Source organism: Rhamphochromis longiceps, linkage group LG18 (genome assembly GCF_057381845.1).
Source record: "Rhamphochromis longiceps isolate RC_006_pf linkage group LG18, R_longiceps_female_GT1.1, whole genome shotgun sequence".
NCBI lineage: Eukaryota > Metazoa > Chordata > Actinopteri > Cichliformes > Cichlidae > Rhamphochromis > Rhamphochromis longiceps.
In genome coordinates this window covers 7,440,751-7,512,839 of record NC_140574.1, presented here as the reverse complement: position 1 = coordinate 7,512,839, position 72,089 = coordinate 7,440,751, and positions in this window count along the sequence as shown.

The following is a 72,089-nucleotide window of genomic DNA, read 5'->3' as shown; positions in this document are numbered from 1 at the left end:
CTGACAACCCCTCACCACATTACAAAAAAACCCAAACCCTTCTGTTGGAATCAAGAGCTCCTACTGAAAATGCCTACAAATCAAAATTATCCAAAGATAACCTTTAGGTACCGTAATAAAAGAAAAGAAAATTCCATTCCTAAATTGTTTTCCACAGCCTCCTGTCCCAAAGTGACAATATAAAATCTTTTTCCGTGTATTTAACTTTCACGCTTGCTTTAAATTAATTCATTTCCTAAAATCAGCAAAGTGGCCACAATAAAATAGATCAATAATTCACCATCTCAGAGAGAACATTGATCAACAACACTTTCCTGTAATTGATAGTCCTTCAAAAGATTTAATCAGTTATCAAAAAACGTAGTTATTTAATCTGCCTGATATAATATGGTTGGCAGACTTTCTACTAACTTGAGTTTTCAGAACACATCTGTTTTCAACAAAGCTTTAATAAATTGTACTTTGCAGTCAGCCTGTGCAGCTCATAACAGTGAAGCTATACTATTGGTAGCCTCAGTGCAGTGATAACGGGCTGCAGGTACTTGGCTGAAAAAGCAAAGCTGTAACACTTCACTTCTCCTAAATTGACAGTTGCTTTAAGAAGCAAGACTTCAATTAACATTTTGACCCTGCTGAATTACTTAGAACAGCAGCAGTGTGGTTATCCTGTGTAATATCCCAGGTGTAAGAGCATATATACAAAGGCTAAGAACACACAACTAAACAAACAAATCCAGTCAATGTGAAAACATTTCAAAGAATATACAAGGAAGACAAAAAGGAGTGGCATTTTCTGGTCAACCATGTGTGCAAATCTTTGCTATAATTTAAAATATCTCAATGCTATCCCTTTGAACTTTGAGAAATGGTTTTATAATCCAATAACAAAGAAAAGTTGGACTAAAGGAACTTCTTCTAAAGCATTTGGCACATTAATGTAATTATTAAAATATTGACAATTAGAATAAAAATAATAAATCTGAGAAAAACACGAGAACTGCTTTCTCAAAACGACTAGATCACTGGGGCTAGTGTAAACAAGACTACATATGGTTTGAAAAACTTAACACCACAAAACCTGTCATTTAGCACAATCTGTTGCTGTTTTGTTTGCAGCGTTCCCGCTTCCCTCTGGAGACACTGAATTAGAGAGCTGTTTGCTGCACTGCTCGCTGGGGGAATGCAGCATAATCTCAAAGCTCCCCTGAGTGCTGTGGGAATAATTGTTCAGCCAGATGCTGTAATATCAGTGCTCATCACCACCTCGACAGGAGAGTTGCAGACATAAAATAATCTCGACTGTGAGCTCGCCACGGCTGGCTATCATACTCAAGTTAGCACAGCCAATGAGTTCAAATAAAAGACTGTCACGCCAAAAATAACTTTAGCTCTTTTAACAGCTTACAACATCCCATGTTTACATTCTGCAAAGCAGGAAGTCATGTGGCATTATTGTAATCCAGCAAACAGCTTAGAGGGAGGAAGCTGTGTTGAATAGATGGGCGTGCAAAGTACCTCTTCCTGCAAACAGCTAGCATACTTTAGGTTTCCTCTAACTGTGAGAAATATCGTTTTTACCTAACATAACCTGAATGTATGAGGGTTAGAAGTCTGCACTTAGCAAACGTTAACCACATTGGCAAAAGACCATGAAGGCAGTCATGTTGTACATTATGTACTGTATGGTATACATAGGGCCAGTTAACTAAGATCACTCAGTTATCACAATTACAATGGGGTTCAGGCCAACCCACAGCTATTTGCTGTTTATAACAACAACGTTGAGGCTGAAAACTACATAAAACTTATTGTAAGTATTTTTAAAGCAACACAAAAGGAAAACAAATGTCCTCCATATCTGTGTTGCCCTGCATGACTTCACCAAGAACTACCAAAGACTTGTTTGAGGGGTTAAAACAGCTGCTGTTTGTGGCCAACGCTGGGCGGATGTTTAAAAAAAATGGAGGCTTTCATTTGCAAAGTTTTGTTTTTACCTTCTGGACTGAACAAGCAGGGAGGTATCCAACTAAAAATGCTATGGTAGAAACTGCACAAAAACAAATACTGTTGTAAGACTGTTTAAATGAAATGCACCGCTGGATGTAAACGGTTAAACCAAACTCTTTAGCAGGAACAAATACAGTCAGAAGTGAAAAATGCCAGCGCGAGCGATGGAGGTTTACCACCCTCCACCCGGTTATTGTAATGCCTTAGAAAGCTGTTCATTTCCAAAACCAGAGGCTCGGTAGAAGAGCTTTTTAATAAAAAAAAAAACCTGGGCTAGTGGACATGAAAAGAAAGTGCAATGAAAAGCTTCTCTAGATTAATTGACACTCATGGGTCCATTAAATACTCGCAATAGCCTGGTGTAATTTCTCTCGATCAGAGCACTCAATGCAGTGAGGTTCAAAAGCGATCATGGGAGTTAATTACGTTCAAAAGAGTGCCGCAGTTTCATCACATGAGACTGTGGTGAGGATTAATGGCAGGCGTCACAGAAAAATCCAATAGACGAGTGATTAGCATTCCTTGGAGATACTCGAAGATTCGGTGCATTGCTTGATAATCAGAGCGTATTACTCTGTCTCAACTTGACACACAACATGTAATTTCATCCAAAAGAGAGAGCAGATTCATCTTACAACAAAGAGGTGAACTATTTCTAGAAACATGAAAAGGTCCTGTTGTCCTTGAACCGCACGCGTCTGTACTGTGAAACAAGAGGACACGGATATATATCAGTCACCCAAACTATTCCTTTGAATTTATTGCGCTTATTTAAAGTGACCTTAAACATAGCTATAATATAAAACTGACAGTTATGACCCAGTAGTGATATTAATATCTTGACCCACAATGTGATTGATGTCAGTGACTTTAGAGGCATTCGCACAGCAAAATCTAAGAAATTTCCCCCAGATTTTGGCTTAATTGCATATTTAAAAGAAACTTTACGACATCAAGTCTCCAGATAAATTTACAGCAAAAATATCTGGAGTAAAATTTTCAGTCTCCACCAACTAATTAAGAAAAAATAAGCTGTGAACCAACATCTCATGAAGCATTGCTAAGTTTGAAACCTGCTGCAAGGTTAAAGAACACAAACAGATTGTTTTGTGTAGATCTGCCAATTTGTTGGAGCCCTTAACCTCACAGAACATTAAGAACCGAAAACAGGACACAAGAAAGCATTTACTAACTTCTGATGGTAATTCAGTTCCGTGTATATAAAAAGCCACTTTCCAAGAAATGAACAAAGGTTGCCTGCAGAAAGAAAACCACTGTAACACAGTCTTGAGTTGCTGTTCTTATAAAAAAAATCCTTTTGCTCTGAACTTGAGTCTGCAGGACTTGCTGTCACTTGCCCATTACTATTCTTTGATTGCACCTTTCCCGTGTTTGAGGGCTTACCATTTACACTGCTATAAAAATAGCTTCGTAGTTCACACCCCTAATGTATACAGCTACACCGCTGTGATTACCGAGGGGGGAGAGCTTGGGTTGTTTTTGTAGCTCCTTGCTTCAGAAGCCAACCATTTATTTGCCTTGAGTGCCATTCTTGACTGAGGCAGTTCTCGCATTAGCGCATCTGCATACAAAGTAGAAATTTATCATGTGTTAGCTCCTAATTCCACTTTAATCTCAGATGAGGCAAGAACAACATTTAAAGGGATGTTGCGCTTCATTTCAACAGACCTTTGACTTGGAGCAAAGTCATGACCCCCCCCCCACTCGTCTCCCCCGAGCACCGTCTCGCACAAACATGCATGGCCTTCGCCTAATCTCTACTGCAAATTAAAAGTAGTAAGATACAAATTCTATGTAGTTTAATTTAAGATCTTATCAGTCAAATTATCTGCCGTGCTGCTGGACAATTGTTCCCGAGATGAAACTGAGGGGAGGGATTATGGATCGGCCTCAGTCTGTTTATCAGTTGGATGTTGTTGATTGGATTTTAATGGAAATTTGTGGAATGATGCAGACATTCTCAGCTCGGGCATTTTCTAATTTATGTTAATTGGCCCAAGTGGGCAACAGTTTGTTCAACTCTCTGCGTATCACACATATCTCACATAATACTTCTTGCAAACACTTCTTCCATTATAAGTAATGTAACGATAATGTGTTCCGCAGCTATAAGACTAGAGTTTTTAGATATTTGACCATAAACCTTGCAGACAAATCAATAAAACAGCTTTTATATATTTTTGTGTAAAAGTCACTGTATAAAATTATAAGCAAAGTTTTCAGGCTTACACAGACAACTTTTTAAAATTTGGCTCAGTCATCTCCCGTGTACTTCTCAAGTTCTCTTTCTTGACCGCTACCTGGAAGACCTGTTCTGCCCTGTCTGCAGTGCACACTGGAACTAGCGAGCAGCATGGGTGATGAGCATATCTTGAACTGCGCTGAACTCTGCATTCACACTTTGAGATCTTTATCTTGTACACTGTTGATGCCTCTGCTGAAAACTGGTGTTTGATCTTTGACTAATAACAAGAGGTGAATCTCTATTTGAGCTGGTACCTCTCTGGGGCAGCAGCAGGTAATAAAGTTATCTACCAGAAAGTCAAGCTTTAAAGTTAACTGTTGAAATCTTACCTTGCAAACTTTTTAATACTGTAGGTGGCCTCATCATTTGTACTTCCTAGAACAGCAGCCCTTAACCTTGTTTGCACCACGGACCGGTTTATGACAATATTTTCACGGGGCGGCCTATAAGGTGTTGCAGATAAATACAACAAAATAAAACCAGTACAGGTACCAAAAAACAGAAGATTTATTCATAACACATGGGAAAAGACCCAGGGAAACTGAGTTAACAATAAAAAATAACAATAAAAACCGATAAAAACCCTGAAAACCATACACTTAACACCTCAACTCTCACGGCCCGGTACCAAACGACTCCGGTCCGTGGCCTGGGGTTTGGGGAACGTTGTCTTACAACATGTTGCAATCAAGGGTGTAAAACTGATGCCTTCAAGCAAAAAAAAAAAAAAAAAAGGTAATAGGTAATTTGTGTCATTTTTGTTGACTCGACAACTTTTAAAATTGGGAGAATCAAATGAGAAATATGCCTACTGCATCACAAAAACACCTTCTGGGTTCTCTGCTTAGCAAGTGCAAGAAGGTGCATGGTGCCAGGGTGACATCCACTCTTTAGAAACTCAGCTGTGACTGCAAAAAACGCCCCAGATATGGCCCATGTCTGCAGTCTTGGACACTACAACACACAAACAAGTATCCTCCACCACAGAGACTTTCAGCACCATCCACTAACTATTACAAGTCATCAGAAAGTTGGCGTTATTGGATGCACCAGGCGTCTCTGACGGCACTCGAACATCAAGCCTTCTCCTCCCGTTGGGTGTTGAAGCATTCTATTGCTCCGCCCCATCTTACACTCCAGGCTCATTTTATTTCAATTAATTAGCATAAATGTATGTGTACGAGGCCCCCCTACTCCATCTCTCAGGCACCCTTACAATCTAGTATGCAAATGTTAATTAGAAATTGATGTATTGCAGGAGGGTTTAAAGTAATGACATCCCAGGGGGGGGGGGGGGGGGGGGGGGGGAACTTTTACCATAAAATGCAGTAATCCGCACTGACAGAGAGGCTTCTGTTGCACAATGTGTCTAGAAATGCACCTCCAAGCCAAAATTGCCTGTTACACATAACGCAAAACTGTTGAGATAAACACAGCCAGATATTACATATTCATACTCAAAGTTCATTTGGAGAGGAGCATTTTAGGGATTACTGAGTGTTATTTATCCGATTTTAGACACTTATTTGAAGGAGATGTGAGCTTGAAGACAAATGAATGTTTGGCAGCTTAACCTATAGTAGTTACTCATTCTAGTCCAACATTTCAGTGCAACAGGTTTGTATGACTGATATGACGACTTTATGGTGCAGAGTTTACAAATACACGAGGAAAAGGGAAATAAAATTATTCGCCAACATGTTTATGCTATTAAAGAGAAAGCCTGTGATAGAAAACAATCTGCACAAACAATATAACTTTTTCCATAACGCAGTACATTTTGTGACAGTTATTCCATTATCACTTCACTGGCAAGTGGAGCAAAAATATCATATACAGCATCACAACCCAAAACAAAGTGAGTGCTTTTTTAAATGTTTTACGGATACATTTTAACACCGAGTGCTGCAGTACAGACATAACAAGCCTGGGTAAGTAGGCTAGGGCCTGTTCTTCAGACATTGCTTAAAACACATTAGATCAACTGGATGACCCAGGATCTGCTAATCACAATCACACTAATGCGGTTTGCTCATTTCAAACTTCCAACGAAAATAAAGATGACGCACTATGCTTATTCCAAGCTCAATGCTTTTATTCTTGGTCACTACTTAACTGTTAAATGATTTAAGTGACTTTGAAAGTGGCGTGGCTGTTGTTGTCAGATGGGCTGGTGTGAAGTTTTCAGAAAGTGTTGATCAGCTGGGATTTTCCCACATAACCATTTCAGTGGTTTCAGAAAAAGAAACTATCCAGGGAGCTGCAGTTCTCTGGGTAAAAATGCTTTGGTAATGCATGAGGTCAGTGGAGAATGACCAGACTAGAGTAACTTAAATAACCCCTCATCACAGGTATGAGCTATTCAGGAGATGATCTCTGAATGAATGCAGCAGCAGAAGACCACACCGGGTGCCACTCCTGTCAGCTACAGTAAGAACAGGAAATCGAGCATGAGTCTGTGGTGGTAGGATCACAATATGGTGTACAACACATGAAAGCATGGCTCCTTCCTGCCTTGTATCAACAGTTCAAGGTGGTGGTGATGATGTAATGGTGTGGAGGATTATTTCTTGGCACCATTTAGGCCCCTTAGTGCCAAGTGAGCATTGTTTAAATACCAAAGCCTACTTGAGTATTGTTGTTGCTCACGTCCATCCTTTTATGACCACAGTGTACCCGACCGGGTTCAGCAGTATGTGACAAAGCTCAAATAAACTAAAGTTGGTTTCTTGAACACGAGAGAAGGTTCACTATACTCAAATGGCCTTGACAGTCACCAGAGCTCAATCCAGTCGAGCACCTTTGGGATGTGTTGGAACAGGATGTGTAGCCAATAAATCTGCAGTGACTAGGAGATGCTATCATGTCAATATAGACCAAAATCTCTGAGGAATATTTCCAGAGCCTATCTGAATCTGTGCCATGAAGAATTAATGACGTTTTGAAGCCTTGTGCTACCAAGATGTAAATAACCAGTAAGTCTATATGAATAGTAAAAATAAAAAGGTAGCCTGTAGGCCACCAAATTAATCTCTTGCAGTCCTTCTCCAACCAAAATTCATTTTTAATGTGTTTTTCTACTAAGATATGTTAATCAGTGCTAAAACAAATCCGATATCACTATAAGTCAGTAGCTTAGTGCAGCATAATAATCAGAAAAATCCAAAATGTGAAAGACAGTTAAAAAAAAACGTATGTTTCAGAGTTAAAATAAGAGAAACATACTGTAGTATGAATACTATACCGTAGGAGGAGTGGCACAGGTCAACAGTGTTGAAAATTATGTTATTTTTCACACTTCTCGCTTCATTTATAAGGTTTACTTTATAAACTGGGTCATGTATTTTGGGTAAGAGCAAGTTAAAGGGTACAGGATACTATTATTACTTTAATATGACCCCACATGATATTAGCTGCAACTAAAGGAGCACTCAGTCTCATCAGGAACACCAATGAGACTGAATTAATTATGCACAAAAATGCAGGAAACAGAGCGGTTTATGGGGAAAGATGACTTGAGGGAGTAAAATGGATCATGAGGTACTGAGACGGTATAAAAGACTGAAGGGAGAATGTGGGATCACAGTAAAGCATGAGGAGTTATTTGTTTTCACTTACGGTGTAAAGAAGCCTCCGACTTGGGAAAGACACAAATCTAATTTGAAGTAATTCAATAAAGAACAGGGTCGAAGATACGTCAAAAAACAAATTGAGCCAAATAGGAACTTGTCAGGGGAAAACCCACGAAAGGAACTTACAAAGAATCCTTGTGTGAATATATGACAAAGATAAACATTAAACTTAAAAGAAGAGGATAAACAAATAAATCTGTGACTCCTCTCCTCAGCCTCATGTATAAAGAGTCCATTTTCCCAACGCCCTCCTCCGGTTGAGTCACATTGCTTTAAAATGGAGCACCAACTGTCTCACAGTACATTTCGAGTACAAAAATTCCCCGAATACAAAATGCATATTTCATAGCAGGGAATGCATTATGTGTACAAAATGCACCTTAGGGCACCGAGTATCGCTTTCAGTGCCATGTAATGAATTTCTTCTAAATATATGAAGAAAATGAACTGGTAATAATTATAATATAATTACCATATAATTTCCATATTAATCTGCTGCACTTGAGAGGCAATGCACTTTGATGACACTTAATGGCAATTTTGTAGCACCAAAGATATAACATGCAGCGCTGGGTACCCCATAACCTGATGCCTCACACTGAAGATTGAGTCTGCAGCACTTCTGTGGGTTTGTGTGACACTACAACCTGTTGTTTAATGTATTAGGGACTACATTTCTCTCTTCTTTCTATGCTATTTAAAGCCTCAAAGCTTATTTATTTATTTACTTTGGTTACACACTTATGTTTGACATAGTATTAAACGTGTTTGTGTTGTTGTTAGCAAAGAAAAATTACATTAAAATACATAATTAACAGTGTAAACGGTGCACAACTTCACCTTTAACAAGCTTTCTTCAGACTATTTTGCTAGCTACTACTCCTGCTCCAGAAAAAGTTTGCAGCTTTCAAATGTGTGTACATTGTGCTTCTGATTCTTTGTGTAACATTAAATGAAACTTGTACCACTGTGCCACAGTTAGTCAGTATAAATGCCAGTGTAGATTTAAGATATAAAAATGTCATATCAGCAGCACCACCAACTTCAACTTCAACCTCCAACAACACACAGTGTTTTACAAATTATGCAAGAAAATTATTCCAGATAAACACGGAAACAACAAACTCGTTTCACCACTTGAGATAAAAATACACCACTGAGTACAATCAGGGTACAAAGGCATGCAAGGAGGAGATATTTGCAGCTGGTGATGCACGACTAAAATCTAAACAAATGACTCAACCAAGCATCACTAGCTGCACTTACTCTCTAACTGCATTCCATATGACAGGAAGAGCAAACGGTGGATGGAAATTACTGATGCACTTACATGGAAAAGCTGGTTAAAAATCTTGCCTCAAGTTACATCATGATGGGTCAAGACATCCTGGGTAGAAAATATTTTTCAGTTTTATTATGTGCCAATATTGTGTATCTAGGTATTATTAGTGGGAAGCAGTTATTTTATACTTTTAATAAAAAAAATCCGGGAAACATTTGACTCGTGCTGTGTAATAAGCTATAGTCCTATATTACTACTATTACTATTACTGCTGGCACCTTATTTCTAAAGATTCACTTTTCCAATTAGGAAGTGACAATAACGAATTGGAAATTACCTTCATTTACTTACATTTACAAAAACTGCCTGCAAGCTACAAGCACCAATAAAGCATTTGGTATATTGTTTTCTTATATTGTCAGAAATATCATTAACACATATTTTTTTGATATCATTTTGATATCCTTAACGAATATAGATGAAGCAGATGCCCAAAACTCAAAAGCCCTGGTAAATAAAACTGCATAGTAGATAGTGAAACATAAGAAGAGTGAACAAACTCTATAACAGTGTGGAGACAACAAGCAGTGCTATTGTTGCCTTGCTGCACCTGGGATGTTATTTTATACATTGGGGCAGTTCAGGTCATCTACTAATGGGAAGGTTGGTAGTTTGATCCCTGGTTGCTCCTAGTCTGCTCCCAGTTAGATAGAAAGCACTATTTGGGTGATTGAGGCAAATTGTGCTTTGAATTCTCAAATAGAGCAGAAAAGCACCAATTACACCTCTTTAGAGGTTTTTAAGACTGACATACGGTTTGTTGGCCTGAAAACTACAGTTTGTGTCCCTTTTTCCACTTTTGTCCCATTTCTTTCAAATTCCTTCTCTGATTAAGTTTAAGCACCACAAATGTGATCAAATCAGATTCTTTTGGGTCCTTCTCAAATTGTCATCAACTCCTTATTGCCATAAGCATCAACTCCTGATGCGAGATGGCAGTGTCTTTGACAAATACGTCAATAAAAATGACATATTTCACAAATTGCACAAAAGCTATTAAATAAGTTAAGATTATGTTAGGTGCATTCATGTATTTTGACACAAAATGTCTCTTCCAACATGTTTGTAAGCATAGCCATATATTCCCGCAACAGCCACAAGCTGCAATCACGTAGAGTAGCCATATTTATGTGCATCTTGGCCAAATATGTTGTGCATCTTGACAGTATACATGACAGTATGTCACTGCACGTGCATCTACATGTACCTGCTGTAAACAGGATTTACTCATCTCTGGTTTGGTGCGTTCAGCATAACAGCAAACAGTGCTGTGTGGCTCAGGGATCTAGAAATAGTTTCACTGTCAACAGAGCGTGAGGAAAGAAAGACACTGGGTGAGTGACACTGAAACAAAATGAGTGATACAATGAAGGAAGGAGTAAAAGACAAAGTGTGTGTGTGGGCCGTTCCACAAAAACGGGGGGAAAAAAGACATAATTAAATAGCATAACAAAAAGAGGACCAAACACATAACAGCTTTGTGCACATGTCTGTTTCCATGAAAACAGTTTCCATGTTTGCATATGCATGTGTGTGTGTGGCAGAAAGTGACAGGTAGACAGACAAAACGAGCAACGGAGGAACGACTGATTGAGGACTGAAAGCTTTTTTCTTTTTCTTTTTTTTAATTTCTCATCACTCGATGAAGCAGCTGTTCACCTATCACCCTGTGTCTTTATATAGATTAAACCACAGACATTTAATAATTTAATTAGCCTGTACTTAGCTAAGCCTGCACAAACACAGCAGACTGCAGAGGGGCATGAGAGCAGTGGCAGGAGCCCCTCAAAAGCTCAATGACTTATGAGACAATAAGATGTAGAGATGCTGTGACCGCAGCGCTGCAGACGACAGCATATGTCTCATCCATCAAAATAGTGGGTGTACGGAGAGACATAAACCATTAAGTGTCATCATTCAAAGGGAATGTCATGCTGTCAGATTCTGCAGAAGCAATAACATGAGCTTATTGTCAAGTTATTGATGGGAAGACATGCAACAATGCATTGATTGTACAAGAAAAACCTGAAATGTGGATGGTGTTGAAGGAGTGCTTTTCAGTGATTAGTGGGTCACTCTCCTTAGAGGCTGTTGTGTGGGAAAATGAGTGCATTGGTTTAGCACAGGAATATGCAAAAGCACCTGACTAAAACGTGCATCATGCTTCTGACATAATGACTGAATCAACAAGTAAACATCTGTAGTGGTTATTAGTCTAAGATAGCCTTTACACTTCTCTGCAAATGTCAGCACATTTCAGCCCTCTTTTGTCACCATGCTGTAATTACTGTCAGCAGCTTTCACCATGAGGCTTTAGGGCTTTGTCCAACTCCTTATCTTTTTATGAAGTGCTAAGCCCATGTTAAGATGCAGGTGAATGGCCTTTTTACTCTGCTTCCCACTCTCGGGATAATGGAACTGCAAAATAAAAAAGAAAGAAAAGAAAAAAAAACATTCAAAAATGTAAATTTTAAAATCACTTATACTCCCAGTGACCTCTCAAATCATTAAAGCAACTTAAACAGTGACATATGTCCTGGTAATAATGCAGTTATTGTGTCATGAGTTGCTGCAGCCACTGTAAAAACCACAGAGACCCTGTGAAACCACCAAGTCTGCTAACTTTATCTGCTGGTTATGAGTAAGAGTTCATGCAGAACGCTAATAATAGAACAAAACCGTGAAAACTGTATTTCAGATCTTTAATGTCAGGCTGTTTGAGGTCCCTGCCTATGTTGGGTTTGTTATTTAGTTCCACATCACTGCTGCACCCTTGATTATACACAATACACAAACTGATATCTATAATTAACTGAGTAAGTGGGCATTTTAAGCTAAAAATCCACCTGCTTTCTCTGACTGACTAATAAAATCACATTTGAGAAAATCTGCCACAGAGGAAAACAGCCTTCGGACTCTAATTGAGACCCTGTAGACTCGACTTGTCATCCATATTAAATTCTGGTGTGGAGACTCTGGCATATAAACCCATGCACACACACAAACATAGACACACGTGATAATCAAAAGGTTTGGGGGTTTTTTTTAATCTGCAAGAAACATTTGTTGAATGAACGAATCAGGTTAGGAAACAAAAACATGCTGTATGATACCATTTAGTCTACATTTAGCCTCCTTATGTCACCTGTAGAGGTTGGATATTTACAGGGGATCACATGCATTCTAACCAGATGTTAAAAAGACATTTGCTCAGCTAACTCTACATGTCTTGATCTTGATTTTTGCTCGTCTCAATTGGTTGTATATTGAAGTAGTTTCTAGAAGATGCTCAAAATTGAGGCTAGAAATTAGCTGCTTTCATTATGTATATAAGTCTGTTCCATAATTCTCAGACACATTAATCAATCTGAATTAGATTTACTATATGAGCTGCCTCAGGTACCAGGATTATCAGTTTTGGGGATTATTTTTTATATTGTCAAATCCTTACAAATTATTTAAATTACATGTAGAAACATGCACGTTACATGTACATGTTGCATATGTGTAAGTGCTCATCAGACAGTGACACTACTTCTCCCTGAAATTGCTTTCTTTGTTTTATACAGTCAAGATGTAACTTGCAAGAAGGAAGAAGAACAACAAATATATGTTTGTATTTTTCTATTCTTTTGTTTGGTGTTTCTGAACAGCCATTTTTGCCATTTTATCACATATAGATTTATCACATATATCATATTTATATTGCTTTATGTAAGCTGTACAATCGATCCACAGTTTTAGCTCACTGATGTTATAGGCAGACGTCTTAAAACTGTTTTATTGTAGGTGCATTAGCAGCCAGGCCAATGGTAATGTTCACGTAGACTAGGGAATGCAGTCAAATGTTGAGGGTACACCTATATTATGTTTTCATGTCAATAACAATTACATCTTTGTCTGTGGCAATGTCAAGACTTTGCCTTAAAAACACAATTTAGTAGTATTACTAAACATAATGCACTTAGATGCAAGTGTAAGGATGTGTTTAAATAAGATTTGAACCATATCTCCTATTCATTATCTGTTTATACTGTTTATACTGTACTGCTTTACCAGCTAATGTTCATGTTCTAGCCCGGCATTCAACTTAAGCAAACAGCGAATTAAGAAAACATCTGTTGCATATCCAACCATCAGGCCATTGTCATTACATGCTTATTAGCTCATTGATTGCCAAGGAAAACATGCAGCCATACAACTGGCAGAGACATCAAAGGTTCAAACCCTACGAATCTCCATTCTCAAGAGAAGAATCACAGTCTCAAAAAGCTGTCCTGATTAAGTCCCCCATGTGGCAGGGGAACGTTCTCTTCCTTGATCTGTGTCTCTCAAATGACCCGATCCTCTCTCAGTGGGCATGCCCTCTGTGAGAAAATGGCTCATGTTTCTGTGCAAAGATTTCATGCTGTTTAGTTACATTGGATGATGTGTTTGAACCAGACGGAAAATTGTTAGACTTTTAATGCCATGTGAAGTTTTTACTGTAAGCTGCACTTTTGCTGTGTCCTTAGAAGTCTCTTATGTCTTTAAAAAATTATACCCCTCTGAATATATTTAGTTTTCATATAGAAGAAAAGGCAAACTTTTTACAGTTAAAACTGAACTGGATAACGGTATCAGGACGATGGGACCTCTGTAGAAGACATAGACTGTGCCTTTTTAATATGAGAATGGTATGTCCTTTGCACTTCTACACATAAGAACAAATCTATTACCTAAAAGATAAACAAGCAAGTTGACATTATATGGTAGCCAAAACTCCATATGAGCTTAAATAATGATTACACCACTAAAAAGCACAAATTGCATTGATTTTCAGCCTTTTGTGTAGTTCAGACACAATGGACTATTCTCCCAGTGAATCATCGTTTTAGTACAATCCACAGGTCCGTGCAAGGAAACATCTGGAAACCTTCTGATTGTAACTCTTGCAAAGAAACTTGATGTTAACATTTAACACGTGTTATGAGTTGTGTTTCTAATAAGATGATGTCAGATTTAAGCAAAATTTTGAAAGAAAAATTGTTTTTTTAAACATCTTTAATGGGACGATTGATTACACAATCAAGAACCCATCAGTATTTCTTCCACGCCATCATAGCACAGTAGGTCTAAGTATTTTTGAAAACTGAAGTAATTAGTTCTTTTCGCTGTGTACCAAAACTCAGTCAAATTAGAGTTTCGAAGTGAAGCTCGAGGTTAAATAAAGAAATGCACTGCTTTGCATTTTTTTATAGTTTCCCTAATTTTAGTTTTTTAGTGTACATAAAAATTACACCAGTGTCCAGCTGATCTAAATGTATATGTGACTCAAATGTGTATACACCTTTTTCATTCTTATCCCCATCCCATCTTTTCTACTATTATTAAATATAAAACATTTTTGCTGGCTTTTGTTTTTAAATCTGTGCCTGTTATGTTCAAGTGCAATTTGAAAATTCACATGTGGATACGTATGTTCCTATACGTCGGTTTGCATTAGCAACTTAGTAACAGCTGTGTCACTCATGCTGTGTGTTCATGCTCAACAGTTCGAGACTCATTCAGTTACTTGGCCACTAGCTAATTGGACATACACACTAATATTCAGGAAGTTGTACACAGCTTTCATAACATCAAACTCTTAGATTTTGTCAAGGTGGCAGGTTTTGTATCCTAGCAACCACCACCCCTCCACTCCTCATATATGGACTTTTATGAAATCGCTTGCCATCTGGAAGTGCAGTGACTCCTGCATCAAGGCACTGACACCAAAGGACATCATGCATATGCAGTTTTGGACCGCTTGAGATTACGTGGGATTGTGTGCGGCACGGTTATTTAACACTGACATGCTTACTTAACCTGAAATACTAACGAAGTTAAGATTTCCATTAGCTCAAACACACTTAAAATTACTAAGGCATCAATATTGTTGATGTTTTTTTGTTGAGGGAGGGTTTCTAGCAGGACTGAGGTCTCGCAGCAGAATTGTGGTATTTTTTCTTTCAAGTCCGTCAAAGAGCTCAGGCTGGGTTTTTTTGTTTTGTTTTTTTCAACCAGATTTCACCGTACAGTCATCTTTCTCACAGCCATGACCTAATGTCTCACAAACCTTTCACGTTTCTCCTGCCTTGGCTATCCATCTTGCACCATCTCATTATGAGAAATCCTCCTTTGCACTGCCAGACATTACTGTCAGGCTGTGAAACTTGTCAATTATGTGTTAACACAGCTGTTTTAAAAGGAACCTGCTGGGTTACCTCACCTGGAACAGATGTCTTGGTGATCATTTGTTGCCATTCGATGAATAAGAATCGCAATCATCCAAAAAGATTCATATCTTTAGACGAAATGACCTTTTTTAATCGCTAATGCACTCTGTTAATTTTTAATGTTCTGCAACAACCTGTTAGTTTTTTGTCTCAAATTAATGCTTGACAGTTTGAAAGGGAATTTTTTTTCACACATCTTCCATCTGTGCACCAGTATCCAGCCAAATGATACTACCTGAAGATAAAAACTGACACCAGCACGCATGAGTCATGTGGAAATCAGCTTCACATTTCACGTTCTCCTGTGCTGCTCCCATATAATATACAGGCCCTTTAAAAAAAGACTGTCTTTGGGGCTTCTTCTCTGTAAATGTCATTCTACTTCAGACATCACTCTGAAAATGTCACCCCGCTACCCTTTTCATTAGTTCACCAGCGCTCTTCTCGATTATACACTATTTTCCATTACCATGATCACACACACCCTGGGCGAGGCTCTTTTTCGAGCTGTACGTACTGAAGTGTGATTGCGAGACTGAAAGGATGGCTGTTCTGGATGTTCTGGCACTCTGCTGTTATGGTTTGATGTTGTTTGCTCAGCCGTGATCACCTGTTATTGAAGAGTCACTGCCATTTCCCACACTGCAGTGCTGCAGAGGAGTGCAGGACTGTATAAGCTGTCAATCATATCTGTAGAGCAAAAAAAAAAAAAAAAAAGCTTTAATTTATGTGTTTTGGCTTGTCTGAAATGAAAGTTTTAAGGCTATGGTATGTGGGCACTCGAGTGAACTCTGGACTTTTGAAATTTTCCTGAAAGCAGCAAAGCAGCCAAAAAAAATTTTTTTTTAATTTGAGTCCTACGTGGGGTATGTTCTTGGTCTGCAATCAGTGAAAATTCCTGTTTAAATATATTGCAATCAGCTCATCAACTCAACTTATATTTAAGTAGATATTACACTGACAAAAGAGCAAACTAAAATTCAGTCTGAGTACCTTCTAGTTAATCACACAAGCTCACATTTGGTGCTCAAGATATTTAGTATTTATTTCATCGTGTCCATATTTATTAATCTTCCCAAAGGGTCCAGTAGTCTCTAGTGATGGGTCACACTTAATTAAGTTAATTTATGTGACTGCATTTTGCCTTTTGTTTTATTGTGGTATTTACTCATTGCATTATAATACTTATTTATTTGTAGTTTGCATGTGCTTCCCATGTGTGCATGGGTTCTCTCCATCTCCAAAAACATGCAGTTACTGTGGTTGGGTTAAATGTTGATTCTAAATTGCCTATAGGTGTGAATGTGAGTACGATTGGTTGTCAGTCTCTGTGTTTGCTCTGCGACAGACCCTCCAGGCTGTACCCCACCTCTCCCCCTATGTTAGCTGGGATAGGCTCCATTTCCCCTGCGACCCCGATTAAGAGATGCAGAAGAGGTCTTTAGTGTCTTTCAGTCTGATTTGACTTCCCTTCCATTTTCTTTGTCTTGATTGCACCTGTGTCTTTCCCCCCCCTGCTCTATCCACTTCCCTGACTGCCATTCTGTGTACATGTAGTGTATATATACTATTCCATTCAGTTCTTTGTCTCAGCGTCTGTTGCCATCCTTGCGCACTCTCAGCTGTTCTTGGAATCTTAGAAAACTTTGCAACTTTATACTCTCTGCTACCATCTATAATAAATGGATGTTTTTTTGAATATGTCTGCCAGTCTGAAAGTCTGCATTTAGGTCCCCATTTCACATATTCTGCAATAGCCAGGAACATAAATCCACATCAATTCCCCAAGTGTTAGTGGGACTTTTTAGGGGCTGCCTCCAAATGTATCAGAAGATTTGTGAACCTAAAAAATCCATAGCAATTTAGAGTGCTGTTTACTGAAGAAAATTACACTTCTCATGTAGTACTCTTTTTTAACTTTGTAAAAGTTACAACAACATCCTTGACCATAAATTTCCACATAGCACATAGTAAAGTGTGCTGAGGTCAGAAAATAAAGGGATTTGGAACGCTTCCAAGCATTGGTAACATTGTTACCAAACTACTTCTAGTTAGAAAACAATGTAGGGTCATGTTACAGCATGTTTATTTAGCAGCAGCTATGTACATTTATGTTTTGGAAGATATGCTGTGCAAACTTTGTTCTTCAGTCTTGATATTATTTGCAAATAGTAAGAAGGAGCTTTACCCATTGCATTCAAACTGACTGCAGAAATGAAACACTTTCCCAGCCTGCATGCAACAACCACAGTGATGAATTTGAAGCAGTTTGCTGCCAAAATGAAAATGTGGACATTTAATATATTCCCAAAAGAAGGTCTAGTAGTACAGAGGCTTCATAACTGCGGATGGATTTCAGTAAGAAGAGCATCTCACAAATCCAGTCACTTAATATGCAAATGACCAATGCACTCTCCTCAATCCAGCAGAGTTTATCAGGTTCCTCTCAGTCAGTATTAAACCTATTATTTGATGTCTGCTGTCGGTCAAAGTCAGCACCCGGTTCTCGCTCTCTCTCCGTGGACCAAGGGTAATATTTGCTAATGAGTTGCTTTGCTGCTGCCATGGCAACAGGCCGATCACCACAGAGTGTGAAGCAGGAGTGGCACCCTTGACACCAGCCTATAAAGCAAGCCACCCAGGCTTATGATCCACAATGCATAATGCAGTGCTGTAACCCTCATCCTCCCCTCCTCATCTCACTGTCTTTTGCTCTGCCCCTTCTCCAGTCCCTCACTTTTCCTCACCCCCTCCCCACGTTTTCCTCCAGCCATTCATTCATTCCATCTGGTTTAATCAAATCTACTGGATGGTCCCTCTGCACCAACTGCACCCACCTTATCCCAAATCAGACAAGGAGACTCAATAAAGGGAAGAAGAAAATGAGATAAAGTCTTTCGAGAAACCTTATGCAAGTTCATTTTCGGTCACAGTGTGATTAAAGAAGAACACGCAGACTGTCGTGTCTGAAATTAATATGGATCCAATTCAAAGTTCAAAATTAAAACTGGCCATGCAACACATACCGCTATAATTGGTCCCTGGTGGAAGTAAAGTTTAACATCCAAGAGCCCAAGCTACTGTACACAATCTATAAACAAACCTACCTTCGTCCCTTTTTTAAATAAATGTATCCCAAAGTTTAGAACTCCATTAAAGAAACATCAGCAACAAGCAGCACAGCAAGACTGTTTTCATCTCAACAGCACGCTGCAGCAGGTGCAGACAATTAACCCTTTAAGACCTACCATAGAACCAAGTCCGCCAGAGCTTATATTATATTTTTACATGCTGTGGAGCCATTTTTGGGAGCATTTCAAGTTGCTATACATCAATACAACCATTATAGCCCAAACTTTAATAATATGTCTGCATTAGGTGCATAGTAATTACATAAATTGCAAAAAAGTGCAATAAACTACAAAAAAATTGAAAATCGTTTTTGTTTTTTTAACATATATTTCTAGTTAGAGAAATTTAAGAGGCTCATCCCTCAAAACTGTAAATACAAAAAAGTTGCACAAACTAGTTTCCCACCACAGGAAATTTATTTTGAGTGTCTTCATAGTTTTATTTTTGAAATACACCAATTTTTATACACTGCAGGAAAAACGAAAATAAATATTATAGTGCAAATTTGCAAAATAACAGCATATGCATCAAAATAAACTATTTCCAGCAGTGCAATATGAGTCCTAAGCATCCCAGAAACGACACAGAAAGTCATAAACTCAAACATAACTTTTTAAAACACAAGTATAGGCTCATAAGGCCCCGATCGTAAAAAAACTACATTTCCGCAAAATGACGTCACTTCCGGTTTCGGGCAGGTCATGCGGTCATGTGATAGTTCGCGCTGATGGACGTAGGAAGTGTTACAAACAGCTGATCGGATCGGCGAAGCGTGTTTCTGGAATATCATGTTTTTGTTGCTGCAAGTGATTTTTATGCAGTTTTTGCAAAGCTATATGTGGAAGGAAACTGTGACCTAGGACAAGCTGATGGCATAAGATGTAAGTACAACTCCTCCGGTTTCATATGCAAAAAAAATTATTGCGCTAGCTTACGTGGTTGCAGAGCTACCGGGATTTAAAAATAGTTACGCTCCGATCGGCTGTAAAGGGTTAAAAACAACGATACAATCACAACTACATCCAGCTGCACCTCAGCGCTGTTTTCAGTACTGGGAGGCACACACATAGGTATCATTAACATATTACAGCACACTCAACCATGAAAGTAGCATCACCAAGAGTAAGGCTACGTTCACACTGCAGGTCTTAATGCTCAATTCCGATTTTTTGATCAAATCCGATTTTTTTGTCTCCTCGTTCACACTACAAATAAAATGCGACAGCAAACGCGCTCTAGTGTGAACGCTCAAAGCGGCCCGCATGCGCAAAAGAAGATGTCACACACAACGCGCTCTGTTTAGACCAAGAACAAACAGTATTGTTTGACTGATGGCCGTTAATATAAAGACTTCGGACTTTACGTTTCCCAATTTTTGCTTTAAGTTATTTTGTTATTTACATAATAATGTAAATAACCTAATAATGATCCTTATTGCTGTTTAAGAGAGGAGCAGTGCTTCAAAGGATAGCTGCAGATTTCTGTCAGAATCTGCAGATTATACAGTACAAATAAAATGTTTACGTTGTCTTCCCAACAGTTTCACTGACATCTACACTGGATGGCTAGGAAGCGTTCGCGATGTCTTCTCGGGCGCTGATAATTGGCTTCAGTCTTGTGTCGGTGACGTAAAAGGCGGATTTAATGCGACTTGACCGTTCAAACAGCAGTCGCTTTCTAAAACATCGGATATGTATCGGATTCAGTACCACATACGAAAGTGACCCAGATCGGATTTGAAAATATTGGATTTGCGCCGTTCACACTGTCATAGCATGATCGGATATGGGTCGCATAGGGTCAAAAAAATCGGATTTGATGCGCTTTCGCCTGCAGTGTGAACGTAGCCTAAGAGACTATAGTAAAAAACAAGATGTGCAGCCAATTATAAAGCATACTCAAAACCCGCAAGGTACTCTACAGACGCCCCTTATAGCTATTTTGAGGCCATATTTTAGTCACAATGTGAATTTTTGGCTTTTTCTTCCTTTTAGCACATTTTTGTAAAGAGGAAAGTTCATATTTTGCTCGAGTGCAGGTAAATAAAGAGCAAGCGCTAGCTGCTGGTAAGTTATGGTCTTCAGCTGATGATAGAAGCAACTGCAACTGGTTGTTAAGTCTTTCAGATATTAATGATAATAAAACTTGCATGAATTGTTGGGTGTCGTGTCTCAAATCGCATAGTTCTGTGCTTAAACTTGATATTTTGAGTGCATAAATGAACTCACTGACATGAAGTGTACCAAGTGCACTCGAGTGGTGTACTCATACCAGTCAAAACAGTGAGAATACCACAGATATCGCCATCTTGGGTCCTCCTTCTTACAGCTGCTCCTTTTCAGGTTCCCTGCAGCGAATCATCCAAGGTCTGATCTCCTGATCTGGCATGGAATCATTCATTTAGCAAATATTTTACACCAGATGTCCTTTGTGACATGACCCTCCCCTTTTATCCAACTTTGGGGAAGCGTATACGAGCTTAAAGCCCTGACTGGAGTTTATTGATGGGCCTTCATGTGTTATGGCATTTTGTTGCCATTTATGGATGTTAAATTTATTGTTCAAGAATTTTGTGTTATGTGTGGCCAGAAGCTCATAAAGTTTATATTTGCAGCAGTGTACTACAAGAAAGTATGTACAAGAAGTAAGTACAAGAAGTGTTTTTGTGCATGTGTGCATTAATAAGGTAGATTTTATATATTTTATTCTAAGGCTTTTAATTGTCTCAAGTGTTCATATTTAATACGTGTTCCAGGATTTCCACTCTTGCAGTCTGTACATAGAGTATATTAAAAGCTGAATTGGGTCTCGTAGCCACACAAACTCTCTGCAAGGTGAATGCTTTTGTGGAGCACTTAGGTGAAAGAGTCAGGTGACGGCATTTTATTAAAGCCGAGCTCCCTGTCTAGTGTTTTAATGCAAAGCCCAGCATCACTGGCTCACAGCTACAGGTTTCAGTGTGAGCTCACCAACCAACCCGCAGAAGGCATCTATCTAATTACACAAAGGTCGCCCCGATGCCCTTCTTGCCACGGTGTGACCAGATGACACCGCTCACTCTCCCATCTGTCCTGGCCTACTGACGCCTTGCAAACCAGAAGAAGCACAGATTGTGACTCTTGTGTGACTTCGCAGGCACAGCAGGCCATGATGCTCTCTCAAGCCCCAGCGGTCCTACGTCCCATATGACCCTTTGCGAATGTGAGAATGCAGTGATTGCATGAATGCTCAGTTGGGTATCTCACAATCTGTGATAAATGTCTCACCATTTTACCCACTTTTCAGTCGAGAAATTACTTCACACTTTGATTTGAAATCGTGACATGGCTTGTGCACAACTGTGATCAGTCCGCCATTTTTATGGTCACCATTTTGCATCAGCCTAGGGGACCCCCAGAATATGTAAGACTCCTACTTGTCTCAGTGACTATAATACTATACGTATAATTTAAAAAAAATAATTTTGTGACTCAAATCTTTTCCTTGACATAACTTAGGCTGAGCACTCACTGAATGGTGGAGTTTCTACAATCATTACTTATCGCACACTCTTAGAAAGAACCCAATGTATATTTCCCAAATTATTCTAATGTTATTCCATTAGAAAGAAAGGAAATCAACCACAATTTCAGAAACCACAGACATTTTATAAATGGGCACAGCCTGCTTTGTTTCTAATTGTTAGCACATGACAACTGCATAAAGGACTAATGAGAATACTTTGGCCTGATTTAAAACCTTATTAAACAGGTTCCTAATATCTTTGTGGTCTCAATTATAAGAATTCCTTGTTGAATGTTCATGTTTACTGAAAGATGCAACATGCCACTTAATATCACCGACTACAGGATGCATCCTGCTAACCAAGCTAGCTTTCTAGTAAAAGCATTGCTTGACCAGCTCTACCATATTTACCAAGTAAGGTCAAATCTTGTTTCAAAAAGCCTCGATGTCCACAACCAGTGGGAGACATCGCAGTGGTTACGTCCATGGAGTTCAGTCTATGACTGAAGCATAACCCTGACATATTACTTGTTGTGACAACATAATATTAAACTAAACAATGCCATTTCCAGGCCTCTAAGTACATCTGCAGCAAAACAAAACAGAAAAGTTAAAGTACTGATTTGAGTACGAGCACCTCTTTAACATTTTAGTTACTTGCTGATTAAAAAAAACATATCATTTCATGAATCTACAATTGTATTTTCTACTTCTCCTTAGGTGGCACTTTTTTCTTTTCAAATGCTCATAGTTAGTTATACTAGCTTTGAGCAACAACAAATGTTAAATAATTAATTTCTGGCTATTTTGCAAGTAATTTTATTCACCACAGAGACATTTATATTTATGAACAGATCATGATTATTATTTTAAAGCACCGGGGAAATCATTTAATTACTATAAAATTATTTTGTGCTTTCTGGGGCAAAAAACGTACGCCAGTTCACCATTTTGGTTTCACGAGTGTCATTTTTCATGGTAGCACATTGTAATTACATTTTATGTTGTGCTCCATGGACCCCTTTGCTTTATATTTTGTTCATTAGGAGCCTTTGGTAACATTATAATGTGCAGTCATTATTGCAGGCATCATAAAACACAGGAGGCCAATGAATTAGTGAGTATTTTTCCATTAGCATGGCCTATTGTTTTAGTAATTGAGCTGAAAGACGGGGAAGAGCTCTGGTGCAACCATGAAAATAAGCCACTCTGATCAAGCAACAATTTATACTGAACATTCAGCATCGCACCGATTTCACTGACAACCTTTATTATTTCAGTGTTACCTATAAATGCATTGATACATTCTTCAGGAAATGTATCATGTTGTATTATCAATATTTTTTTCTCTGTATAGTACCTGAACAGATCTTTGATAAACCTCAATAAGTCCTCATGGGCTTGATTTTCTAAAGCCTGAAAACAGAGGCTGGAGGAAGTAAAGGTGTCCGGTTACCTCTCCGTCACATGAATTACAATGTGCTGAAAGGTTATTATTGATTTTATGTCTAATGACACCAAAAACATGTTGTCTACCCTAGTTTAGAGAATATTTTGCCTAAAATACTTGTCTGTTGGACTTTTGCCTGTAGTATTCTTAAGGACCTGAGTACAAAGAGTAACATGTCATGGTTAGATATATTAGTTACATTGCACTTCCTCACATTCAACTTGTAGCTATAATTACCTACATTTCCACTATGAATGGATTTGATGAATCCTGGTGTACGGAGGGTGACTTGTGCTGTGTTATTGCACAACTGTTGGACAATTAACGTGGGGTCTCAGACCTCCATACACTGCCTGTGTCTAATTTTACATAAAATACACTGACCTTTTTTTCACTGGCAAATCCGATGTCCATTACTTATTTCTAGGGCGTACATATTTGCATGGCAACACAACCTGCACGTTAACAACAAATTGCCACCATCCATCACAGCTGTGCAGCTCTCGACTGCAAGACGTTGGCTGCTTCTGCACACTATCCCTCCAGTCTACTATCTCTCAACTTACATAACCTCTGTGGTTCTCAGGAGGCTTCCGAGGCTGGCAGAGATTGTATCATAGCACAGGTCAAGGGAAGGTGATGACTAATTCATGAGGCTGTTTGCAGGGAACCCTCATTGAGAATCATTAGCTGCCTGTCAGCCACTGCGCATGAAGCCAAGGGAGTTGGGCAATGTTGTGTGTCGTGATGGGCTTTAACAAACAAGACCTTCTTTGCTCTTTAGACATAGAAGTCACGAGGAACCAGTGCTGACGCGTGGCTGGTAATGGCTTAGGACTTTTTTGAATGCACACTATTGTTGTAAAGAGCGTTGATCAAATTCCTTGATTTGAAATGGTTTGTATAATAATTAAACTCCTCACATTTTTATGTTATCGTAAGCTGGGAAGCCGCATGAGTCAGTTCACGTACGACCCTGTTAATGAGAGATTTAATCAAACATTTATGGTGGTTCTACTCACGTGTATGTTTTTCCTGAATCCCACAGTTCACTCGCTTTTTGAAAGGAAAGAGTGGGTTAAGGTTTCACTAATTCCTCACATGGTCTATACATTTACATGCACAGTTTGTGTAGAGATTCACTTCATGTACATGAGCCCGATACATGGGGACTTCTGAGATCAGGGGCTTTTTTGCAAGCATTTGACCTCACGTGGCTGCTGACACAAAACAGTCTGGTAAAAATGTAACAGGTTATGTTGATATAGAAGGTCATCGCAATAGGCTTACCTACGTAAATACATGCAATATGACAACCACAATCGGATTTAAAGGTATGACCACCTCTTGGGTCAAACTGTTTAAAAGGAAAAAATATGTAGCTATGTAGAAAAATATGTAGTTATATGTAGAAAGAAAATATGTACTGACTTTGAGTTCTTTGGTTGGATGGGATGAACAAGAATCCAATAGATATGGACTGGTGAGCAAGCACACTCTTTTGTCTGAATATATTAAACTGTTAATAATCAACCTCACAAACCTAGAATTCTGGCCTCCATACGAGTTATGATTTGATAAATGCCTGCAGAAAAAAATGCAAATAAGTGTTCAGTGGTCTGAATATTAAGCTGATTCCTGCAAAACACTAAAATACATTGCAGATTACCATTTCATTGGATTTTATTCCTCCTGATCACAGGTGATAAGCTTTTTATGTGATTTCTCATTTGGAATTTTTCTATATGCTATCACACTAATCTCAGTTTTGTTGTTATATTTTGGTGAGTTTGCATTCAGCATTTCTTTTCTGCAAGTAACTTTCCCACGGACTTCGTAGGAGCTGGTGTCACTGGGCACTGATTTACTCTGCCCTCGTTGTTACCACCTTGTAAAACCCCCAGTTCCAACACTTCCTGTGTTTGCCTTCTTGAGACAGGAAATAGTCTGGAGTCTGAGATCAAAGACCTGCACTCATCCCTTATCAAGGAATGGAGAAACAGGGCTGTTGGATAAAGCAGTCTTGATAATTGTTTAAGAATGCCAGAAAAAAAGGAAGACAAAGGAAGCAGAGAGTTTATGTGTGGATACCACAACCAATTTTAGGCAATTTTGATCCAACTGAGGTGAAATAAGAAACTGTGGGGTTTAGTGGGGCCTCTCTGCAGGGTTTTTTCTTCATGTTCTTGTGATCCAGCTTCCATGCACATGTTCAAGACATGGTTGGTAGGTTAGCTGATAATCTTAAATTGGTCCAAGGTGTGAGGTGCCTTTCTCTTTGTGTTAGCTCTGATTGGACTGACACATGGGCGTGTGCCACTATTTGCCTGATATCAGCTGGGATAAGCTTTACTCCTCTCTCTGCAGGATAAAGCAGGTATATTTAATGGATGGCTGTTGTCTGGGGACCCACATAGAGAAAGGTTTTCCAGATAAAGATTAAATAAAGCTCTGAGACCCCAATTTCCCCACAAGGGCTTTTCATGTGTAGAATTAGAAGGTCTACCTGCTGAAAAGAAGAAAAAAAATCAATATAAAACAACCTCAAATGGGTTAAAACTATTGCTTTAGCTTATAAAAGTCAGCTGTTGTCTCATCGGTCCATAGAATATTTTCCCAAAAATGACCATCCCTGGAAAGCTTCACTACTGTCCCAAGTTCTCCCCCTTTGTGGATAATGACTCTCACCTCTAAAGTCCTAAAGCCTTAAAAATAGTGTCGTAACCATCTTTAGACTGACAGATGTCATTGACTTTGATTCTCATCTGTTCTTGAGTTTCTTTAGATCGTGGCAATGATGTGTTGTTTGTTGAGATCATAAACAGAACCTGTGTGACAAAATTGGCTAGTAAAACTGGACTCCGCTTTGCAAGAAATATGATAAACAGTTAACTTAAGGGAGGTAATTACTTTCTCACATAAGGACAGGTAGGTTTGGATAGCTTGTTGGGTTTTTTAGGTTGTCTTTGTCTCATATTGAAATTTATTTTAATTTAATTTAAAAAATGAAATCATCCATTGTCTCTGTAAAACCCTTTACTGGATGAAAGTTCACAAGCATTACCTTTCTCTACCTGTGTATGTTTTGGACTCATATTTCAACTGTCCAGAACTTTGCACGGGCCAAAATCAGGAACATGTCTTATTTGTGCTCTATTTCAGTTTATTTCCTATTTTTATTTGTGTCACAAAGGGCCTGTTGTGCTACTACAATATCCAAACCATCAATAAGGGATTCCAGTGCTTTATTAATTACCAATATTGGTCACAAATTATAGTCAGCATATACTTTGAAAAAGTTCCCAAGACACCATCAAGATTTTTGTCTGACAGCCCAAAACTCAAAAAGAAACCACAGAATTTTTCTTTTGACCAATTAACATCAATAAGACAGTCCTAATAAAGTGTTACTGAAATTTTTCCACAGACATGATTCACTGTTAGTGAAAATGTTCCTAACTGAACAATAAAACATGCTCTTGTTGACCTGGGCCACCCTGGTACGAAAACCTCTTTCTCTCGCGGCAGTAATTAAAGCTGTCAGTAGGTGTTTGGGCATGACAGAAGGATTAGGATTCATGGTGCTGGATCTCAAACTGAGCTGACAATATGGTCCAACCACAAAGCCAGGGGCTTCTGGGACGTCAGCCAGTGGCTGATAGATCCATCAATATGACGTGTTTAGTCAGCACTGATTGCTCTCCAGAGCAGCTCCTGTTGGTTTGATGGTGCAGTGATGCGTGGAGTTTTCCACATTGTCAAACTATTTAATGCTTTATTTACATGCAGGCCCCTAACAGGTCAATGAGGACCCACCGCAGGCTAAAGGAGGACCTCAATGAGTTTGCTGAAAGTTGAAAAATGAAGCTCAATAAAGGTCCTATGCTTTCTTTACTAGGGGTAATGGGTGTATGTGTGCTTGTATATGTGTTTGCTGTTGTTTTGGTGGCCTTGTCATAATTTTGTGAGAAAGTAGCGCAAATATTTTATTTAAATGATTCTAATAAAGTAAATCATTGCTGATTACTTGTACGTAAACGATAAAATGTTGTTTATTGTCATAACATCTCACTCTTAATACTGCAAAATTGTAATAAATATGTTCTCTCTCACCTCGTGGTTCTAATACTGCATCATATCAGAAACCTCAGTCGCATCAAGTGATTGAAAAATATTTTCTATTTAGCTCAATATCAGGATACATTATCAAAGACACACAAACAATTCATGATCCCAAAATCTGACTGTGCCACTCCTTAAATCTCGAGGCTTATCTCAATCAACTATATGACCCAAGTTTGGTGTATGGGAATAGCGAGATAGAGCAGTCGCAAAGCTGTTTACTGCACCACGAGATAACATTGTCACAGAGGAACATGAAGACTTCCCACTCAAAAGGGTGCCTTGAAAAGCTGCGCTAATTTTAGCAAAAAAAAAAACAAAACATCAAGTGTTGTATGTTGATGAATAGCTTTTCAAGGCTGTGTCAACTACGTCACACACAATAGTCCGTATAAAAATGAAGGTAAAAAGACCAAAACAACCACAAAGTCTCACTGGGACAATCATTCTATGTTTCCTTCCTCAAAGTGCTTTCAAAGAAGCACGTGAATCACAGACAGGAAACAGAGAAACAACTAGAACGCAAACTGGGCTGCAGGTGATAAGACATTTTTCCCCCCACTGTTCATTCACCTAACACCAATTCCTCTATTGGTCAATGAAATGTTTTATGTGTTTTATTCATTTATTTTGCTGTTTTCTGTTATTCTATTGTTTTAACTTATTTTCTGTACAGCACTTTGTTCCTGTGCTGGGTATTTTAAAGTGCTTTATAAATAAGATTGGATTGGATTGGAATGAAACCCAAAGAACTATTTAAATCCCAAATCTACCAACAAAGGAAACTCACACAACACACTTCTCACATGTGAATTAATTCTATAATTAATAATCAATTCCAAATAATTAATTTTATAATTGCTGATGTACAAAAAAGAAAAATTTATTTATAGAGCATTTTTCACATTAAGTTACAAAACGCTGTATAACAAAATAAGTAAAAGCGAGAAATAAAATATAAAAAATGTACAATTAATAGCAATACAAAACTATGTTAATATGATTTTTGTAATTTTCACTGTATCTTTAACACCAGCAGGTACTGTACTGTAGTTTCTTAATAGTCTATCACATCATAAGAGTGGTTGTCTGAGCTGTTTATTTCCTCTCAGCCAGAGGTCTGAATCATCGTCAGTTTTACAGTCTTCTTACTAATGAAGACATTACATACCAAGTCTCACACTAAAGTACGAGCTGTGCTGATGTTTACAACAGTAGTTGTGGTCATTTTTAGGCATGTTGTGGAGATTGTGGATCTCATAGTTTGTGATATTTCTCAACCAGCAGCATCTTTCCCCTCATCAATTGTCCTACTACACACAGGCCGCAGAAAGAAGTGATGAAATGGAGGTGCCAGGAGCAGAGAAAAGGGGAGCAATGGGAGTTGACACGGGAAAAAAGTACATCAGCATTATGCATCATGCCAAGCCGATGCTGGTGTGGAGTTCCACATAATAGGGGCCTCAAGTCTGTGAGAAACTAAATCCTACACAAATGCATTGCTGCACCAACTGTACAGTGCAAGCAAGAGAGTGAAAAAATAAATTCACAGGATTCGCTGCAGAGGTTACATCTTTCAACTGGCTTGGGAACGCTTCAGTGTCCCCGGATGAGCTGGAAGAGGTGGTTTGGCTGAGGGAAGTCTGGGCTTCTCTGCTCGGACGGCTGCCCCCATGATCCGAACCCAGATAAGGAGCAGAAAAAGGATGGATGGATTCTTCGGTGGATCCAAAGCACATCCTTCTTGTTTACTCTAGAAGATGACAACACAAATCAAAAGTCTAAGTTCATACATTTTTCTAAGACCCATGAAGCTGTCACTGTGTGTGTGTGTACATCGATAGAACAAGCTGCAGGCACTTTAAACAAAGGTCCAAGACATCCATTCTTCTGCAAACTATGAACAACATGCAATTTACAAGAATTAAACCAAAGGTACTTCACAAATGAATTTCTGCAGTCCCAAAGAAACTGGATACCTTTTCTAGTCAGCAAATTGTTCTCATGACAAGATAAAGGAACCTGCTAAGTGTTTCCAGGATGAAACGCTGTTTGAATGATAAGCATAAATAAGGCTATACAAAAGTGACCTGTCCAGAAACTATCAAATGACAGCACAAGTTTAGCACCCATACAGTACGTTCCCCTCACTGATTATTTGAATCATAATATTAAGATGCATGGATGCTGTGCTCTTTGCAGTGGGTCAAAATAATGTAAAAATATCCCTAAAAGATGCTTCAGTGTAAAAAGGGCTTTACTCCTGTGTAAGTGCAGGACTTGATTGGTATTATTGATCAGAAATACAGGATCATGAAGAGCCACTCTGAATGTATAAAACCTGTAAACACAAAATAATACATTTTCTGTCCAAGGCCACCAGTTAATTCTACCAGTTATCACAGAATCGCAAACCCACATCAAACACAGACGCCTAACAGACAGTATTGATTAGACAGCCATGAATGCAGAGCCATCTCCCCATGAAATGGGCTATTATTACTGCAGTTTCAGTACAAAACTACCCACAGCCATAAAATCCATGACTATGACCAGATCACTACAGCAAATAGGTGTAAATATATACCACATAGGTATCTTTCTTTGAGTAGTGAACGTTAGGCTAGGTTCAAAAACATTTTTTTTGATCCGTCTTAATTTCCATCATGTATTCTTAATTGTATGTATATTTTTTTCTTTCCCTGGATTCTTTTTCCTATTTTTTATGGCTGGTATCAACTGAAAATATTACTCACCAGTACAGTAACAAGATTTTGCCCTCAATGACTTCTCACATTTAAATAATCTTAATTAAAAATCACAATTTAACAACTCAGTAGCCTGTCAGTGATCATTCAGACTGATAAACCATTGTAACAAATCTAATTTTACAGCTGACTAATATGCAAACCAATAAAAAAAATTATACATGGTTCTGCTCTGTTAGCAAGGCACGAGCGAGTTTACAAAAACAGCCGCAAGGTAAATGTAAAGCAGACAATAAACCCATATCAGATATCACAACTACTGAGAAAAAAAGCTAAAAAACAAAACAAAACATGACAACACAAATGATTTTAGCAGCTTCAAATCAGATTGGATTGGAAGGAAGTCAGTTGTCTGCCTTGCCTGGCAGTAAGCAGCGCCTCTGAGTAGGAGAGCTCAGTCCTTCTTTAGAGAAAGTTTAGGAATATTCATCACTGAGTGATCTTACTGATGACTTTAGTGGGTGTATATGAAACTATCTCAATGTTTCACTAAATTCAGCTGATAGTGTATTATGTGTTTAACTTGATCAATGCCATGTCTTCCTACCTGCACCTCCATTGTTTCATCATTGTTTAGCTATCCGGTCTTTAAGTGATGACATGATGAACCCTGCTTCCGGTCCAAACTACTCTGCATTTATTAAGGCTGTTGTGTTTTTAACATGTTTTAATGCTTTGTATTTTGTTCTATTTAATCTGAACAAGCCCCTAAAAACAGTCAGTGATCACTGTCGGCCTCTCTCGGTTTTCATTACCACTATTCATTTTAAAGTTCAGTTTTTAAAACCTTACGATGTAACTACAACCCAGCCAATGCAGCAATAAATGAATGACTAACGTCTTGTTGTGGATGGATTATCTCAGTTGTTCTCCTGACTGAAGTTTGGTCCGTTTACAGCATCCTGCCATGCGATTATATCTGTCCCTAACCATCGGGAACTCTCACGTTAACTTTTATCGCGTGGAAGTTAGCATTCATGCTACAGCTTCACTGTGCTAATGCGTTTATATTATGCTAACCATAGCTGTGGAGCTAGCCACCACGTAGCACTTCATTATATACCAGCTAGCCCAACTTCAGTAACCCTACAAATGTCATTACTGTTTAGGTTTCTGTCTTCATTTATGTTGGAAGTGATAGCAGAGCTATATGTTTGAATTTTTTCAGAAATCCCTCAGTCAGAATGTAATATATCATCTTTAGATGGAAACTAGCGAGCTCACTTCCTGCTAACTTCCAACTCCCTTAAATTTCATAAATTCTGTTTTCATGGATGCCTGGATGTTAAACGTAATTGCTACACCTGGTAAAGCAGCCACACAGATAATTTTGATAAAGATTTTAGACAGTTTTTAGCTCTCAGTGATGCTGCAGTATTTGTTTGACTTTGGTTACCAGGGTGATGTGCCATTGACATTTCAGCTCTTTCTTGTAATAAGTTTTACGCTCGTAAAAAGTGAAGACTGTGCGTGCGTCACGGATGATCTGATATCGTCGTGTTGGTGTTGTTCCCAGATCATCATGAAAATGTTGTTCCAGGTTCAACATTCCAAGTGACCAATCACATTGTTGTGACATTATTCTTTTGCGCGCCAAGCCATTCGTGCATTTATGAAATTCCAATGTTGCAAGGACAATATCAGTTCTGCTTACCGTTTATTAAAGGTTTAGGGTCAGGGTTAGGGTCCGTTGATCGGCGGACAGAGGCGGTTTCTCGCAGCTTAAGTACAGTTTTTTGTTTTACGGCGGTTTTTCCCGAAGTCACAAAAGTATGACGTCACAACATTCTGATTGGTCACTTGCTATGTTGATCCTGGAACAACATTTACTATGATGATCTGGGAACAACACCAACACGCCGATATCAGATCGTGCATAAGTCTCACAGCAATTATTACTGCAATTAAACTTCCGATTTAACTGTGACCCACAGATCAAATCAGAAATATCCCTTTTTCTATTTTATCTTTCCTATCTCTCTCCAGCACCCTCGCACTAGCAGGATCTCTCACCCCAGAAAAAGCAAGAGGAAAAACGAATACATTTTCACCAGCGAGGTGCTACTCCATCTGCAGAGCCACAGCAGCCTCATTTTCCCGTGTACATCACACAGGCGGCTGATTGTGAAAGATGATGCACTCGCACCTCGCTAACAGGTTCATGAAAGCCCACATGCTTAAGCCACCTTCGGCTAATTCAATTCCACTGCCATTGCAGAGGTAATGGAGTGTGCCTGCACCTCCTTGCAGTTTGTGCATAGAAAAAAGTGGGATGACAGGGTGGAGCGGTTGGTTGTGGTGGTCAGTCTACCGCCCCTGTGGATTAACAAGGTTATCCTGTTGTTGTGTTTAATTTTTCAGCTATCATCTCAAATTTCTTGTCCAGGAACTAAACTAAAAGTGACTGAAAAAAAGAAAATGTCTGGATTAAATTTCCTCCATCCACTTTACCTCACAGAAAAATATTTATCTTTCCTTTAGTAGAATCTAGACATTCAAATTGTTTTGCTGTCTGTGATTTTTGGTTTCCACTCCAATATAATTATCAGCCAGTGAAGTACTTTGTGATGCTCAGTGCACTAAAAAGAAATGAATGTTTTCCATTACTCTGGAAAATGATCAAAACAAGTTTTCAGAACTGCTTTTTATTGATAAAATGGAAACAGGAGCTCCAGCCATTTCTGTTATTTCCCTTTAATTTTCCAAAGATGATTCAAATAGTGTCTTTGTTGTTTGTTTGGTTAGTCGGATGATTGTTCTTTTAATATCTGTAATTGGTCTCATACATACAGTTGTACTAGGATTGACTTTGCGGTTTGTCTTAACACTCATTACCAGACAAACACAGAGTTTGCGTAGTCATAGACAAACACCTCCCACCAAAAAAAAAAAAAAAAAAAAAGGATTGAAAGAAAAACATTTTGGCCTCAGATGAAATTTATTCCCTTACTTTAAAAGTCTACATTAAATATAGTGATTTGACTACTTTATTTCAGGCAAGCCAGCTCATACCCCTCGACACCTCTAGTTGGACACATAGTGTGCACTATTTAACCTGCTGTAGCTTGCTTTGCACAGATCTGCAAGTTACTTTTCAACCTGATCTCCCTTTCCACGTTTGCACATATAAGGCATGTAAGGATGACAGCCATCTGCATGGAAATAACAATCTTCATTTAGCTATAGCAGGCCTGACTGAAAAGCTTCAAAATTATTTAAATACTTTCCATTTGGGCACCAGGGTGATGCACCATTGATATTTCAGCTCTTTCTTGTAATAAGAATCATCTCTGAGTCCCTGAGTCCCCGAGCAAATGTGCTCACTCACTCTGAGTCATGATACAGAGAGAGGCTGAGCAGTCCCTCAAACACACTTTAATTCTGAAATGTGTCATTCCTCCTGAAGCCCTTTGACATTCATGCATATGTAAGAGCCCAATGGAAAGTGTTCTGTGCACTGTGTGGTCATAACGAGCTGCAAACAACTTTTACTTTCCCTTCATATTCTAAACATCCTTTAAAAAGGATGTTTGTATGATGATGTTATCTCCAAAGCCTTGAAGAATTTGTTATTGCATACCTCCTCAGTGGAGAGAAACAAACTGAAATTACAGAAATGCAATCTACTGAGAACGACTGAAATGGCCCATGAGTGGACTTCAAGCCTCCACAGCTACTAATCGCCTCTATTCCTCTGATACACTCAGAATGAGCAACATTGCTACTGAGAGTGTCTGCCTGCTCGCCAAAGCCACATAGAAACACAACATTCATCTTCAGACACAGTGGAGCCTTGCCCACCTGCCATGAAATTGCTTTTCACTATAAAACCAGCAGTAATATTAAAGGAAGAACAAAATCACCTGCAATATCGGAGTGATCTAAAATAGATCAGAAATATACTTTGATGGCATGCAATACATACAGAAGCCACTATTATTGCAATATAACAAAGAACATTTCCCTTTTGGATCGGCATATGCAACACAGGTTTGCATGGTGCATATCTGAAATTTTTGTTCAATAATAGAAAGTTTAGACAGTGGAGTGAAATAAAAATTCCTTCTCCAGTTTTAAATCCCTCCTTATGAAATGCTTCCTTAGCCATTTGATAGGATACAGAGTGCCTGAAAAGCAGCTGTCTCATTTGTCTGGGCTTGACTAAGGACCTGCTAACTTGCTTGAATCCCCCATTAATGAGACCAGACTGAGCTTATGGCATTCAGCATGTCACATAAACCTTCATTAATGTGGAATGATGGCCAGGTTTTTTAATTCCTGGCTCTACAGAATCAGCAGGGGACAAAAATTGCCCCTGAAAGCCTAAAACTGCTCTAACGCACGTTACCCAGCTTCAGAAGAGAATGCCACTATGAGCTTATGTTAAGTGCACAGTTAAGTAATGCAATGCAAAAGAGTGCAATTTATTACCATAGGCTCAACCTCATGTTCATGAGAAAATAGTGGAAATTTACAGGTTCTGGCAAAGAAATAGTCTGACACATACCCCTGTTAATGGACATTTATGTGGAGATTTAAAACAAACTGGAATCATGTTAAAAAACTAACTTTAGAGATCCTGATAAGTGCATTTTTCTAAAGCTTTCGGACAAGCTAACCATTTCCACCTGTAAGCAGTCCTTTCCATGGATTCCCTCACATGACTTTCTATCTCCATGTGTTACTGTCTCTATGTTGGGTTTTTTGCCTTATAGATGAAGGGTTGTTCTCCTGCACATTCAGGTTCGGTCCTGACTATCGCTTGTGCTTACGCACCAAAAGAAAATTCCAGCGTTCTTGGAGGCGCCGAGCGCAATGGCTGCCCTACTGGCAACTCCATTGTCCTGCTTGGAGACTTCAACACTTACATCAGCAACAACAGTTAGATATGAAGGGTGTGATTGAGAAGAACGGCCTGCCTGCTGCTGACTTCAACTGAGGATATGGTCAGGCGGTGGTCGGATGAATATTTTGAGAATCTCCAAACTTCCCCTGACATGCCTTCAATATAGGAAGCAGAGTCAGAGGGACAAGGGAGACAACTGACCCATCACCAGGTGTAAGATCACTGAGGTTCTTAAACAACTCCTTGGTGGTAGGGTCCTTACGATGGATGCAAACTGCTCGAGTTTGTTAAGCATGTTATATGCTGTCTTGGATTACACGTCTCTGTAATGTTGCATGGAGAGACTGGGCATCTGCATTAGAAGAATGAGGTGGTGGTTCAGTCTTCAAGAAGTGAAAAGGGAGGGTGTGCTCCAGATAAGGGGGAATCACACAACTCTCTGGGAAGGTCCGTGCCAGCGTACTGGGGCGGAAAGTCCTTTCCATTTGTTGGATTCAGAAAGAACAATGAATTTTAACCAGTCAACATGTGTTTTGTGGATGTGGAAAAGGCGTTTGACTACATCCCTCAGAGGATCAAGTAGGAGGTGCTTCGAGAGTCATCCATGTGCCTACCAACTTGCAGTGGCTCCTCCACCCCCTTTTTGTGAAACAGTTACAAAATAATTTCACTGTGAATCAGCTTTGGAATATTAGAAATGTTTCTATTGTAAACACTGAAAAAATAAACTCATATATCTCTAAAAAGCAGTCATGTGAATATTATTGTACAGAAATAGGCCGTGTGAGACACACTGTAAAGAAACGAGTGACAGGTCTATCATTTACATCCGGATTAGTCATTAGGATTAGTCACGACGAGGATCCACGCAGCCTGAAGCCATCCATTAACTCCATGTCACCAAGTTTAGTTCATTTCATTGGGTGTATGAAGGGGAAAAGATTTATGTCAAATAGTTCCAGAGAGTTATGTATTGTGTTCAAGAATATTTGTAATAAAGAAACATTTCCTGCTTCAGACTGAATATCAAGTTCATGATTAGCTTTCTGATCATGCCCGATCTTTTATATCATAAGGTGACATTATAATTTTTACAAAGTATTACATCATGTAGAGAAAGGCGGGTGAAGTAGATTTTCCATTGCTGTGTAAATTAAGTCTTGAAACCTTAAAAACAACAGCTGCTCATTTCACTCACAGCTTTTTAAGATATAACGCATGCATGCTGGGCTGTGCCAAGTTGTTGGATACTAAAGCTCCAAGCATGAAGCAGCCCTTTAAAAAAGAATAAGGGCATAGAACTGATTGCAATTGTATTTTCACACACACATTGTCAGAGACATCAAATGTCATGTGTCTGCGGTCCTATTGATTGCCCAGCGGGGCATCATGGGAAAGAACTCTGAAACAACCCGCAGAGGTTAATGTACACGCATTTCAACCTGCTGGATATGAGTCAATACATCCCTATCTATTGACTGCAAACCACTCAACAACATGTGTCAAGTGCAGAACTACGTAGATATAAGAGTGTTTTAACTGACATGGAGTGGCAGCTAGGCGATATTTACCCCATATCCCCATTTTGGAAACACAAGCTACAGGCTCAAAAATATTAAAAGAAATCAGACCAAAATGTTTAAAGGACTCAAATTTTAACCACAACAATCAATTTACCAAATTACATTGAGAAAATAACTCAATGTAAAAGGGTTCAATTGCAATGAACCTACTTGCGCAGAATAATCTTCTGAATCTATGGACTCCCATTCACTTAATGATTTGTTTCAAGTCATTGCTTTGCTTTCTGGCCCACCACTTTGATGTTTTGGTTCACTCTCACTCTTCACTAATTCTCATAGCATTGTTTGCAAACAGAGAAGAGAGCTGGAGGACACATATTGAACTATTTTGCAGCCAAAGAACCAGATGTCTCTTCTTGGACCAGTAAATAAGTAGGTAAAGTTTATTTATGCAGCACTTTTCAAGAACAAGATTCCCAAATGGTAAATGGACTGTTAGTTATATAGTAGTTTCTACTCAATTTGAGCACTCAAAGCACTTTCTTCCTACAAGCCTCATTCACCCATTCCCACAAATGCATTTTTCTAACACTCACACACTGGTGGATCCATTGGGGGCAATTCGGGGTTCAGTATCTTATTCAAGGATACTTTGAAATGCAGGTTGGAGGAGCAAGAGACTGAACCACCGACCTTCCAATTAGTAGATAACCTGCTGTATGTAAGTCACAGCCACGCTACAATATAAAATAAATGGACAAAACACAATAAAAGCAAACCTGCACGAGTAGCTCTTAAGCTTCTTCTTAAAGGTATCATCAGTGTCCACAGATCATAAGTGCACAGTCTGATTTTTATTCTGAACCTGGACTGAGGTACCACAGACATGATCAGTTGACCTCAGAGACATAGCAGTTAACATATTTATATACAGCTTCACAAATACAGGGAAACATCTGACCTTAAAGATCTCTGAAACGAACTTTAAACTGAACACTCAACTTTACAGGAAGCCAGTGGGAAGAATCGGTGTTACATCCAACCTCAGAGTGGACCTGGCAGGAAGCCTCACTGCAGTATGTGGGAACATTAATAAGTGATTTGCTCAGTTTAAGGATTAATGAATTCCAATAATTTAGGTGTGATGAAATAAAAGCATGTTTGAACTTGTATAACATCAGAAATCTTTCTAAGACACACATTCAGAAACATTTTATAGTATTTTAAATTTGAATTAAGGGTCAAACCCTGTGTGGTTACACCACCTTCTTTTAAAGGAAGTCCAAAAACATAAAGAGAAATTAATAAATATTAGAACAAAAGCAAAGCTAAAACATAATAGTGACAGCTGACCTGATAGAGCAAAAATAAAAAAAATACACAAATGATGTTCTTTCACATTCACAACAGTCTGGGTCAGTGATCTGGAACAACGCGGCCTTTGAATGACAGAAAACCTGCTAAGTGGTCTGACTGTCGGATAAACCTGGTGTTTGTGTGATTTTCAAACATTTCCCGTTTATTTCTATATTATATTCTTTAAGCTCTCGGGTGCTCTTTGTGTTTTGCCGTAAAGGTCAGTGGAGCTGCTGCGTGTGGGTTTAGTTTGTAATGGTTACAAGTATTCTTGTTGCTGTCATTTTCTCGAAATATGTAAAGAAAATTGCCTTGAATTAACTGTTAGGACTGATATATCAAATCTATATCAGAGCAGTACATAGAACATGTAGACTCAGCCACCAGTTTATTGAGTGTACCAAACTGCAAATTATTTTAGGCAGAGTGTGACACTGCACTTGCATTCTTCTTGCTTTAAAATCCATGCTTGCAGTCTGGGAACAGGCCTGAAATCATTTGCAGTCAGTTGCAGTCTTCAAAGCAACTTACATGTACATGTTGCTGCCACCCACATCTACTTTAACTACCACTCCAGGAATATAACCAGGGTAAAACTAGTTTGCAACCAGTTAAGTCAAGTCGCCTATACACTAAAGAGGCACGTTGCACACAAGCTGCATGCGACCTATATAATCTCATTGCAAGCAGCGGTCCCCCCATAGGTTGAGAATGCAACACCCACAGCTGGTCACCGTAACTACTTGCATGTGCTCTTGGACCAGCTGAAAAGTACCGCCATGACTAATTGACCAAAAGACACTGGTCACTACTGGTTAACAATCGTCTTGCCTTGCTCGGTGTCTATTTAATGACTGAAATCAGCTCAGGAATCTGAGGCAAAGCTCCACACAGCCAAGTATCATCAAGTCAGTCAGGAGGGAATTGTATTTGTCATGTGGCTAATGTTCTGACCTGCTGTTGTGCCACATGCTGTCCAGTTAGATAAGTCGCCGCCTTTGTGTGAGTTGTTTAAAAAAAAAAAAAAAAAAAAAGCAAACAGCTTTTCTTTCCAATATTACAATTGCTATACAACTTCGAATAGCAGCACCTTTCTCTGCGAACAACAGCAAAGCTTGTTTACAGAAGCAGAGGAGACCTTACTCTGATCCCATGAGTTCCATCAGAGGATCCGGCTGTGCAGCAAAGAAATAAAACATTAAGCAGCTTCAAATGTTTCTGATCAAAAAAAAAAAAAAAAAAAAAAGTCAGGAGCAGAAATCACACAACAGACTGAACTTCACAGGCAGACTGACTAAAATCCCCTGTTGTGCTGCATGGTAAATATCTTCCACTCCTGCACCACTTGTTGCTCAGATGCTTTGATTTGGCACAGCCGTTTCCCTTGCTGAACCATCAAATACCTAATTTAAACACCAGAAAGACTGTGTATCTCTCTGCCTTTTTCCTCATCCCCTGCACTGCTTCCGTCTTATATGCTAATGCGTGAACACACAGCGCTTTAGTTATGAATTTACCTTGGCTCTCTTTGGGAACAAATACCAGGCAGAACAAAGCTGAGCATACTTGTCCTAGATGAGATAGCTTGATGAAATCTCTGCATGTGTGTGTAAATACATGCAAGTATATCTGTGCAGAAACATAAAGAGGATCAAACAAATGTGCATGGGCGCACATGCATGTTTCTTCTGTTCTTTTTAAGAGCCTCTCTTTGTCCCTGGAGACCCTCCACTCTGCAATCTATCATTCGACATGTTCATTAGCGTAAGTGTGTGTTGGTGTGTGTGCTGTATGTGATTCACCAGGCATCGCTCGCCTGGGAATCAGCATTAAGCGGTGCAGCAGCTCGCCATATGCTGAGATCAGGAAGAAGAGCATCAATTAACAGACTTTTGATCCTTTCTAATAAAGCACAAACACATTGTACAACAAAGGCTGATAGCAACAAATCCCACAATGGGATCTAACAATCAATGGAAGCGTGTAGCTCTGACTCAAACCTAAAAATAGAGTGATCTGATAGCTCTGTGGTATTTAAGACTGAAATTTGTTGTTTTCTGTACACAATATTGATAGACAGCCAAAAGCATGTCAAACTTTATTCAGTGACTTTACTGGAAAAAATGACTGGTCGGTGCTGCCCTGTGTGCACAATAAGCAAGGGTTGTGCCTAGTGGCCAATCTTAACCATCTAATCTGACCATCTCAAAAGAGCGGTGTAGTCTGACCCTAATAATACTCCAGAGAGTACAAAAAGTGAACAAAGCTATTTTGACATCACCCATTGTTTTGTGAAGTCCTGTTATGAAGACTTGAACTGAGTGTTTTTTCTCTTTCAAACAAGCAAAAAATGGTGCGACTATGAAACCGCACGCTCATTGGCTAGTGATAAGTCTTTAGCCAATGAGAATACCCAGGATAATCCTCCTTTGTGACTCTTGGATCATAAGTCATAAAATTGACTTAATTTTCTTTTCAGTAAAACCCAAATCTAGGTCATAAAGTCATCAGGAAAGTGTTTAGTGAGGTTGCAGAGCGAAAAAGAAAGCCAGGGCTGTTTTCCCATAGAGAGGTATACAACTGGAAGTCATTCTGCAACCACAAGAGTTACCCCCTGATGGGCATTAAATAGAATGCAGGTTTAAAACACTTACTTTTTTGGCTTCAGTTTTCAGACCTCAAAGTTACATCCATCTGTTTACTCTCGGTGGACGTTACAGAGGTTTACCTGTGGTTGAATAAAATAGTTTAAGAATAGAAGTCACTGTGCATAAAACATTTAGAAAAATCATTTTAAAAGATGAAACAGAACTAAGGATAAACAGGAGAAAAGTCAGTATGGAATAAGGTGGCAGTTGTGAGCCTTTGGCGAAGAATTTGTCAAATTAATGTTGTGGGTGAGAACCGGTCATGCCACGATTTATGCTGCCTGCTGATGGACAATATCTTAATCTTTGAAATATTTGTGTTTTTCCTATCCAAAGAGGTGTGGGGGGAAAAAAAACTTACTTTCACCTACAAGAAATAAAACAGGATGTCTCAGACATAAAAATCTCAAATCACCCCAGAATGTTAGCAATGGAATGCATTCAACATATGGCACCTCTTCTATGTGAATAATAAAGGGATTGAAGTGTGATCAACAGTTGCCAAGGTAACACATGTTTGTTCTCATATGCGATTTGTAACTAAATTTAATAAAAGCGGATGAAATCACAAGGCTGTTTTATTATAGAGCACAGTCTGCTACAGTGGGGACAGAGCCACTTTGAAGTATTTATTATCATTGTTTATTCATCCATCTTTTACAGAGTATGCACACACGCATGTTTGAGATCCAATGTAATTCTTAAACCACCTCAATTTGGCTGAAACATTCCTGGTGCACAAATAATGGTATTTTAGGAGATTCTTTACATAAACTGATTAAATGAGCCTACAATTTTTTACAGACTTAATCATCAGTTATATGAATACTGTGATATATAAAGGATGGTATTAATGTTGCTGTTAATATACAAATCTAATACTTAACCTTAATTCAGTGATGATTAAAACATTTATCATGTGCACATGCCCTAAATCCATATGTTAGTTAAAAAACAAAATCATAATAGGTTAAAAATTAAGGAGTACTTATTACCTTCAAATATCATTAAAATGCTATTCCTGGTACCTAAATTAAATAAATATTAATTACTAGATTATGGGCACTTTAATGGAACATTTAAAGGAAACCTTACAACTTCATATTATTATTGGAGTGTAACAGATTAGCTTTAAATGACTCAGTTTGAAATAAAATCCATATTTATCATGGGCATGAGGTAGGACCATGATAATACACAAGATAATAAAGAAAGAGAAAACAGGAGGTGCAACACATTTAAAAAGGAAAAAAACCAAACAAAAATGGACAAGGGAAATAAACTAAATCCCGTTAAGCACACTAGACAAAGGCTACCAAAGTAAGAGAGGAAATAACCAAACAAGCGGGACCCCACTGATGAAAACTTTACAGAAAGGGCAGAACAACATGGAAGATATGCAAAACCCAAGAAAAAGAACAGAATTAATACACAAAGGGGAAAATAATTTTAAAATTGGACCCAAGTGTGGAAGACAACAGAAGTAGTTTTAACAGTTTTATTTTGGTGGTGACAAACACAGCATAATAACTTGGCATAGAAACGTGGCAACTTAGAATATAAACAGAATACAACTTAGCAGGGTGAGGGGTGAGGGACTAATGAGGTGGACTGAGTCATGGCTGGAAGCGGGTGTGGTAGCAGTTGCAGGTGGAGTTGGAGTAGATTTGATGGGAGAAGGTGTAGCTCCGGGTGAGCTGAGCGGAGTGGAATGGCTGACCTGGGTTCGAGAGATCCACCGAGCAAAAGGTGACAGGAGGGCAGGCAGGTGTAGAGCTGGAAGCTTTCCAAGAGGTGGCGTGTGAAGAGCAGAGAGTATGGCTTGGAGTCTGAGAAATGAGCAAAGCCTGAGGGATGAGCCGTGGCGTGACCAGAAAACTGCAGCACAAGAGAACAAGGTGGACTTGAGACAATAGCATAGAGCATAAGAGCCTGTTACTAACATGGGTTAGTTGACAAACTGGCGGTGACAAGACAACGCAGGTCTTGGCGGACACAGGTGAATCTGGAACCCAGTGGAAATTTCCAGCAGCTCACCTGGACTGTGACAAAGAATCACACATTTACACAAAGAAAACTAGAAAGTCCACAAAAAACTCAAATCACAGGCTAGCATATCCAGGACCATAACAACTTCCTGCAAATCGAAAGCTTCAGTAGAAGGAACATTGGGCTGCTGTACTAGCAGCCAGCCTCAAATGACCATGTTAAGGAAATCCACAGCCACTGGTGTCCAGGAAAACTGTTGGAGACGGCACATTTAATGAAATATGAAGCCTGAGGTTTTGGCCTCATTATCTGAAACTTTGGCCATGTTATAAATACGCATCCAACATCATTTTAATATATGCATGGCAGAAAATAAAGCATGGTATGTTCCCTTTAAAACAAATCTACTTTTAAGAGAGAATAAACCCACACAGAAACATATGTACAGAGCATCAAAGAATCCATCAGACCTCATACTGTTTTGGCTTTAAAGAAGCTCAAATGAAAGTAGCAACATAAAATGATGATCTAATGTCACCGGGCTTCAGCGTCTCATCAAACGGTCACACTCTGAGGCAGAATCTAAATGGCGTTTGGTACTATATAGATATTTTCAACAGTCGACATGGTCTGTGCCGCAGGTGGCAGAATATCCATTCACCTCTCAGGGTGCTTTCTCTGCTCTCATTTCATTTCTCATGGATGAAAGAGAATAAGGGGAAAATGCTACCCACTGGTTCTCACTTTACTCAACAGCACTCTGCACTAGGCTCTGTTTTGTCAAAAGCCAAAATGGCTTCATTGTAATTCAGCAGACATGTTTGAGAAGTAAGGGAGATGACAAGTCTTAAGACACTCAATATTTCTCGCTGCTGTTCATGTGAAGAGTGAAAAGATGAAGATTTTCTGCATAGGTAATAATCGGGAGTTGATGTCTTGGCTCTTCTATGACTTCGAAAATGTGTTTTTGCTGTGCCAGCTGTACATATTTATATATAACTGGTGAAAAAGACATCCACACACATATTATATACAGCTGTGGTCAAAGGTTTCATCACTCGCATGTCATGGTAATCTGGGGCTATTAAAGATTTATTTGACCTCTTCTTTATTCCAGGGTGTTATCATTGTGCAGCATATATTAACTTCTTTAAAAACTGAAATGGGTGCACATGTTTGAATTCCTTTTGGATTTTCCCTAATCTATATAAGGTTAAATGCATTGTTAAAAAAAATTAAAGGAACACTTTCAAAACACATCACATCTCAAAGGGGAAAAAACATGCTGGATATCCATTACTGATATGGACTGGATAACGTGTTGCCATTTTTTGATCAAATTAAAATGTTCAACCTACAGTGGGACAGAATTCAAAGACACCCTGAAAATCAAACTGAAAAAAATGGTTACGGCAACACACTCTAATGAAGGAGAAAACCTTTGGAAAACACAAAGGAAATTATTTGTATTGACTGAATTGGTATGCTTGGTGATAAATGGCCAACAAATGCAACTGATCAGTTTTCTAATCTACGCTCTATTAGCTAAAATTCCAGGAGTGTAACTTAGACATAAAATCGTGTAAACACTTCCAGCATCACCAACTGAATACTAGGGCTGGGCCATATTATACCGTTCACGGTAATACCGGTATAATGTTAGGCAACGATAGGAAAATGAAATATCGCGATAGAATATGAGTAAAACGCGCATGCGCAGTGCCTTTGTTTTCATACGCACATGGCCGATTGTTGAGTGAAACAGATGAACCAGAATTGGTTTGTAAAAATGGTGCAACTTCAGTGATGTGGAACTGGTTTGGTGTTTGTCCGTCAGATACACAACAAAGCACATTTTTTTTGCAGAACATGCAAGCGGCCGTCGTTATTGTTGTATTTGTCGGACTAAGATGCTCTTAAATCTGGGAGTAATCTGGGTCCTAAATTCAGTACACTTCAGGTCAAACAAACACTGCAGCATCACTGAGAGTTAACTGTCTAAATTCTTTCATCTTTAATAAAACGATCAGCATTGCTGCTTTACCAGGTGTAACAATTCAGTTTAACTTCCAGGCATCCATGAAAACAAAATTTATTACATTTAACGGAGTTAGAAGTTAGCAGGAAGCTAGCGGAAGTTAGCTCGCTAGTTTCGCTAGTTACCTAAGCATGATATAGCATGTTCTGACTGAGAGATTTCTGAAAAAATTCAAACGTACAGCTCTGCTATCACTTCCAACATAAATGAAGGCAGGAAACTAAACAGCAGTGACGTTTGTAGGGTTACTGAAGTTGGGCTAGCTGGTATATAATGATGTGCTACGTGATCGCTAGCGACACAGCTATGTTAGCATAACATAAACAGTGAAGCTGGAGGATGAACACTAAGGTTCCTCATGGTTAGAGACAAATGCAATCGCATGGCAGGATGCTGTAAACGGACCAAACGTCAGTCAGGAGAACAACTGAGATAATCCATCCACAATACAAGGCTAGTCATTAATATACTGCAACAACATGGGAATAGAGCAGCTGCCAGAGAATTCAACATCAATGAATCAATGGTACAGAAGTGGAGGAAGCAAGAAGAATGAGTTTAATAAAGTTTGATTTATCTAACTGCTTTGTTTAGCTCAATGTGCCTTATGGTCCAAAAAATAAGTACTGCACACTACAGTTTAATGTTGCAAAGCACCTCTTTTTAACTTCAGTGGATATTATATATGGTTATGCTCAGGATATGTCAGCCCATTTCTACTGGAAATGCCTTTTGGTTAAACTTTCAGCAAGGAATTTGCATTTGCACTGTTACATTTTTATAAAGCTTTAATGTACATAAAAACCAGCTTCTTGTTTAAGTGAAAATTAATGGAAGGTTGTCTTTTTGCGCTAGTAATGTTGTGGAGTATTTTGTCTCGCATCAATTATATCGTCAGTTATATCGTTATCGCAAATTTTCAAATGTATATCGTGATAAATATTTTTGGCCATATCGCCCTGCTCTACTGAATACATGTCAAATCCAATGAGAAGGTGACACACACTTTGTGCCTCGGTAACATTATAGATGGGCTTCATTTTATGGGGTTTTTTAAACTACAACTTAATATGCTGAACTTTAAAAGAAAACACATTCTCCTAGCAGAGGATCTATATCACACTTGTGGGCGCTTCTACCTGATTTTAAACTGAAACTGAACATATGCTGGTCCTGATCAGGGTACGAGTTCAGCATGAGTGGCAACAGTGAGTTAGTCACGCAATAAGAGAGTAAATTCTATGAAAAAAATGGACTTTAAGCCTAAGCTTGGCAGGATATCTGGCACTTTTACCCAGCTGTCCAAGAGGTAAGGAACAAAAAGTACAAACTGTACACACAGGACACAGACAGGGATGGGAAAAAGAAAGAAAAACAAGAGGAAACAACAGAAAAGTAATGATCAGTCTTACTAGAATCCATTTGTGAGTCTGATGTTGTAGGCAATTCTGTTTTTGTCTGTTGGTCATTGTTTACGAACGGCGACTTGGGTCACTTGTACAACAGCTTCTAGTGCAGAACAATAAAGGTGAAAAAGTCAATAATGCTGCAGATACATTTTTAACAACAGAGAGAAATTAACTAAATTATCAGATGATAGCCAGTGGTTTTGGCATTGGTCTTCTGCCACTTCTCTTTTATTCTTTAAGCAAACTGTTTACCTGCATGCAATGATTCCTTGCTCAAAGCTGACTGATCAATAGCACTCAGAGTAAAAGCAACAACAAGAAGAAACCAAAAATCTTTTCATTGCTAGCAGATTACAACAGTAGCAATGATCAAAAATAAGATTTCTAAATAAGGTGTATGTGTAGAATTAAGGGACAGCTAGTTGTCACTACTCTCTGTGGCAACTGTATCTGTATCGTAAACATAGGTAAAAACGAATTGGTCGAAACCCACTTTATAACCACAGCCTGATGGGGGGTTTCTATTGAATAAATAGATAATAATAAATACATAGACATTTTGTCCTGTTATCTTTAGACAGATCCAGGTCAGCCATTTTCCTTTGTTTACACTCCTGCGAAGCTAATCTAACAGGCTGCTATGTGTAAGTGACAGTATGCAAATACGACTGAAAGACATTATTTTTGGCTTATATTTAGAATAACATAAGAAACGCAAACTGTTTACCTTTTCAGTAACTATCAGAAATAACCTTGCAAGTTAAAATTTGAAACAAGGAACTAAAGGAACGCAGAAGAAGAAAATCATGAAGCAGTGCTTGTTCATTTTGCACTCTGGTGAAGCCAGTGTTTTCATGAAATGTTGGCACATTGTTGGGGAGTCCACTCACTCGCTGCTTTTCCCCTCAACTCGGGGACTTGGCTCGATATGAGGAGAGTGTTTTTACATAAAAATCAAGATACCACGATTCTATTAAATTTGAATGAACTTCGGAGAAACCCATGTTGCCTTTAGGAAAAGGAATTCGGTCGAAGTCTTGGAACGAAACAAATGTAAGCCAATCAAATTAAATGTAGATGAAGGAACAAAATAAAACGAGTTTAATGGAAGAGAAAATTAAGTATTTGGCACGACAGAGTTTAAATTATTGAGCTCTCTTTCAGCTCACAACCAGTGGCTTCAGGGTGCTACAGGAAGACCCCAAAAGACACGTCTGGCCTTTCTCTCCAGCATCCTTTTAGTTTTATAGTTCCTAATCTCCTGCAGTGCGTTCCACAGCTTTTACCATTGTGGTTATTTGCTGCATGGAGTGACTCACAAAGTAGTGCCATTAATCATAAAAGTACAGCTCAACCTGACACTCAAGTCTTTTAATTTACTGTTTGGAAGATAAAAGTTTGCAGAAACATTAATATTGTGAAATAAACCCACCGTATAAACAATAGTTTGGTGGTGTATATGAATACAGTTATGTCCATAAATATTTGGACAATGACAAGTTTTTGTAATTATGTTTCTGTATTTCGCCACAGTTTTAATTTAAGAGGGTTAACAAAAGCATTGCACTGACTGTTTAGGACTTTTAAACAGTCCCCCTTTTCAGAGGCTCAAAAATAATTGGACAATTGACTGACAAGCAGTTGCCAAGTGAGGCCTGTTCATTTGTTGTTTTCTAACAAATGAAATCTGGAGTTTAATCCAAGTGTTAAACTTGTATTTGGAAATCTCGACATTGGATCCAAAGAGATGTTGATGCAAGTGAAGGAGGCTATCATTAGGCTGAAAATAAATCCATCAGAGAGACAGCAAAAACATCAGCAGAGGCCAACAACCTTGTGAATTCTTAAAAAGAAAAAATGCACGGGGCACTTTTACAACATCAAAATATCTGGAAGACCACAGCAGGGTTAGTGCACAATGACAGATTTACATGGTTAACAAAAACAATGTGATAACATCTAACCAAGTACAGGATTGCCTTGAGGAGCCAGGTGTATCATCATCAAGGTCTATAACCAAGAGATGGAAATATTGAGGGATAGGAACAGGAAGACCTGGTCAGGCTGCCAGAAAACATCTAAAAGAGTCTGTACAGTTCTCGGAAAAATATTTGGGACAGACAAAGATTAGCAAAGAAAGCTCTCCAGAGAGTGATCCGTACAGCAGAACGCTGCAGCAGGATTGCTCTCCCCCCGCTTCAGGACACCTACACCAGGAGATGCCGGACTAGAACAGCGTAGATACTGAAGGACCCGTCCCATCCTGGCAACAAACTGTTCCAACTTCTGCAATCTGGTAGAAGGTTCCGCAAGGACAGAGAGACTCAAGAGGAGCTTCTATCCCCAAGCCATCCGTGCCCTAAACACACACACCCGCCCTCTCACATCATCCATAATTGACTGAGTCAGGACTCTTCCAGACACTAAACCAAGGCACAATGTACATTTCAATTCCTTTAATTTTAAATATGTTTATATTGTCTATCCTGTAAAATAGTCAGATGTCTATTCATATTAATGTACAGAATTCACCTGCTTGCTGCTACAACTGCACATTCACCCAATGAATATATACATACATATGTGTGATTCTTACTCTGAATCTGAATAAGTACGCGGGACCACTGTGTGCGGTAAGACCATCTCTTTACTTCCTGTATTACCATCTACCGGCATGCATTGCCAGTGCGTAACACGTAATTACACAATCAAACAGTGAACACATACTGCCCATACAACAAATGTACCAGAGACAATTATGAATACACCACACATGTACACACACACACACACACACACACACATACACATATACATACACATATACATACACATATACATATATATACATACACATATACATATATATATATATACATATACATATATATACATATACATATATATATATATATATATATATATATATAAAACACCCAGCACGCCCCTGCGGGCGGTTTATCCTTCAAGCTCGGGTCCTCTACCAGAGGCCTGGGAGCTTGAGGGTCCTGCGCAGTATCTTAGCTGTTCCCAGGACTGCGCTCTTCTGGACAGAGATCTCCGATGTTGTTCCCGGGATCTGCTGGAGCCACTCGCCTATCTTGGGAGTCACCGCACCTAGTGCTCCGATTACCACGGGGACCACCGTTACCTTCACCCTCCACATCCTCTCGAGCTCTTCTCTGAGCCCTTGGTATTTCTCCAGCTTCTCGTGTTCCTTCTTCCTGATATTGCTGTCATTCGGAACCGCTACATCGATCACTACGGCCGTCTTCTTCTGTTTGTCTACCACCACTATGTCCGGTTGGTTAGCCACCACCATTTTGTCCGTCTGTATCTGGAAGTCCCACAGGATCTTAGCTCGGTCATTCTCCACCACCCTTGGGGGCATCTCCCATTTTGACCTCGGGACTTCCAGGTTATACTCCGCACAGATGTTCCTGTACACTATGCCGGCCACTTGGTTATGGCGTTCCATGTATGCCTTGCCTGCTAGCATCTTGCACCCTGCTGTTATGTGCTGGATTGTCTCTGGGGCATCTTTACACAGCCTGCACCTGGGGTCTTGCCTGGTGTGATAGACCCCAGCCTCTATGGATCTTGTGCTCAGAGCTTGTTCTTGTGCTGCCATGATTAGTGCCTCTGTGCTGTCTTTCAGTCCAGCTTTGTCCAGCCACTGGTAGGATTTCTGGATATCAGCCACCTCCTCTATCTGCCGGTGGTACATACCGTGCAGGGGCCTGTCCTTCCATGATGGTTCCTCGTCTCCCTCCTCTTTCTTGGGTTTCTGCTGCCTGAGGTATTCACTGAGCACTCGGTATATATATATATATATATATATATATATATATATATATATATATATATATATATATATATATATAACCACGATTACCGACACTAACAAGCTGATCTACAATACGGCAGAAGTGATCAGTGAGATGCTTGGCTACAAGTTGAACAGCCACAAGGGGCAGTACCCTCCATGGAGAAGGAGGCTAGAGGGCAAGATCAAAGTAGCACGGAGGGAGGTTAGCCAACTAACGGAGTTGCAGAAAGGTGCGACAAATAAGGTGCCTAAGAAATACAGCAAGCTATCCATACCTGAGGCCTTGGAAACTGCCAAGCAAAGACTCACAGCCTTGGCCAGCCGCTTGAGGAGGTACACCAGAGAGATAGAAGGCAGGAGAATAAACCAGCTGTTCTCCACAGAACCAGCAAAGGTGTACTCTCAGTGGCAAGGGAACAATAAGAGAACAGCACCACCAAGGCTGGAGACGGAGCAATACTGGAAGAGCATATGGGAGAAGGATGCAACCCATAACGGCAATGCTCAGTGGCTAGTGGATCTGAGGGCAGACCACAGCGACCTCCCTGAACAGGGTCCAGTAACCATCACAGTGGCAGATATCCAAGAAAGGGTCTCCAGTATGAAGAGTTGGACAGCACCAGGGCCCGACATGGTTCACGCCTACTGGCTGAAGAAGCTGACTGCACTCCACGAGCGTCTGGCAGCACAAATGAACCAGCTGCTAGTTAACGAGAGACACCCGGAATGGCTAACTGAAGGCCGGACGGTCCTGATCCCCAAGGACCCCAAGAAGGGACCGGTCCCCTCCAACTACCGACCAATAACCTGCCTCAGTACTACATGGAAGCTCCTGTCAGGCATCATATCGGCTAAGATGAACAGGCACATGGGTCAATACATGAGCGGGACACAGAAAGGAATTGGCAAGAATACCAGAGGTGCAAAACACCAGCTACTGGTAGACAGAACAATCAGCCGAGACTGCAAGACCAGACTGACCAACCTGTGCACTGCCTGGATTGATTACAAGAAGGCCTATGACTCAATGCCCCACAGCTGGATACTGGAATGCCTAGAATTGTACAAGATCAATGGGACGCTAAGAGCCTTCATCAGGAACTCAATGGGGATGTGGCGTACAACACTAGAGGCCAACTCCAAGCCCATAGCACAAGTCACCATCAAGTGCGGGATCTACCAAGGAGATGCTCTGTCCCCACTGCTGTTCTGCATAGGCCTGAACCCCCTCAGTGAGATCATTAACAAGACTGGCTACGGATACCGACTATGGAACGGAGCAGTTGTCAGCCACCTCCTGTACATGGATGACATCAAGCTGTATGCCAAGAGTGAACGAGACATCGATTCACTGATCCACACTACCAGGCTATACAGCAATGACATTGGAATGTCGTTCGGACTGGAGAAGTGTAGTCGGATGGTAACAAAGAGAGGGAAGGTAGTCAGAACTGAGGGGATTGAACTACCAGAAGGCAACATTGCAGACATAGAGGACAGTTACAAGTACCTGGGGATCCCGCAGGCAAATGGGAACCATGAAGAGGCCGCTAGAAAGGCTGCAACCACCAAGTACCTGCAGAGGGTCAGGCAAGTCCTGAGGAGTCAGCTGAATGGTAAGAACAAGATCCGGGCCATCAACAAATGGTGGTGGCTAACCAACCGGACATAGTGGTGGTAGACAAACAGAAGAAGACGGCCGTAGTGATCGATGTAGCGGTTCCGAATGACAGCAATATCAGGAAGAAGGAACACGAGAAGCTGGAGAAATACCAAGGGCTCAGAGAAGAGCTCGAGAGGATGTGGAGGGTGAAGGTAACGGTGGTCCCCGTGGTAATCGGAGCACTAGGTGCGGTGACTCCCAAGCTAGGCGAGTGGCTCCAGCAGATCCCGGGAACAACATCGGAGATCTCTGTCCAGAAGAGCGCAGTCCTGGGAACAGCTAAGATACTGCGCAGGACCCTCAAGCTCCCAGGCCTCTGGTAGAGGACCCGAGCTTGAAGGATAAACCGCCCGCAGGGGCGTGCTGGGTGTTTTATATATATATATACACATACACACATATACATATATATACACATACACACATATATATACACATACACACATATATATACACATACACACATATACATATACATATATATATATATATACATATATATATATATACACATATATATATATATATATATATATATATATATATATATATATATATATATATATATATATATATACACACATATATATATATATATATATATATATATATATATATATATATATATATATATATATATATATCTCTAGCTAGAGATTGACGAGGTACAACACAAATGCTACGGCAAGGAGGAGTCAGGACGCCAGGTCAGGGGGGAGATATCATCACCCCCACCCGAGATTGGGTACATAGCCCCAAGTGCGATAGGAGAAGGATCGTTGAGTGCGAGAGGAACTGACCTGAAAAATAGGATCATGGCCAAGCTTGAAACCTGGATCCCCCGTAGCCGGTTACCAAGATTACGTGAAGTACCCTCAGAAGGTCTGCTAGATGATGTTAATGCAGCACTACGGGCAATACCTACAACCACGATTACCGACACTAACAAGCTGATCTACAATACGGCAGCAGTGATCAGTGAGATGCTTGGCTACAAGTTGAACAGCCACAAGGGGCAGTACCCTCCATGGAGAAGGAGGCTAGAGGGCAAGATCAAAGTAGCACGGAGGGAGGTTAGCCAACTAACAGAGTTGCAGAAAGGTGCGACAAATAAGGTGCCTAAGAAATACAGCAAGCTGTCCATACCTGAGGCCTTGGAAACTGCCAAGCAAAGACTCACAGCCTTGGCCAGCCGCTTGAGGAGGTACACCAGAGAGATAGAAGGCAGGAGAATAAACCAGCTGTTCTCCACAGAACCAGCAAAGGTGTACTCTCAGTGGCAAGGGAACAATAAGAGAACAGCACCACCAAGGCTGGAGACGGAGCAATACTGGAAGAGCATATGGGAGAAGGATGCAACCCATAACGGCAATGCTCAGTGGCTAGTGGATCTGAGGGCAGACCACAGCGACCTCCCTGAACAGGGTCCAGTAACCATCACAGTGGCAGATATCCAAGAAAGGGTCTCCAGTATGAAGAGTTGGACAGCACCAGGGCCCGACATGGTTCACGCCTACTGGCTGAAGAAGCTGACTGCACTCCACGAGCGTCTGGCAGCACAAATGAACCAGCTGCTAGTTAACGAGAGACACCCGGAATGGCTAACCGAAGGTCGGACGGTCCTGATCCCCAAGGACCCCAAGAAGGGAGCGGTCCCCTCCAACTACCGACCAATAACCTGCCTCAGTACTACATGGAAGCTCCTGTCAGGCATCATATCGGCTAAGATGAACAGGCACATGGGTCAATACATGAGCGGGACACAGAAAGGAATTGGCAAGAATACCAGAGGTGCAAAACACCAGCTACTGGTAGACAGAACAATCAGCCGAGACTGCAAGACCAGACTGACCAACCTGTGCACTGCCTGGATTGATTACAAGAAGGCCTATGACTCAATGCCCCACAGCTGGATACTGGAATGCCTAGAATTGTACAAGATCAATGGGACCCTAAGAGCCTTCATCAGGAACTCAATGGGGATGTGGCGTACAACACTAGAGGCCAACTCCAAGCCCATAGCACAAGTTACCATCAAGTGCGGGATCTACCAAGGAGATGCTCTGTCCCCACTGCTGTTCTGCATAGGCCTGAACCCCCTCAGTGAGATCATTAACAAGACTGGCTACGGATACCGACTACGGAACGGAGCAGTTGTCAGCCACCTCCTGTACATGGATGACATCAAGCTGTATGCCAAGAGTGAACGAGACATCGATTCACTGATCCACACTACCAGGCTATACAGCAATGACATTGGAATGTCGTTCGGACTGGAGAAGTGTAGTCGGATGGTAACAAAGAGAGGGAAGGTAGTCAGAACTGAGGGGATTGAACTACCAGAAGGCAACATTGCAGACATAGAGGACAGTTACAAGTACCTGGGGATCCCGCAGGCAAATGGGAACCATGAAGAGACCGCTAGAAAGGCTGCAACCACCAAGTACCTGCAGAGGGTCAGGCAAGTCCTGAGGAGTCAGCTGAATGGTAAGAACAAGATCCGGGCCATCAACACATACGCCCTGCCCGTGATCAGGTACCCTGCTGGGGTAATAGGCTGGCCAAAGGAGGAGATAGAAGCCACTGACATAAAGACAAGAAAGCTCCTGACCATGCATGGAGGGTTTCACCCCAAGTCCAGCACCCTGAGGCTGTACGCTAAGCGGAAGGAAGGGGGCCGGGGACTGGTGAGTGTCAGCACCACAGTCCAGGATGAGACAAGGAACATCCAAGAATACATTGGGAAGATGGCCCCAACTGACCGAGTGCTCAGTGAATACCTCAGGCAGCAGAAACCCAAGAAAGAGGAGGGAGACGAGGAACCATCATGGAAGGACAGGCCCCTGCACGGTATGTACCACCGGCAGATAGAGGAGGTGGCTGATATCCAGAAATCCTACCAGTGGCTGGACAAAGCTGGACTGAAAGACAGCACAGAGGCACTAATCATGGCAGCACAAGAACAAGCTCTGAGTACAAGATCCATAGAGGCTGGGGTCTATCACACCAGGCAAGACCCCAGGTGCAGGCTGTGTAAAGATGCCCCAGAGACAATCCAGCACATAACAGCAGGGTGCAAGATGCTAGCAGGCAAGGCATACATGGAACGCCATAACCAAGTGGCCGGCATAGTGTACAGGAACATCTGTGCCGAGTATAACCTAGAAGTCCCGAGGTCAAAATGGGAGATGCCCCCAAGGGTGGTGGAGAATGACCGAGCTAAGATCCTGTGGGACTTCCAGATACAGACGGACAAAATGGTGGTGGCTAACCAACCGGACATAGTGGTGGTAGACAAACAGAAGAAGACGGCCGTAGTGATCGATGTAGCGGTTCCGAATGACAGCAATATCAGGAAGAAGGAACACGAGAAGCTGGAGAAATACCAAGGGCTCAGAGAAGAGCTCGAGAGGATGTGGAGAGTGAAGGTAACGGTGGTCCCCGTGGTAATCGGAGCACTAGGTGCGGTGACTCCCAAGCTAGGCGAGTGGCTCCAGCAGATCCCGGGAATAACATCAGAGATCTCTGTCCAGAAGAGCGCAGTCCTGGGAACAGCTAAGATACTGCGCAGGACCCTCAAGCTCCCAGGCCTCTGGTAGAGGACCCGAGCTTGAAGGATAAACCGCCCGCAGGGGCGTGCTGGGTGTTTTATATATATATATATATATATATATATATATATATATATATATATATATATATATATATATATATATACACACACACACACACACACACACACACACACACACACACCTACATATACTACTTTTTTTTAAAATCCTGGTTAATGTTAGCCACAACGATAAGTCTAATGCAACACCCTCATGACCCATCAGGACAGGGACTCGAATTTAGGTGAATAATTCTTCATGTACCCACATTTGGGGATTTTGTTCCCCTCACCACCACCCGGCCCACTACAGCTTCATCTGATAAACACTCAAAGTTTGTGTCACAGGCTGGGTCTCTGACCCAGCGCTCTGAGTTCATGTTTGTATTTGTCTCATTTTGTTATGTGATTTAGTTTGTGTTATTTCCTATCTGCCTTTAGTTTAGGCAGTTATTGTTCCTGGGTTTTCTATGTTTTGGGGTTTTGTATTTATTCATCACATATTAGGTCTGTTAAGTTGTGTTGTCATGTTTTAGTTTTAGTATTTCCTGTTTTATTCTGACAATGTCATGTGTTCTTTGTTTATTGTATTTAGCTTTCCTCTCCTGGTCCTGTCATTAGGTTTATGTCTGTCAGCTGTTTCCCCCATGTGTCTCCACCTCCCCTGATCACCTCATGTATGTATTTAAGCCCTTTGTTTTCTGCATGCCATTGTCAGGTCGTCTGCTCATCCATGTCTCATCTCCAGGTACCCATGTCAGTTCACTATGGTTAAGGTTTTTCATGTTTTGTTATTAGTTCACCCAGTTTAGGTTATTGTTTAGTTTTCACCGATGCCCTATTATTTTGTACCCTCGTTGCTAACCTCAATAAACGGCTTGTTTTGTTAATCCACACCACGTTTTGGTCTGCGTTTGAGTCCTCCCCAGTCTGCCCCAGCCAGACCGTGACAGTTTGTGGCACTGGAAGAACTTTGGCATCAAAATTAGCTTGTCTGAAAGTCCCCTTGTGGCTTTTTGTTCTGAAGCACAGTTGGAAAAGCATGCCAGGAATGACCCTCAATCCCAGAATGATGATATCATGACAGAACCAACAGCCAAAAGCTGTCACAGCACTGAGTCAGTCAAGTGATATAAAAACAAGCAAAAAAAGAGAGCGAGAGAAAACCACAGTTGGCTCTTTCTCTGTATTAAATGCACATGCTGCATCCATCAGAGCATTTCTTATAAACAAAGATGCTCTATTGAAGCAGTTTAGCCTAAAGCAAAAATACCAAGAAGTTTAACATTTATAGGTTTTAACATTATTGCAGCATCACATTTGGCTGGCATCTGTGCTTGTTTCAAAGGTTTTATAGGCTATCTGTGTACTAAACGTATGTGCATGGTTGCCGCGATGTTTATTTTATTGTTGGTGACACTTTATAACTTCATTATTTATCACTATAGTAAAAAATAGGCTCCTCACAAAAGGATGGTAAATGAGCTCAGCCACTACTTCTGAAATGGTGATATCTATTCTTGCTAAAGCATTCATTTTTGTTACCTCGCTCTACTTCAAGCTAAAGAATGGCTGCCAATGATGAAAGCAATTAATGGCATCTAAAAGGAGCCGTAAGCAATGATGCAGTGACTTAATCTGCCTTCTATTGCAGGGCCTATATTGAATCTGTCAGTCTGCCTGTGTGCCACAATAGGCTATTGTTTAGGAGGAGGACATGAGGGATGACTTCTGCCTAGGCAACTGTCTTTTACGTTAGGATACACCTGAGTAGACACCCATGCTATACAGTCTGAATGGGTAATACACTACCTTAGTTATGTATGTACACTTTCAGCATATTTTTGTAATGACCTATACGTTCAGGGATGTGCATAGAGGCAAACAGGGATGGAAATCTTTACAAATACAGTCAAACATGCAGATCATTTCATATAATTTGAGCGATACTGGGCTGTTTAGCAGAAAAATTATGTCTTATAAGACATTTATATTAGCCTTTAAATAATACAACAAAGAGTAAGGAGCCAAAAACATATTCTCATCCACAGACTTTCTGTGAATACACCTCAGAAAATCCCAGCAGGCAGAGACAGCTACTATACATGCAAACTCACAACCAGTATGAATACTCAAAACTCATACAATCACAGGCACCGGCGCTCTAAAATAAGCCACTAAAAGATGAGATAAGCACAGAAAGAGAGTCGGCACGAAGGCTTATACTCTACAACACAAACACCTTGCATGCAAAATTCTGTGTGCTGAGATGACAACGCTGCTAAAAGTGACACAGGTGCACAACCTGCTTGCATTAACATGTGCATTTTTAGAACATGTGCCAGGCTTTGTATGTTTAAAATAATTTTTTGTAAACATAATATGAAGAGTAAACATATCTGCTTGTTTAACATACTATTGAGTGTATATAACAACAATATAATCATAGCATATGTTCACTTGCCAATGCATATATTAGATTCCCTACCATGAAGCAATAATAATCAACAATTTTGCCTTCAGCTTGACACAATCTGGACATTTTCATCTAACCTCTGGCATCAAGAAGGTTATAGGATATTTTTTCTGCTCGTTTTCTATAAACTCTTAGATTGTTATGCAGGAAAATCCCAGCAGATCAGCAGTTTCTGAAATATTCAGCCCATCTAGGACCAACAGTGTTGGGAAGGTTACTTTTAAAATGTATTCCACTACAGAATACATGCCCCAAAATGTATTTTGTAACGTATTCCGTTACGTATTCTGAATACTTTGGATTACTTAATATATTATCATGCTTTTTACAACTACATGAATGTACTATTGCTGTGATTTATTACTATTACTGGAGGTAAAGGGACCTCTGGCTAATACGTCGGGTTCTGTGTCGGGCTCATAGCCGAAAACTAGCTTTACTTTGTTGTCTGAGTCAACTTTGCTTACGAGAGACAGAGAGAAGCGTTGAAAGGCTGCTCCAACGGAACTTATTGTTTCGGAGGAAAACACGAGTAACTGTATTGTAAATACCACCTTTTTAAACGGTAACTGTAACGGAATACAGTTACTCATATTTTGTATTTTAAATACGTAACGGCGCTACATGTATTCCGTTACTCCCCAACACTGAGGACCAACAACCACGCTACCTTCAAAGTCAAATCACCTTAAATCACATGTCTTCCTCATTCTGATGCTCAGTTTGAACTTCAGCGAATTATCTTGACCATGTCTACGTGCCTTAATGCACTGAGTTGCTGCCAGTAATCTAACAGGTATACCTGGAATGAAAACATGGCGGCTGGGTGTATATCTATTATTAAATGCATTTTCTATAGAAAGGTAAAAACTTCATAAATTCCATCCTAATATTTTTTTCTCTTATTCTCAATCTTTGTCTAGTCAGTGGCTTTCAGGAGCCCAGAGGGTCTCTGGGTTAACGACTTTCCCAGCCACGGCTGGACAGATAGACAGGTGTGTTCTATAGATGGTGTTGTTGGAGATAAAGTCGAGGGGGAGTTACCATGTGTCCTGGTTGCTACAAAGCCCTTTGGTCTCCATTCATCAGCAAGAACAGGACCAGACCGCATGAATCACACACACAGCCGAGAGCAGTTTGTGTTTACTGTGTGTGTGTTCATGAATGTAACATACTGTCTGTAGGCAGAGCACATGCACTTTGTCTCACCATTGCAAACGATACATAGCGACAGAGGCTTGTGTATACAATGTGCAGGTGCAGGGATTTTGTACACACACTTTCTGCTTTTAATCAGTCAAATAAACGCATACGAAAGAAAATCAGTGCATACCTCTCTCGTCTAATCACACGGCATCATCTTAAATACAGGAAGTACAGGATAGTTTGCACACTGAGTGTCAGCACTGTAGATGTTAAACAGAAAATAGTCATATTGTCCTTCAGTAAACAAAGGCTGGTAAACAAATAGGCAAGAGTGGGTTATTATTACCCAACAGCACACACTCATATATTACACACACACACATTCACGCAGATATAAAAGCAGGAGCAGTATTCATTACTGTGCCACATTAAAAGACAGCACAATGGAACATAAATGACTCTGCGCTCCAATAGCTTAATTGCTAATCTCTTCTTTTAGGACAGTGTTTATTTCATTAGCCTCGTTTGCGCTGATGCTATCTCCTTCCTAATTAACTTGTTTGGATTTAAATGTATTTTCCCTTCGTGCCAGGCAAGAAACAAACAAATGCAAGGACCACCGTGAAGCCTGGTACAATAGATGTGAAAAAATAAGGATAAAGAAAATATATAAATCACAGGTTTACATGGACTTTGCGCTGTATTAGAGATAATGATCATGAAATGTGGAGTTAAAGTACTGGAAAAAGTCTATAAGTAACTAATATAGCCATTGGCTCATTTTGTAACTAATAGGAGAGTAATTAGCGTTTAAATATGTACTGCGCATAATTGGGAAATGGAGAAATATGACCCCATCTTTACACCTCAAGACTGGAGCTTTTCGATCTTAATATTGAAAGCGTTTTTTCCTCTCATGTTTCATATGTCTTCTCCTACTAGTAAATATCTTCTCCTTCTTTCATCTTTTTTAATGTAATTCTGTTAAACTTTCAGTAATCCTAGTCTTTGAAACTAATCAGGTCTTTCAAGATGAAATGCCCAACCTTCCTCACATCGCTGAGAGAGCTCATGAGACACAGCACCCAGAACTACAAATTAAATGCTCTGTGCGTAGGCTGTTCGAACAAATATAGTTACAAAATCTTAATCTAAGGCACAAATATCTCTGTGATCCATCCATCTGACTGGATCACGGCTGTATTCTCAGAAGCACAGTGCCCCGTGAACAGGTTGCCAGTTGATTATATGCCTAACACAGACAAAAAGGCAATCATTCAAGCTTCTCCTGCATCCAGTATTTAGAACGGCCAATTAACCTAAGATTCATGTCTGTGGACTGTGAGAGGAAGCCAGAGCATCTGGATTAAAAAAGGGCAGACAAGGGGAGAACATGCAAACAACAGGCAGGTTTGATCCCAAAACCAGTATCAGTATTTGCCATACTTTGACAAAGAGCAATTAGATAACTGTAACCAAACCTTAGCAATGGCCACAGTGCTTTTCTAGCCTTATTTCCAGCAGCTAAAAGAAAGAAATGCATTTTAAAATCATGGTGATTAAATGTAAATAGAGCTTCACTGTGTCAATTAAACAAAAGCTTTGTTCTTGTTCAAATTGTTAAAAAATTCCCAGCATCTGGTTCCCCGGGTGGCCCGCTACATCAGATGAAAACTGAGATGTCTGGAAGCCTTCACCGGTCCTCATTTGTTTTAATCTGCTACTTTGGTCTAAATCTATCACTGTGGTGCTCTGCAGCATGGCATTCTTTCATTGTGTCAGACTCTGACACTGCAGGCTAGTTTATCTTCACAGTTTGAGTTTGTGCTGCAATGTGGAGCAAAGAAAATAAATGTTTAGGGGAATGCGCTCAGACATGTGTGTGTTTGAGAAAGAACAATAGGTTGAGGGTGGTAGACAAGTCAAATGGTGGATCGAGGGAAAGCTTGAGGTGTACGCTTGCTATTTTGTGGCCATTCGCCCCCAAAAGTGATTTCTTTATCTCATTTCTCAGTGTTTAGAAGCCTGGAAAGGGAAGAAGGCTGGGGGAAAAGGACGTGTAAGAAAGAAACAAAGACAGAAACGTTATTTCTGGTTTGTTAAATTACGTCAACGTGATTGACGGTCAAAGGAAAACGATTTCTTTATCTGGATCCTCAGTCCTGGGAAATAAGAGGGGACGGAAAATTAGAGGAGAAAGCAGAAGTGGGGCAACGAGAATGAAATGGAGTAAAACACTGTGTGCTTCGGGATGTGTGTTTTTCAGTCTACATGTACAAGGTGTGTAAAGAAGTGCAGTGATAAAGAGGCCGCGAAGACAGCAAAGAGAAAAAGAGAGGGTGCGATTAGAGAGAGAAGAAACTATTGAACGGCGTATCTGGCTGTGTACACAGCCATCTGTACGCAGGGCCCTGAACCCATTTAAATTCAGGACGATTGCACTGTTTCTCAAATCCTTCAGAGCTGAATGCTTTTTGCACCCCGTCGAACAGGCTCTGAAGAGTAACGCTGCGTCTGAAAATACGAACAGCAGCAGCACACGGAGGGCAGATCTCTTTGTCTGCTTAGAAAGGCAGCATTATCCACCAGGCAAGACACGTTTACACCGGGCGGCCTACAGGTTCTCACTTCGTGTTTTCATATCATTATTGATGGGGGCATTTTACGGTGTGGTGGTTTTTGTTCAAAATGCCCGGAAGGTCAGTCTAACAGCATGGCCGGTCAGCTAACATCAACCAGCTAACAGACATGGGTGAGGACAATAAAACATCACAACCGGCTCAGTTTTCAAGAGTGTGTATGTGATTGAATCTCTTGGGCATGAAGTGAATATTGGAGACTGACTGAGTTCCTAGAAGAGAAAGCTTAGGTTGTTGGTTCATCAGACATATGCAGTCTAAGCAGTCATGAGTCGGCTTTGTTGGACTATAAAAACAGGTCAAAAGCCAACACTTTGGTAACCACCCTACCCAGTAAAATGGTAATTCAGTGCAGTGGTGTGGTAAAACTCCCCCTGTCTATAACGCTGCTCCCACAGCAGCGTTATAGACAGGGTTAAGTTTTATTTCTGCCTCAAGCTTGTACTTGATCCCAATCAAAAGGGCACGTTGGCATCTAGACAGGTACAAGAGAGCCATTTGGGAGATACTTATTAATAAAAATACAAAACTGAAATGGAGAACTGTGTGTCACACCCCAAACAGGCAACCTGTTGCTTTTTGTACCTACTATTTTTTTGCCAAGATAAAATTATAATATTGGGCTACTGTGCCAATATTTACTTACTGGCACAGTGTCCCACTAATTTCATCTGACTGCTGCACTCAGGACAGTTGCAATCAATGTAATATATATACATAAATTAATTGATTAGTTTTGTTTATCTTGTGTCATGGTTTATAGTGTAATTAATATTTTACACAATTCATTATTATTTTCTCGTTCTTTCCTCATGTTTTTCTCTCTTCTGCATTTCCCTGCTTCCCTCTGTGTGTATTCCACATTCCTTTCAGTTACTTCCCATTCATATTACTTCCTTATGTGGCTTGCTGTGTTTTGAGTCCCCGTCTTGTTATCTAATTGAATATACCTGTGTCTTATTATATTTGGTAAGTGTGTCCCTTTCCTCAGTCTTAATGACCTTGTCGGGCTTTCCCCCTCCTACTCCTGTGTCTCCCACGGCTTCATTTTCTTGCTTCCTTCTGATTTTCTGTTTGAACTTTGGATTATTCTGCCATATTCTTACAGTACTTTTTTTTTTTTTTTTTTTTAAATCAAAAAGTCAGATTAAGGATGATTTTCCTTTTTACAACATACAGCCTTTTTGTGCCTTTGTTTTGGTCTGCTAAAGACAGCATCATTGTATACAAACAGGCATCTGCCCACTAACTTCCTCCATCAAATTAAGGCAGATGAAATATGGCTTTTCTTTTATGTCCTTTCTCCTTTGAGAATTCTCCAAAAGCTTTCAAAGTGATGCTTTAAGCAGACACACAAATGCACAAAAATACGCCAAATGATTCGTGTCATTATTTGTAGACCGACCATTTTCACTCTCTTATCTTCCCATACTTGCACTTGATAGGGACCTGTATGCAAGAGTCTCATACAGTCCAATAAAGTCAATAGAAATCCCTCCAAGTCACCATGAAACCCCCAACCCCCACCTGATTGATCTTCTTTCTATAGACGTCAGAATTAAATTGGCTAAAACTAATGACCATGTGAAGTCAGAAGTGGAAAGTGCGTTGGCTTGTAAACAGAAAGCATTGTGCTTCTGGTTGAACTCCCAGTTCACCATCACGATTCAGTACAACCTATGCATCTGTGCTAATGCTGGAACAATCCATCAAATCACTCCCCTCTATTGTTTTCTATGCAATTTCACTTGTGCTTGAACTTCTCCCTCTACACATTCAGCTGAAACATGTCATATAATGTAGCTCCTCCGTTTTTCACTTTTTTCCACCAAGTCCAGCTGCCGATAAGTGAAACTGCCACATCAGACTTTACATAAATGCACATCTAAAACTATAACCGTTTGCTGTTCCAGATTGACAGGTGTATTACATTAGATGAAAATACAACCCCATCTACTGCACGAGTACATAAATTCATAAACAATCATCCCTCACCCTCTCAGGATACCATGCAGCACTCAAATCAGTGCATCTCATCAGCACCCATTCCATCAACACTTTGGTTGCTGACACTCAAGGGCAGCCTTTAATTTCAGCCAGTGATGAATGAGCTGGTGGGACAGAGGGAGGGGGATGAACTCCAATCAAGGTGCTCCTATGGGACTGTTATCAATGGGGTACTTCCGGAAACATCTGCCACATGGCTATCTATCATCAGATGACCAGAGAAGCTGCAGTGGGGAATGATGGGCTCAGCTGTGAGGCTTGTGTGGCTGTTGGTAGAAGCGCACCTTTTGAGTTTTTCATCACTGTACTTTGTCATTACATGATCAAAATGATAGTGGGACAGGTTAGCACGCATTCTCCGCCTGTAATAAATCAGTGATTTTCTGTAATGATAAGAGAATGTGGTGATGGATTTCTTGAAAGTGTCTCGGTATGCTGTACAACCACATCTTATCTGATCTACGCGGAGCATGGAAGTTATTCCAGGGAAGCGAACATCTTCAATAAAATTGAAACCTATCAGAGCTCTGAACAAAAATCTCAGTTAAAATATGAAACACAAATTTGCAGAAATGCTGTGCTGTCGTCTTCAAGAGACGAGCTTTGAGCTGCGGGTGTCAGAAAGGACATTCTGTGTTTCCTTTAATCAGTGAACAAACAGAAACACTGTTGCTGGAAGCAAAGAGCAGAAAAAAAGTAGCTAAATTTAAAAAGTGTAACATTTCTTCCTTGTTTTATTTTAGGACGTGTTCTCTCGTTTTAAAAGAGGATTCTTCCAACATGCTAAGCCCTGTTGCTTCTGTAGTGTGTGTAGTTCAGAGTGATAAAGCCCATGGTGTTTGGTGTGATTACCCCAGATGCTGCCTGGCATGTAACTAATGACTTGCGATTCACCCTAGGTCAAGTCTGAGGCTTCTGCTTGAGCTTTGAAGCTTGTTTACCCTGCTGCTTAATGCCCATGAGACCTCTATGCTCCCCTCCGCTCCCTGCATACCTTCTAGACAAATTAAGTACCTGCACTAGAAAAGGATTTTTTTTTTAAGAAAGAAAAGAAACAGTCTTTTGGTGCTCAAAGCAACAACAACCAAAAAAAAGAAAGCAAAAAAAAACACATTTGAAAAAGTCAGCAGCAATGTCTCTTTCCAGAAGTCATGACAGTGTTTTTTTTTTTTTTTGTTGTTTTTTGTTTTTTTTTTCTAAATGACATCAGAAACAGCAGTATGCGACATTACGTGATGGCAGAGCTTCAGTTCATCCTTTGTCTTTTTTTTTTTTTTTTTTTTTTTAATAAATAGGACAGGGGGAATGAATGAGAGAAAGAGGGGGAGAGAAAGAAAGAAAACCAAAGGGGAGAAGAGACTGTGAGAAGGGGGGGGAAGAGAGAGAAAAAAAAAAAAGAACTCCTGGGTCACCTGTATGCAGAAAAAAAAAAAAAACAAACAAAAAAACAAACAGAGGAGACAGCAAACAACAAAGAGCAACATAATAATAGAGAAAACAAAGCACCATCACAATAAACTAGCTAGTCATAGATAGTTTAATATTCAATATTTACTAAATAATAAACGATATTGTGCAGCACGCAAGATAGACAGCGCACAGTGTGCTTTGAGGCAGCAGCCAAGAAAGCTTTAGTCCGCGTCTGTGAATACCCATGTGTGCATACCTGTGTGGATCAGCATGCTTGCATTCCAAAGGTTTCTCCATGTAATGATCTGCTAGGGAGTGTGGGGGGGGCCACAGCCCCATCCTCCAAGTCATGACAGTGTTGTTGAAAATCCACAGAGCTTGTTGAGAAATGTTTCAGGCAGGAACTTTTTTTCTGTTAACTGTCTCCATCCTCCAACCAAGAAGCATGAAGCTAGCTAACGTTAACGTTGCCAAAAAGGGACACCATCAGTTTTCTCATGCCATCGAGCAAAAGCCTCATCGGGGGTGGTGGATGCTTTTCTCTTTCAAGTGATGAAAACAAAAAGTTGCACATGAAGCTGCTTAGTACTTCACTTAGTTAAGACGTGTGGATTTCTTCATTCCTTTATGGCTTGATCTGGCATGATTTTGTCAAAAACACATTGCTGTCATTGGGTTTTACTGTACTCACATTGTTACACGGCCTGGTCCGTGCACAGGGAACTCACACCAAAACTGAAGCAGACTGTGTGGGGAGTGAGAAGGACCCAACTGCACACACGGAGGGAGACGGAACTAAGGATAAACAAAAAGTGAGCTGTGTATTATGGCTGATACATGAGTACAAAATAAAGCAACAGGGGCGAAAATAAACCTGAAACATAAACAGAAAAAACTAAACTGAGGTAACTATGTCAACAGACACGAACATGATTCTGAACAGGCACATGCGAGAAACTATGATATAAAAACCATGAACTGAGCAGACTCAAGTACATGAAACATGACAGACAACCTGACAAAGACTGAATGAAAACACACAGACTAAATACACAGAAGGGTAATGAGGCAAGTGGAAACACCTGGGGAGACACAGCTGACACAAATAAACATAATAGCGCCACAGGGGAAGCGTAATATATGCACATTGAACATAGAAACCTCAAGACTTTCAAAATAAAACAGGAAACATGGAGACACGTAGACATAATGACACAGACTAGACAAGATGACACACACGGACAAGAAATACATGACATACTGACACTGAAGACTAGAAAAGACTTGCATGAACTGCACCTTTAGTTTGAAATGTTCCTGCATGTTTCTTTTTTCAGAAATCATTGTGTGCATATGGCATAAAGTGCAGGGCTTATGCTGTGGATTTAATTCAGTATTATAAAAAAATGTTGAATAATACCAGATCTGGCAAGTGGGGCTCTAGATGAGTGATGGCTGTTTTAGTGTATCAAAAAAAAAAACCCTCAAAAGTCCTTTTTCACTGCACTGTGAGCAGATGCACACCGGCAAGCAGCACAGCTGAGGTTGTTTGTGCCAAACGGTCCTCTTCAGACACTTGAGGATGTTACACTAAACCCCAAATTTACAATGCAAAACCACGTGAATGGCATTAAAGAAAAAAAAAAGCATAATCCTGACCTGACACACTGCTTTCAGGGATGGATACTGTGGATCCTTCCACTGAAAACTGCTGTTTGGTCTCTGAGTTGTAGCCAGTGATTCAGCTTTTCATCATCCTCAAACCCAAAATGATGATCTGTGGTTCAGTTTGAAACAGTTGATGTTTGCACTTTTGTCCAGTTAAAAGTAGGTGTTTATTTAAGCGGTGAGACAGGGATTTTTAGTGAGTGATCTAAAAATATTGGCTCAAAACCGCTGGAACCAGTCCAGAGGTGCACAAGAACATGACTTTGAAGCAGAGCCGTGCCAAATTTAAATCAGGTATTTTTTTATTCTTAATTAGCAGGGCTGGAAGACATTGGCAAATTGACCTGTTAAATATAAAACTGTTTAAAATCATTTGTTAAAGTGTGTACTCCATTTAAATGTGCTGTTATGATATCAAAAGGAAACTGAGAAGCATGGAAGATGGTGTGTACCTATAAAGACCACTGTACAAAGTGGTCATACAACCATGCCATCCATCAGGTTAAAGTAGACAAGTAATTAATATTGACTGGGAGCACTGAAGCTAAATAATCCAGTTGTTTTATCTAAAAGAATAATCTGACTGTAAAGCACCATAACACTCAACCTACAACAACACGATTTCTTAAACTCACAGGACTCCAAACTTTTAAATGTAAGAACTTCACTCACTAAAACTCTTCAACCACTTGAAAAAATTAAATTAGTGAACTGATCACAACTCAGACATGTAATTACACAAGGCTTCGTTTCAAAGGGTCACAAGCAAAACCAAGCAGAACTTCAAATTATTCTCATAGCGCCAGTATTTCAACACCATGAAGAGATAGCAGGTTCTTTAAATTCCATTTCAAACACCCTAATAAATTATGTTTAAGCTCATTAAAAAGCCTTCATTTAAACCAGAATGCTGCATTGAGAGTGACTAAAAGGCAGACCACATATTACTAGTTAAATCCAGAATTGGTCTTGAATAATCAACCCCTATCATCTCTTAAAGACGCTACACTGCAACACTATTGTATTTAATCATTAGTAATTGATTGGAAATTTTGGCTCCCTCACAGTCTGTCCTTTGGCCTGTCTTCCTCCCCGCACCACAAACCAGTCGCAATAGATGGCTGCCACTCCCCGAGCCTGGTTCGGCTGTGGGAGCTTCTCCTCCTCACTGTTGCCAAGTGCTTGCTCATGTGGGTCATTTGATTGTTTGGGTTTACTTTCTAATATTGTAGCTTCTTTACCTTACATTATAAAGTGCCTCGATGTGACATTTGGTTTAATTTGGCGCAGTATAAAATAAACCGAATTCAACTGATTTGAAATATTTGCTTTTTACAGTTCCAGAAATAAAAGCTGAATAAATGGTTGTGGTGACTGTCTTTGCAAAATGTGTCCACTGAAGGTTAGCCCAAGGACACTAACCCCACCACACCTCTGGATATAGCCCCTTAGCACATTTAGCTGGCTCCCATGCCTCTTTAATAAATAAAGCTGACTCCTCAGCTGTATTACAAGAAGCTGGAAAAAATGAAATGCCTGTGATGGGTAAAGGCAGGGCAAAGAGTCAGGCAGCCTGGAAACAGATAAAAATCAAAAGTCAAGCAGGATTTCTGGGGACTTGCAGCATCTAGCTCAAGGTTCACTGCTGGAGGTGTGTGTGTGTGTGTGTGTGTGTGTGTGTGTGTGTGTGTGTGTGTGTGTGTGTGTGTGTGTGTGTGTGTGTGTGTGTGTGTGTGTGTGTGTGTGTGAGAGAGAGAGAGAGCTGTGTGAGGCATTTAGTCTTGACCTTGCCATGCTGAATCCTATTTCCCTTTGGCTGTTGCCCAGCAACATCACCTTGACAGCAAGAAATGGCCAGAGAGAGATATAAAAGGAGGATTTAAACAGAAATAGGTCTCCCGCTTACTTGATACGTTAATATCACCCTTTGCTTAAAAGCTACACGATGGCTTTTTCCCACATTTCTGCAGTAGCAGGGACTTTTTTTTAATTATTATTTCAACCTAAGTGGGACAGGTCAAAGGTCAAAGGGAAACCGATAGCATCTGTGGCCCCTGTGGAAGGTTTAGCAGCTTTAATCTAAGAGAAGTTATGGCCTTCACTTGGATGTGACCCTGGGGAGGCTGCAGGGCAGTAGGTGGTCAAGATCAAAGTTGTCCTGCAGGACACTGGCACTTATGGTCAGGGAAGAGTCTGTACTGCTGCACAGATAAACATGATATAATATCTGTGTGCGCTCGCAGCTGCCCCGCCGAAGGCCCCGCCTCCTCACCCCAGGGTCCGTGCAAAATGAATGTGCTCTCTTCTTCAATCAAAGGGGAAGGAAATGATTGAGTGGCTCCCACGGAAGCATTTCATAGCCAGAAGAAAACGTTTGACAAACAGGCAGGAAGATGGGGAACACGCAACATGGATTCAAAGGGGCAACATGAAGAGGCTAGTGCTATAGTTGTGACAAGGCTCATTTAAGTTTGTTTACATTGTTTTAGTATTTTATAGAAAAATATAGTAGAGACTTAATAACATGATAGTCTATCAATCAATTTTTATTACCGACATGAAGTTTAACTGTCACGTGGGATTTTCAGCTTTTACTGTCAGAAGCCACGGAGGTAACTGCTTACATGGTTACTACTACAACAATATCAGAAACAACAAGCACAAGTTTGTTTAGTTGATGACATTCTCATTAATGATGACATTACAGTAACGAACCTCTGAAAATGCTTTTAGAAAATTACTGCGTTTGCAAATTTTGCTTTAAGAAAATCTGAACAAGAAACAGAAGTAGTCAGACATGTTTTTGGATTAGAACATGATGGCAATCTTTGCGTGATTCTTTCATCTTTCACTGCATGTACTTTACAAAGCTTTGTGACAAGAAACTGTAGCAGACTTTCTCTTAAGAGAAGAAAAACACTTTTGTATGCTAGAGGCTTTCGGCAAGACGAGATCAGAAAATTGCTTCAATTCAGAGAAACCGAGGCAGACAGATTTATCTATATTATATCCCTAACTGCAGCGTTTGAGGATAGATGGGCCCAGGCTTTTATTTTGATAGAGTATAAATGGACAGGACTATCTAATGCATGTCAAACAGCCTCGCTTCAAAACACGATAACAAAAAGTGGAATTGGCTCTAAGGATATGAGCCCAACCGAACACAAGTTTTTACAAAAGAGATCGTGCCTACATTATGATATAGGTAACACTTCTATGCACTTAAAAGCAATGCACGTTTCATTTTTTGGCTTTCAGCCTGTTCAAAGCAGGTTCATCAGGCTACACATTTATCTTTTCTCTTCTTTTGTGTTATTTCTTAAAAGCAATCAGCTGCAGAAACTGTTGGCTCTGAATCCAAAATATCTGTTGAGTTGAAACCGGTCTGCTTGTTCAAATTCAAATTCAAATTTTATTTGTCACACACACACAACCATACACAGTATGACATGGGGGTGAAATGCTTGTAGCTGTACAATGCCCGACCATTAAATGACAGAAGAAAAGTTTTACAATATTTACAATTTACAGTTTACTACAGAATTTACAAATTAACTTAGGAATTTACAGTAAAGAATGTGCAAATAGCAGAAGAGATTATAAAGATAAGGATTATAAATTATAGGAATTATAGGATTATAGGAAATGTGTGGTGGTGACGTGTGTGAGAGTCCAGTCTTATAGTGATGTGTGTGGGAGAGTCCAGTCCTCATTCTCTCTGTTTTGGCCTTAAGGGAGCGGAAGCGCTTCCCAGACCTCAACAGTGAGAAGAGTCCATTGTTGGGATGGGAGAGGTCCATCATAATCTTCCTAGCTTTGGACTTGCACCGCTTGGTGTAGATGGACAGCAGGTCAGGGAGCTCTGATTGAATGATGCGTTCGGCTGAGCGCACCACCCTTTGCAGATCTCGTCTGTCCTGCTTGGTGCTGTTCCCAAACCAGGTGCAGATGTTTCCCGTCAGGATGCTCTCGATGGTGCAGGAGTAGAAGTTCTTGAGCACCTTCAGTGGCAGATGGAAGTCTCTAAGTCTTCTGAGGAAGAAGAGACGCTGACGGGCTTTCTTAACCAGGGTGTTGATGTGACAGGACCATGACAGGTCCTGAGTGATGTGGACACCCAGGTATCGGAAACTGTCCACTCTCTCCACTGGCGTGCCACTGATGATGAGGGGTTTGTAATTCCTCGCCTGCTTTGTAGTGAAGTCCACGATCAGCTCCTTAGTCTTGCTGATGTTTAGGAGGAGGTTATTCTCCTGGCACCAGGTCTCCAGGTTCCTAATCTCCTCCAGGTAGGCCGTCTCGATGTTGTCGGAGATCAGGCCCACAACCGCAGTGTCGTCAGCAAACTTGACAATGGAGCAGGGGGCTTAAAACACAGCCCTGAGGCACTCCAGTGCTGAGTGAGATGGAGGGGGAGACTTGTTTTCCTACCCTCACTGATTGGGGTCTGTCTGTGAGGAAGTTGAGGATCCACTGACACAGTGATGAGCTGAGTCCTAGATCCGTCAACTTGGTGAAAAGCTTAGAGGGAATTATTGTGTTGAATGCTGAACTGTAGTCCACGAACAGCATCCTAACATAATTCCCTCTGCCAGTGTCCAGGTGACTCAGGGATGTGTGGAGCAGGTGAGATATGGCATCGTCTGTGGAACGATTAGTCCGGTAAGCAAACTGAAGTGAGTCGATGGTGGCAGGAAGTGAAGAATTGATGTGATCTCTCATCAGTCTTTCAAAACACTTCATCACAATTGAAGTCAGTGCTACTGGACGGTAGTCATTGTGGCAAGCGGGCTGTTGTTTCTTTGGAACAGGGACAATAATGGACTGTTTGAAGCACGTGGGAACCACAGCTTGGGCCAGGGAGAGGTTGAAGATCTCCGTGAACACCGGTGCTAGTTGATCAACACCGGTGCTAGTTGTTGACTCCTTATATAGACACACAGAAATTATATTTTTTGTAATGATCGGTTCAGCCTTTAAAACCTGCGTGGGAACATCTTTGAGCAACATAACAAATGTTAAATGGGCTCAGAGTGTTTTATACATCATGTCTGCTTCACCCATTCACACATATATTCTTTTTTTTTTTTTTACATGTAAGTGCTTTTTACTGAACATGGACACATAGCCACACTCTGATGTTCAGTATCTCGCCCAAGGACAATTTGGCATGCAGAATGGAGCAGCCATGGCTCAAACCACCAATCTGATTAGCAGATAACACTGCCCGTCTTTAGTTTTGATGACGGGATGCATTTGTTTCAGTAAACTTACACCATTTATTTCTATCCAGAGTTGATTTTCTGTTCATTTTAAAACCAAGACCTTGTATTGATTATGGCAGAGTTA